Source organism: Grampus griseus (genome assembly GCF_964374135.1).
Source record: "Grampus griseus genome assembly, chromosome: 3".
NCBI lineage: Eukaryota > Metazoa > Chordata > Mammalia > Artiodactyla > Delphinidae > Grampus > Grampus griseus.
Window position 1 is genome coordinate 68027250 of NC_139019.1, and position 72089 is coordinate 68099338.

Sequence of the window (72089 nt, forward strand, 5' to 3'; positions counted from 1 at the left end):
ACACAGGCATAATTCTTAGGGGCCCTAGGATTTTGAGAATGGTAAATGGGCACTGGATTCAACTTCAAGTCACCAGCTGCATTAGCCCCTAACAAGAGAGTCAGCCTGTCCTTTGAACTGTTGAAACCAGGCACTGACTTCTTTCTAGCTAAGAAAGATCTAGATGCCATCTTCTTCCAATAGAAGGCTGTTATGCCTATATTAAAAATCTGTTGGGAATTCCCTGGGGTGGTCCAGTGGTTAGTGTGTGGTCCACTGCACACTGGGTTCGATCTGCAGGGGGACTGGGTTCCACTGCAGGGGGACTGGGTTCGATCTCTGGTCGGGGAACTAAGATCCCGCATGCCACGCGGCGAGACAGAAAAAAAAAATCTGTTGTTTAGTGTAGTCACCTTCATTCATTATCTTACCTAGAGCTTCTGGATAACTTACTGCAGTTTCTATATCGGCACTTGTTGCTTCACCTTGCACTTTTAAGTTATGGAGATGCCTTCTTTCCTTCAATGTCATGAACCAACCTCTGCTAGTTCAAACTTTTCTTCTAAAGCTTCTTCACCTCTCTGGATTAGGTTTTGATTTAAGGGAATGTTGTGGCTGGTTTGATCTTCTATCCAGACCACTAAAACTTTCTCCATATCAACAATGAGGAAGCTTCACTTTCTTATCATTCATGGGTTCACTGGAGTAGCACTTTTAATTTCCTTCAAGAAACTTTTCCTTTGCATTCACAACTTGGCTAACCAGAGCAAGAGGCCCCACTTATGGCTTATCTCGGTTTTTCAACACGCCTTCCTCACTACGCTTAATCATTTCTAGCTTTTGATTAAAAGTGCAATACATGAGACTCTTCCTTTCACTTGAACACTTAGAGGTCATTGTAGGGTCATTAATTGGCCTAATTTAATATTGTTATGTCTCAGGGAACAGGGAGGTCCCAGGAGATGGAGAGAGATAGAGGAATGGCTGGTCAGTGAAGTAGTCAGAACACACACACTTATTAAGTTCACCATCTTATAAGGGTGTGGTTCATGCCACCTCAAAACAATTACAATAGTAACATCAAAGATCACTGATCACAGATTGCCATAGTAAATATAGTAATAATGAAAAACTTTGAAATATTTTGAGAATTACCAAAATGTGACACAGAGACATGAAATGAGCACATGCTGTTGGAAAAATGGCACCAACAGACTGCTTGATTCAGGGTCACCACAAACCTTCAATTTGTAAAAAACACAGTATCTGTGAAGCACAGTAAAGCAAAGTGCAATAATATGAGGTATGCCTATAGTTGTGCAGTGTCTAATTTTTTCTGCTTCAACAAACTATGTCTCTTAGTAAGACAAATCTAGTAAATAATATTACTCATATAAAGTATCATGTTCATTATATACAAACTATCTTTGATTCATGGTGTATTTTGAGCCCAAACATATTATCTGACATTCACATGTTGAATTTGATTCTATATTTTTCTCCAATGGAAAAAAATCAATGTAAACCTTAGAAATTTATAAAATTTTTTAAAACATTTGTTTTGTCACTTACATTTCAGCAGATTCAGTAATCACAAATGTAACTTTTAGGAACTTTCAAATACTCATGAATATACTGAAGGTTGACCTCACTCAAAGAATTGTGAGTCGATATATGTTTGTGTCTGTGTGTGTGTGATCAAATCTGTACGGACATATATGTTTGGATACATTTGTATACATATGATAGAGGAAACATAACAAATAATTTTCCAATTATATTAGAAAAGGTGAAAGAATAGATACATAAGGAATAAAATCCTCTTTTAAAAAATATGTATGTTTGACTTATAAAAAGATGACTGTGTTATATATTCAACTGAAAACTTTAATACTGTAAATTTTAAGTTTGTACTCATTTATTTTTAATAAGTATAATTCAAAATCATTTTTGCATCAAATTTAAAGTATCAATTAAAAAAGATTAAAATTTCACTCATCTTGATTTTAAGTAGTTTCATTCCAAAACTTTAAAAAATCTACACTTACTTGTATATGTTATTTCTACCCATCATTTAATCACAAATTATTCTTCAATTAAAAAAACTTCTTCTGTTTATTCCTTATATGGGCAGAATGGAGCCTGTCTTTCTCATCACCAAGTCTCCAAGCCATATCATAGGCCTCATACATGTTGCTCATTAATGATTTATTGAATTAACAAATGGAAAGCTAAATGTAGGTAGTCTTGACTTCAAAGAGCAAATCGCCGAAGAACAATATTTACATTATTTTACAGTTTCTGACACAGAAGTAAATCTACCAAATAAAGCAATTATTTCTCACACTTATAAGAAAATCTACCAAGTAAAACAATGTATATAATTATGAAGTAAGCAGCCTAGGTAACTTTTAATATATTGTATGTGATTACTAGAGATTGCTGAAGAGAAAGTTTGTGTATTAAATATCTCTATGAAAGACTTTATAAAGCAGTGATGACTACTTGTAAGAAATCTGCATATAAAAATTACCCTTACAAACACACTTTTTCTCATTCATGAATTCTAGTATTGACATGATTGACTTTTAGATGTCAATGAATCAAAAGATGAAAACTAAAATTCTGCTGAGTACAAAACATTTTATGGATACACAGGTTTTTATTTGTCAGCACACTGCATTCATCTCAACTAATAAGGTGACATTATTGTACTGAACTTCTATAATGTGTGGGGCATTGTGTAATGGTTATAACCATTTGGAAATTTCTGAAGCTTATCTTCTGTAGTCCATTAACATTTGAGGCTTATATGGGAAAGAGGAAGGTATAATTCAAGGGAGTCCTTGTTAGTTGTATTAGTCAGGGTTCTCCAGAGAAACAGAACCAATAAAACATGCACCTAGAAAGAGATTTATTGTAAGAAATTGGCTCACACAATTATGGAGGCTGACAAGTCCAACCAGCCAGCAAAGTGAAGACCCAGAAAGAGCCAACGTTCTAGTTAGAAGGCCAAGCAGACAAGAAGATCTGATATTTCAGATGAAGTCCAAAGGTAGTCTTCTGGAGAATTACCTCCTACTTGGGGAAGGATTGGTCATTCTGTTCAATTCAGGTTTCAAATGATTGGATAAGGCACACTTACATTAAGGAGGGCAATTTGCTTTACTCTACTCAGTAAAATGTTCATGTTATACAAAAACTCTCTCACAAAAACACCCAGAATAATAATCGACCAAATATCTGGACATGTTCTGTCCAGTTAAGTTAGCAAATGAATTAACCATCACGCTAGTCAGAAAGGGAAAATACAAAAATAACCTGTCCAGTTTTTTTTTTTTTTTTTTTTTTGCCGTACGCGGGCCTCTCACTGCTGTGGCCTCTCCCGTTGCGGAGCACAGGCTCCGGACGCGCAGGCCCAGCGATCATGGCTCACGGGCCCAGCCGCTCCGCGGCATGTGGGATACTCCCGGACCGGGGCACGAACCCGTGTCCCCTGCATCGGCAGGCGGACTCTCAACCACTGCGCCACCAGGGAAGCCCTAACCTGTCCAGTTTGGTCTGAGTTATTGTGGAAACTGAACAAAGAAGGCATCAGTAAGCCCAAAGGGCTCAGATGTCAGGGTCTGTATTTCTAGATCTTGGGAAGATGATTTGAGGGATCTTTAGAAATATCCAGACAATGGTTACTGAACCTGAGTGTATTTATAATATAAACTCCAAAGTCACATGGTTATCACAATATAACATAAAAAGCATGTGACATAATCCCATACCCCTTCATAGGGGAAATACTCAACAAACTAGAAATACAAGACTACATCCTCATCCTGATAAAGAACATATATAAAATGAGCACAACTAACTTTATATACTTAGTGGTTAAAAGCTGATAGCTTTTCTCCTAAGATCAAGAACATAACTAGGTTTTCTGTTCTTGCTACCACTACTCAACATTGTACTGGAGTTCATAGCTAGGGCAATTGGACAAGAAATTTAAAATTAGACAATAATAGATAAAGCAAGAAATAAATAAATGGATAGTTGGAGGCCTGCATATGGAGAGAGATCAAACAATACACAAATGTTTTTTCAGGAATCCTTGTTCCAAGTCCCACATGAAATTTGAGTGTTCACTTCAGACCATAGAAATAAGCATTGGCCATTTTCCCAAAAGGCAGCCTAGACCATTAGCTTATCTGGAAGGCATTTCAGACTGTTATCACCATGAGCATTTAAAAATCATTGCCGGTTCACTTTTTATATTATGAGCATTATACATGTTTAGTAAGTACAAAAGTGAATAATCTTATGTATTATAACTAAACCTTTCTTTTAAAAGAGCTGATTTAAATGAAGTAATTTATTGTCATATAACAAGTATTTAGAGAACTGATTTGAAAATGCTTTAAAATAAACCTTAATATTTAGCTTCTTAAAGCCCAACCTAAATAAACTATAACCTGTAGGTACTGACAGAGAAATAATGCAGATATCAATTTCCAAGGAAATACTTTCCTTTACTGTGAGATCTCACCTATAATGTGTATGCTAGATAAAAATCTCCTTGTAAAAGTGTCGGATTCACTGAAATCATTCAGCAGCTGAAGGTCACAGCTGTGAATGGAGAATATTCACAGACTGGAACAATTTGAATGGAAATCTAGGGCTTAACTTGGAATTTTACCACATCTCAGATTAAATGGTTTACTGCTGAATGTTTCATAGCTAAAATATTTTCAGAAGTTACCAGAAAGCCAAATAAGAAGTATGTTTTCAGAATAGATGATATAGACTAGATTTATAAATTCCTTAGGAACTTACACAATACAAAACATACAGTATACCATATACAGAAAAGTGTGCAGACAAAAATAGACGGTAAGAGAAGAAAAATTTAAAATTTAATGATAGCAGTGGGAAAGAGAAGACAAAATAAGGGAAGGAGAGACAGATGGGGAAAAGAGAAATATTTTAAAAAATTATTCCATAAGAATTTAATATAATTAAAAATTCCCCAGCACTTATATCCAACTTCAGATTCTTAGAATATGAAGTCAAAAGAGTTATGAAAAAATCAAAATACCTAGCTTGTAGGAAACTTGACTTTAACGATGATTCTGATGCTCATGAGAATTTTATCATTTATATAAATACTGCTGTACACTGTCTTCTTTTTTTTTTTTGCAGTATGCAGGCCTCTCACTGTTGTGGCCTCTCCCGTTGCAGAGCACAGGCTCCGGACACGCAGGCTCAGCAGCCATGGCTCACGGGCCTAGCCGCTCCGCAGCATGTGGGATCTTCCCAGACCGGGGCACGAACCCGTGTCCCATGCATCGGCAGGCGGACTCTCAACCACTGCACCACCAGGGAAGCCCTGTCTTCTTTTTTTAAACCTAGTTTATGAGACAATTTTAAGCTAGTAGAAAATTAGTTACTTTTGTGTACTACAATGAACTATAAGTAATTTCTAGCTTTAAGCTAAGGTCTATCCTAACAGTCAATAGTGTTTTAATTATGTTAAGAAGGCAAAATACCTGTACTCTGAAAACTATAAGATGCAGATGAAAGAAATCAATGATGACACAAACAGATGGAAAGATATTCTTGGATTGGAAGAATCAGTAGTGTCAAAACGATTATACTACACAAGGAAATCTACAGATTCAATGCAATCCCTATCAAATTACCAATGGCATTTTTCACAGAACCAGAACAAAAAAATATTAAAATTTGTATGGAAACACGAAAGATCCCGAATAGCCGAAGAAATCTTGAGGAAGAAAAACAAAGCTGGAAGAATCAAGCTCCCTGACTTCAGGTGATAGTACAAAGCTACAGTAATCAAACAGTATGGTACTGGCACAAAAACAGAAATATAGATCAATGGAACAGGATAGAAAGCCCGGAAATAAAAGCACACACATATGGTCAATTAATCTATGACAAAGAAGGCAAGAATATACAATAGAGAAAAGACAGTCTCTCCAAGTAAATGGTTCTGGGAAAATTGGACAGCTACATGTAAAAGAATGAAATTAGAACATTCTCTAACACCGTACACAAAAATAAACTCAAAATGGATTAAAGACCTAAATGTAAGACCAGATACTATAAAACTCCTAGAGGAAAACATAGGCAGAACACTCTGACATAAATCGCAGCAATATCTTTTTTGGATCCATCTCCTAGAGCAATGGAAATAAAAACAAAAATAAACAAATGGGACCTAATTAAACTTAAAAGCTTTTCACAGCAAAGGAAACCATAAACAAAAAGACAACCTGCAGAATGGGAGAAAATATTTGCAAACGATGTGATCAACAAGGGATTACTACTTCAAAGACTACTTTGAGAAAAGATGAATGAACACTATCACCTTTACTGTTCAATTTTATTGTTTAATAACCTTTACTGTCAACTGAGTGAACACATTTGTGACCTCCCTCTAACTCAGGTGCTACAGAATCATTCAACTGAGTGCACCTGAGTTTAGGAAAAGTAAATATTATTTCATTTTAAATGGTTTCATGGGGAAGGGGTTCTGACCCAGTGAGAATAGAAATGTAAATGTCAATCTTAAGCCCTTTTTTTCCTCACAGCTCATCATAGACTGACTGATAGGCCCAGAGAATGCCCAAACATTCAAGGTGCCTTGATCACAGATTTATTTAGCTTATGTGTATTATATTTCATTGAGTAACTGAGTATTAAAACTAGAAACTTTGTTTCCAGATTATAATGCAAGATGATATCATTGCTATTATTGACTTACCAATGTTTAAATATCTCCCTGCTAAAAATGTATTTATTTGAGATAAGAACTTTTGACAGAAATTGTATTGAATATCTTTATTTTATAGAAAAAGTTCATGTAAGCATTTTAAGTAAGTCTACTGTTATATTTGGAAAGGAATTAAATTACCAGGACAATGGTAGGAAGAATATATACCTTCATGCCCTTGTCTACCTTATTATATTTAAGATAAGGGTGTTTCTGTATAATAAATTTAAAGCAAAGTATAATTTATCTTGTATACGATGTGACACCATTTATGCAAAGCAGACTTATACATGAAAATAAAGACAAAGGAAAGGTCTCAGGAATGCAACTGGGGAGTCACTTTGAGTCACCGTGACCTGAAAAAGGATCTATAAAAATAAAATTAACCTTCTGGAACCCAAGTAGCCCCAGGATATACAATCTCAGAACACATTAAACAATACAGTTGCTTTGACAGAGTCCTTTAAATAAAGAAAGGAAGACTGAATCTTTTTCCATGCATTTAATACAACTCTTGACATTTAAAAACATAATTATGTAAGTTTTTCCATGGTGTTTCTTTGTTCCCTGAACTGAATGGATGTAACTGAAATGTCTGTGATCACTCCTTCACCCTTCAGAGAGCAGCACCCTCTAATTTTCAATGACAATACACCACACAGACCAAGGCTTTTCTGCTTATAAGCATCAGACAAGAGAAGGCATGAAGTTAGTCCTACCAATGAGAGACAAATCTTATGTCTGTGGAGGGTCCTTTCCTCCCAATTCTAGGTATCTTAGCAAAGAGCTGGGTCAGCTGTCTCATTATGACTTCTTAACAGAGAAGAAATAAGTAGGCATTACCACAGAGCACAGATACATGGATCACTAGCATATCCTCATTAATATAAAATATGGCATATTTGGAAAAATATATAAGCCTGAAATAACCAGATGGACCTAATTCATCTTGAAATTAGCAGAAGGAGAAAAGGGTTCATGGTCCCAGAGTCAATATGGGAAAAATATTCTCACTGGTCTAGTTTCCGGGGGAAGTTTCTGTCATTGTGCATGATAGGATTGTGGATTTTTTAAACCTATTGCATTAAACGCAAGCCACTCTCACAAAAATAGATAATTTTCAGGAATATTACAGAAAGCTCATATTGAGCAAGGAAATATTCCCTCAACTGTATTGGCTTCATTATATATAATATAGTAAATGTAACAATTGTTTCTTTACTGATCCACATAGAATGGGAGGAGTAGGAGTAAGTAGGTTATTATGTGAACTAAAGAGGCTGCATAATTTCTTGGGTGTCTCTCTTGGTTATTTAAAGGAGGGCTTCTGACTTGATTAAAATCCTAAGATTCAGCTGTATTTCTCTGGAGAGGAAATTTTACTAATTCTTCCTACCTTATCTAAATAATTAACTAGAGATGAGAGGTAAACAATTAAAAAGAAAGTGTCTCTCTCACTTTACCTTTCTTACTTTTACCTTTTCCTTTGTTATTCCTGAAGTTTTCCAGGGTAATTGTTACATATTCAGCAAAAGAGAAAAATGACAACTCAAATACAGTCACCTTCACTTTAATTTCAGTCTGCCTTAACCCAGAGAGACTGATCTTCTGAAGGACAGTAAGCACTTGTGATGAACAACCAAAAGATGGTCTATTTGGCTTCTTGAGCTCATCAATGAGAAATGTAGACTGCTTCTATCTTAGCTCATTTTTATTGCTGATAAAGAAGTTATGGGGGGAAATAACTGGCATCAGAGTACATTTAAGATGCAGCATAAAGTTAAATGTTCCATATGAAATAATCTAGAATAATTTAGTCCAACATTCATATTCTTGAACAATAAGAACAATAAAGGATGTAGTATCGGTTTCATCCAAGGAATTATTTACTTCATAGCAATTTTGTGATAAGCAAAGTATAAGTTTCCAGGAATAGGTCATCAAAGCAAATGTACTTCTCACCAGGGGGCTGGTGAACTATCAGGACATTATTAGAATCTAGGGTCAATTGATTTCAACTTTTTGTGGAAATCTAAAATTAAATAAATCAGATCCCAGAGGATAACTTTTCTATAATTCAATAATCATTGGAGAAAACATCATATGTACTGTCCTCTCTCATAATATATTCTAAATAGGTGTATGGGCCTAGAAGATCCAAGAGTAGGAATAGGGAAGCTGATTTATCCCTGAATTCCACTTAATTCCTGTGAGAAATATTTCAGGTGACTGATACATAGTGGTTAGATCAGATGTTTGGGTAGGTGAAATGGCAGTCTCAAGTGAAAATGGGGCAGATGCCAGAGAATGGGCATGGGGGCTTTTTAACTGTACCCTTTTCCTTTTCTTATACTTTCCCAGGCAGACCACATGGAGGCCCAGGAACACCATGGTTGCAAAAACAAAACAAAGCACAGCAGCCCTAGCTCAGAATCAACCCAACTGCAGCTAAAAAAAAAGTAAGACAATAAGTCAGGCTGGGATGGAAAAACTAAAATAAGAGATGAAGTCATATAAGTATGTCCCTGATTGGTCATTACTTATCCTTTTCCTTTTTACTCTGTGAGGTAAGTGATTACAACCATAGAGAGTAAGCTTTACAGAAATAGCATTGCTTTAAGCAGTGATGCAGAGAGATTCCTTGAGGGCCAAAGTGGCCTGATTATGTGAACCAAATGAGATTTTTCAGCCCAGATGAAATGCCAGGCTTTTTGTTTGAGGATATCTCCCCCTCTCCTCAATACACACATAGACATTGACTCATCAGGAGTCAATGGGCTTTTATCTGTCAACCCAAATAAAAATTATTAAACAAAGCAGATGATCCTTTCAAAGGAATATAATCCCACACAAAAGATAATGAAATATCAAGGAGTGCAATCACCATGCAGAAGGACATCATAAATTGAAGAGCCAGAAAAAAATTTAAAAAAAACAAACAGAAGGAGAATGAATAAAGTCATCAGAACAAGAATTTAAATTAAGCATCATAAATATTTTCAAAGAGAAAAGAGAAGACTATTGATATAGAAAGCAAGACCTGGCAGTTATAAGGAAGAGGTAATTTGTAAACATGGATTTTGTAAACTATAATAATTAAAAATGAAGTAAATAAGTGAATTGAATTGCAGAGTGAATACAGCAAAGATTTAATAATCAGGCAGACATGGTTAGGAAGTCTCCCAGATTTAACAAAAAAGAAACAAGAAATTTATAAAATAAAATATGAGATATACAGTTATTAGACAGATAAAGACCAATTTCTATATTATAAGAGTCTGCAAAAAAAAAAAAAAAAGGAGAGAAAAATAAATTTAGGGGATGCCATATTTGAAGAAGAAAGAATTATTTTACAAGTTAAAGAAAATGAGTTAGTTTACAAAAAAATTAATGTGCTAATTCAAAAGAAATTCTTGTCATACTTACTAGGAGGGATACTCTAATAATCCACTATAAGATATTTTCAAATATTTATCATAGTTTCCTTGAAAATCATAGGTTTATTAAAAACTGTACTACTTCATTTCATGCACTCTGTCAGTCCTTTCTCAAGCTCTTCCAAGTGTCTCTCTGCTTTTCCACCTCAGCATTCTTTTACCAAGCCCGCAGTCAGGAAGTATGGGGGTGGAGGTTAACATACTCAGAGCCAACCCTCATCTAGTGGGAGATGGCTGCCTACGAAGAAATGCTCAGCCTTCCTTCTGAAGTGTAATCAATTCTGCAAGGGGTCTCTGTTGAATCAGACTCTAGTGTCCACAGCAATGACTTCAAGAATGCCTACTTTTTCTCCTTCTTTACCTCAGTTTCCCTGCCTACACTCAGGTGTTTCCTAGAATCACCTCCCAGATAGATTTCCTCCCCACAAGTTTTCCTTTTAGGCTTTTGTTTCAGATGGTACCAAAGCAAGACATTTTTCTTCTCAAGACCTCAATTATAGCACACACGATGCTGATATTTTCTTTTTGAATATCCCACTCTTTAACTTATCTTTTGTCTGACTTTTAAAAAAATTGTAACTATTTTAAAAAATTTTGATTATCACTTAGTTTTCTCAAAGCGTTATGTGTACAGTAATCTTAAGTTGATTTCCCTCTAAACTCATTTTTCATCTTGTATTTTCTAACTCAATCAATGACACCCAGACAAAGCCACACAATTTGAAGCTCTTGCCCTTCCTCACTGCCCTTCACACCCAAAGTTCTGCTGTTTCTTTTTCATAAACATCTTCTAAATCTTAGCACTTTCCTTCACCTTCACTGTCATTTCTGTAGAATTTTCCACTTGTCATGGGGAAGATTCTTGCCTATGGATATATATTTGTGTGACCATACAGTGTTTTTAAAAAGATTAGATTTGTAATGCATTTAGTTTTAATGCATTACTGCATTTCTACTTTCAGTTTTAATTTTTTTTAATAACATGCTTCTCCTACAACTTAATCATCATTACCAGTATCACCATGGTCTTTCATGCCTTAATGTGGTTATTATATTCACGCTAGCATGAATGCCCTTTTTCTCAATACTCCAGCTTATGAAATTCTAATTTTCCAAGGCTCAATCATGCTCTTGGTGATGCTAATCTAGGTTTGCTCTGACTTTTGCCCTTCCATAGTAATTTTAGCATAATTTTTTACAACACATATCACACCATATTATTACTTACTTTTATTTTCTGCCAATAGAATATGAATTCTTCTCTTATGTTTGTATTTCCAACACCCATTATTTGCTTCACCCATAATAAGTACTTATTAAAAACGTTTAGAATATAGAAGGATGACCATATATCACCGTTATTTTTTTCTAAACTTGACTTTTAAGAAAATCAAAATAAATTTATTGTCACAGTACAGCAATTTTTATATATACATATATATATATATATATGATGCCAATATTTTTTCTTGTCCCAATTAGTAATTATAATTGTATTATGTTACTGTATCATAGGTAATTTTGCAAATAACAAAAGTCATTGGAAATATAAGTTATAAGAAATCACCTAAGTCTCATATGATAGCTCTTTAAAATAAATTCCAGGGAGTTTATTTGTTTTTTTGTCTGGAGACTAAAGGGTTTCCACTGAAGAGTTGGGGGAAGTGATAACTAAAATAGGACAGAAGAGATAGACAGTGTGTTTTCTGAGAGAACACCATGAGTCTGGTGTGGAGTCCACACCTTTTACAAAGAGAAAGCAGCAAATGTGCCATAACCCAATGTAAGCCAGTTACTGATGATAAATTACCTAGCTTCTCATGCTGGAAGGAGAGGAAGAAACTTTTTAAAAAAGAACCACCTGAGATCACAAGTAAGTTACCCTAAAATGTTGAAGGTTATATGAAGGAGGTGACAGTGTTTCCCAAAGATTTCATTCTCTCCACTCACCCTTATTCCACTCTGGTGGGGTGATGTCTTGACACTTTGCATGAGGCAATCATTGAGCTCCAAACTGTCAGGAGGGTTTATCTATATTATACATAGTACTTCAGCATATTTGTTTGTCCTTGTTAATTTCCTTTCCTAGTGTACGGAGCCCTGAAGTTTAGCCCTAATCTAGATATTGTGATGAATTCTTTCTTCAGTTATTGGAGATACAGGAATAAAGAGTTAAAATACCTAATTGGCTCAGAGTGAGTTTTGGAGGGTCACCACGAAGGCCATCCTTGAAGAATCAATGCAGAGACTTTGGTGTAAGGATAAAAAAACAGCATTTCGGTAACAAATATGTGATACAAAATGCAATAGTCGTCTATGACAAACAATTTAGATGAATAATTATTAAGGGGGGGGAGGGAATAGGACAATAGAAGTGGACCAGCACTAATGTTACTTGTTGTCCTACTCTGAAGGTCTCTCTTGTGATGATCCCAGATCCCCAGGAGACAAAGGCACAATTAATTCTTCTGAGGCTATGAGCACCCTTACCATGCACTCCTTGGAATCCTCCTTCTGTGGCCACTTGTGGGAACTGCTGACTTCACAACTCAGTTGTTTTACTATCTCTGCCGATAAAACAGCTGACTGTTATTTCTGGTCTTTCTTAACATGAATTCCCTTCCAACAATTCTAAGAGCCAAACTCAAATATCTCTTCTTTTCCTGTGGGTTATTTTTTTTCTAAGAATAACATTTTTAGAGACTTTTTTGCTGTTTCTCTTTATGATGATGCATATTTTATAACCTACCTAACCTAGCCTTAAGTGACTCTAGAAGATTTATAAAGCACTATGTTGGAATGTATAGTTTCTTAAAACATATTGAAGTGGATGTAGTAAGTACATTGGTGCAAAACTACTTGAGGAAGAGAAGTAAAGGCGAAAGAACAAAAAACTAACAGCTGCCTGTACAAGACCAGGAAGGGAGGATAAGTACCTTACACTAAAATGAACATAGCAGCAGACCAGAAAATGAAATAAATAAACAATTACATAGGCTTGTGCTCTTCAATTCTGATCGTAACAAAGGAGGGATGAATTGAAATGAAACAAAATTTTCCAACAAGAAATTACATAAGTCTGTTCTTATTGATCTGACTCCAGTATTATAAATTACAACAAAATGGTAGACTGAATTTGGGGAAAGGGTTATTAATCATGATATTACTTAAAGAACTTAGCATTGACTATGATAAAATAAAATAAACTTGATGAGAAAGATGAACACCTCTTAGAAAAACAAAACACAACTCCTTTATGTACACACAAGGCCTTAGCTGAAATTTAAGAGGTTGCTCAAAGTAGCTTTCTTCAAAGACAAATACCAAGAGATAAGGGCTCATTTCTCTTATATATTGAGATTACCTTCTACCACAGCATGCGTTATCAATTGACATTGATTATAAATTGTGGTAAAAAAGAATAATTTATATAAGGAGCATAATTCCAGGGATGGTGCTTAATGTTATTCTCTTAAATGAAATCACAGGTGTATTTTAGATATTTTTCTTAAAGTAATTGTCTTTCCAGTAGAATGAGTTAAATCGGTTCTTGACTTCACTTCTGGAACTCATCAGCTATTCTTATGGGCTAAAATTTTACTTTTTTATGTTCCCTAGCATAACCATGAATGTATCTTTATATTATGTCACACATAATTATTCTATGGATGGAAAAAGGATGAATCAGGCATTTTGAGCCATTTTCTGACACTTAAAACAGGTCATACAGCCTTTCTCTTGACTTTACTTCACGATTAACTGTCACACAATATTTTGTGAAATTCTTAATGGACCATAATATGTAATTGTGTATAAAATGTATCCAAATGTGATGTCTACAACTTTATATACAACTCTCTCAGGAAACAATATAAAAGGTGAACATTGGAAAAATAGACTTAAATATTTAAATGTTCCTTTAGATGAATATTAGTTCAATCCTTTCCTTCAGGTAGAAGGGTATTATTACCTAATACCTTTAAGAAAAAAATGTCTTTGTGTACCAAATGCATTTATCAATGAATTTGAATTATTAGGATTTAGATATTTTTTAAAACATATCTTTCATTCTGTAATTCCCAAACACAGTGCAGAACCATAAGATGTGGGGAAGAGTTTTCTTAATGTGCTCTAACATTTTGAGCAGCAAAGTCGTTAGTGCTCAAATACATAACCACATTATATATAAAAATCAATTATCTATATAAAGTATTCGTGTGAATTATGAGTATACTTTAAAATACTCTTAATTTATATAGATATTTTTTCCAGAAATAATCAATGAAGGAATACTTATAAAAATTGTTATTAGTTAACAATTTTACGTTAGAACACAAATAACAATGTCAGATTAATTTTAGATTAGTATATTTTGTAAAAAAAAATAATTTTAGACTATGTTCCTCAGTCCTATTAGTAGATATAGAACTATGGTTACCTTCTAAAAATGTTTCATTATATTTTATTTATGGGGGTAGTTCTTACAATAATAGCCTCTTAGATTACCTCCCTGCCTTCCCACTCCCTTACATCCTTTCCAATGTCAAAAGATTCTCCTTCTGAAAAGTTTTTACCTTATCCTTCCCATACTTGAAAACTTTTTACACCACAACACACTTTTTATCTCATGATCATTTCTTCTTGTGTAATTCCATCCACCAGCCTTGACAGTATTATTGGCATCACTGTTTTCATCACCATAAAAATTACCTTTATTATTTAAGGTCTAAAAGAAACATGTCTTCCAATTTGTAACTTCCCTTAAAGTCTCCATTGTCCTATCACTGAAAAAATCATGCATTGCTCATTTTGTGTTTCTGTAGCACTTTATACATATTGTACATATGTATTAAATAATTTATCGTTATCAATTACTACTGGTTCAGATGTTTATTTCTCTGATTTTATAGAAAAAAACAATAAATGTGATGGCCCTATTTGATTAACAGTTTTACCAGCAATATTTAGCACACTGACTCTGCAAAATAAGTGCTTAAAGAATGTTGTAATAGGGAATGATATTGAATTTTATGTAGTATAGCAGGTTTACCTATTTAATCACTATTTCTTTCCACATAGACATAAATATACTTTTCTTTCTCCCTTGCCCACATCATAACTAAATGTGGTTCTGAACTATGATTCAAATTTTTCTCTCATTACCAGGTGTATTACAAATTATTTAATGAATTTTAAATATTATCTAAAGGTTTATTAGGTAGAATTAAAATTCTTGCTAAGCAAATAGTTACATATCAATTTCCAGTGTTTGAAACAATGTTATTTATATTGCTTATAAAACCTAACAAATATACAAGATATTTTATAATATCCTATAGAATTTAAATATGGACATGTATATTAAGAATAATTTAGAATATTCATGAAGAAGACATAACTTTACAATACCCATCAATGAGTAGAAACTTTATCTAGCACATTGAGAAAAGGTTTTGGAGTCAGAGAGCTTCAACTAACATACTTTGTACTAGTTCCTATCTCATTCTGGAAACACATATCTGATCGATGCATTTTATTCAAAATTCAAGTTGCTAAGTGGTTGTTTATCGTTAGCTTAATGCTTTCTTCACAAAATTATCAGAAGTATATTTATTCCTCTAGTAATCACTTTATTAAATGAGTCTGAAAATCTAGGAAATTAATCAAATATTTTCAGATTGTAGTACTGATAAACATAAACACTATGAATATTACTCACTGTATCTTTAAGTATTATCAAAATGAAGTACTCATAAACACTATGAATAGTATGCCCTGTATCTTTATACTTATTCCATAAAACAAGCATAAAATATCTGTCTCAAACATAAGATTGGAAGTCATTAGTAAAGTTATTGGTAGAGTATAAATATGTAAACTTCCAAGATATGAAGCTCTGGCAATTCGTACAAAGTAAATTAGAACAGATAACACTATTTGTTTCAAACAAGTAATATATTTCAAGGGGGATAAAGTGTTCCTGTTAAGTTTTCATAAAGAATATGGAAAGAATAAAAGAAATTAGTAAAGAAGCTTTTAAAAGATCAAATGTGTTTTATAAAATATTAAAATACATTTACAAGTATAGGGTGAGTAGGCATGCTATATATTCATAATCTATAAAATGGTAGATGTTAAAATTCCAATCTCTTTTTATTCCCATGCTTGAGTGCAATAATACACACATATGCTCACATATATGATGTTTATAAAGTGAATAGAACAATTTGACTGTATCACATAGGTCACATAACAATTTTAGGCATTTCTTTTGTAAATTTAAGTGGCAGATTTTAGCACCGCCCCACACACACATTCAAAAATAAACATTTAGATAGTTGTAACAGAAAATATATTTTGTTTCCTTTCTAAATCTACTTATAATTAACTCAATTTCCTATGTTACTTTGCAAATAAATATAGACTCTGATTCAATATCACAAAGAATATTACAGGTAAAACCTATTTTTATTTCTTTTCTCTCTGCTTTCCAGACCACATCCCCAGCACTGATACAATATAATTTCCATGAGGAGGAAACAAATCTTAAACTTTCAAGTGACATTAGAACTGTTTTTTCCCCTCAATTATTATGAAATGCATTTAAATATATTTTTATATATCAATAATTAGAAAGTACTGTTATCATCTATTACTTTTATATAGAATAGCATACCATAATAAAATAAAATTTTTAAATAAAATTATATAATTGTGAGTTAATTGGGATTTTGTTTTCCAATCATCTTCTGCTAACCCTTTTAAAGTTAACAGAATTCCTCTGATAAGCAAGAAACAAAAATCCATTCCCATTAAAACAAATAGTCTACCCTGAAGTTGACAGTCCTGGTAGAGCAATAAATCAGATCTATGTCAACATGTACTTAATTATAGTCAGGTATAAAACTGATGACCTTTGACATATTAGTTGGCGTCCTCAGGGGATAGAATCTTTAACTCGGATGGAAGCTATTTCTGACCTTGACAGTTAAATTCATGCAAATCTTTGAACATAGCAAAATATTTTTAAAGATAATTGTAAATATTTCCAAGTATCGCTACATAAAAGAGTTTTCAAGGGTATGGTTCACTCTCACCAATCTAAATCAGTTGTAATGGGGAAAAAATCCTTTTTTTATTGAAGAAAATTAAAGAATAACATTATTTACAGAAGCTGATAGTTGTTTATCAGGTAATAATGAATTTGCCTGTTAACTGAGATAATTTGCAATAATTAAAAGATAAATGAGTATTTATTTTAATTATTAAAAATCCATATTTCATTTAGTATGTAAATACAACTAGCTGAAGGCAACCTAAGTGCACCACATACTTTTATATTTACATACAATTACATAATAAATAACATTTTAATGTTTATTAATTTTGATAGTTACGTTATGAGACTAAATAATTATTCTGTACCAAGGTATGTTTTCATTATTTTATATCTAGTAAAAATAATTTACAGATTCAATTTTCCACTATACCTTTTTTTGGTAGTATTAACTGCAAATTCCAAATACTTGATCACATTTAAGGGGACAGAGTGTCTTATTTGACAAAATACAGGGTTTCACTTTGGAGTTCCCTTACCCTTCTAAGACTATTCAAGGTGAAATCCTTGACTACTTAAGGGATAGACAATATGGCCATTTATATAATATGAAAAGTCTTTTAGGAGTCACCATGTTATTTCTTTTTTACTTTCCAATGAAATCACTTCCCTATAAAAAGGAAGCACCATCCTAGACCTAAGATGGGAGAATGAAAATAGAAGGATGGGGGATAAAGAAACTATAAAGAAGACATGAGAGGAAAACACTGAAAGCAAGAAAAGGTGTGTTTCATGTTTAACAATACAAGAAAAATTTATCAGAGCATATGGCCAGTGTGACATACATTACTAGATTGCATGGTTCTAGTGATGTACCCTACTGTGTAAGTCTGTGACTCTCACTTTAGCCTGAGGATTATTTTCAGGAATACAGCTACACATTACAAACATTTCCTGCCATGGTGTAGAAATATTCACACATTGCAAAGTTGGCATAATACTATCAGCAGTTTACAATTAGGAATAAAAAATGTGAGGAAAAGTCTCTTTCACAGTAAAATGTGCTATGCAAAATACATATCTGCTAAAAAAATTGCATACAATATTCCTCTTATTTCAGAATTTTTAAGCTCTCTGTACTTTATTCTGAATACAAATGCAATTGAAAAATATAACTAAAAAACTGCAAGTCCAGTTTTTCAACAAGAAAAATTGAATTTTCTAATGTATATGTTATTTATGTTTTTGCAACTATATATAAACTTTTGCTAAAAAACTAATCACTATTCCATCAAAAGCTGAAACAGATGTCTTTAACACAAATACAAAAATTCAGAGAATAGTTTTTAAAGGGCAAAATTATATTTGACACTTGGCAAGTAAAAATTAAGAAATGTTAAACCAAGATTTAATTCCAAAGTTAAAAGCAAGTTGATTTTATGTTTATTTGTCAGGACATTAAACAAGAAATTTAAAAATTAGTCTGCTTAATATTTGACATGATAAGCAAGATGATATATTACTCCTGAAAAATATAATAAAAAACAATATATGCTGAACATTTACTCTATTCCAGATGCTCATACTATGATTTTTTTTAAACTAATGCTTGGAGGGATGTTGAGTAATTAGCCCAAGGTCCCCAGTAGTAAGTGAAGCCAGGGTGTGTGACTAGGCAGTCTGGTTCAGACTCCATGTCCATAAACACTGGGCTAAATGTTTCAGTAAACTGAAGGCCTTTTGATAACAAGAAGCATGTTGTTTTATCAAGACAATCTCAATGGTGGACACTTGCAGAGGTTGTTAAAATGGTTCTGTATATGAAATGAAAATTTCTGTTTGCGAACATAGAGTCTACTTTAAGCAGCATTTGTTCTCTTAGCTTTTTCCGTTGCATTCTCATTAAAACCCTGTTATGTTTTCTACAGTTGCCTAGCACACTTAGCTAAATGTGACGTTGGTGTGTTTGACATTTGGATTTACTTGTATAGAATTGAGTTTATTTTGCCAAATTCACCAGGTAGAGAGACTATCTGCTTATTTGTCTGGTTGGTCCCAGGCTATGTTCCTACTATTTGCATTTGTTTGAGAAAAAGTTGTTAACTGGTTTCAACATCTAGTTAGAATAACTAGAAAGCCAAGAAAAATTTCTGACTCAGAAAATGAGGAGAAATCAAATGATGTGTTATATTGAGTGTCTTAAACCTCATTTAGAATAACCTATCTCTGTAATGTATGAATAACAATAAGTAGCACATAGGAGATAAAAATTGATAAAAGATGAAAAAGAAGACTGTATGAGAGATTATCATATAGATTTGAACAGAGAATATTTAGACCTGGTAAATTTTTATTATTACCATGAATTAATACTGAAAAATAAAATGAAAAAAATAATAAAATGAAAAATTAAAAAAATAAAATTTGTATTCGTAATTTACTCAAAAACACATACTCATGGGAATAATAGAAACCAGATATTAGACATAAAAGAAAAATGAGGCATCTTTTGAAAGTTTTTCTTTTTCTTTTAAAGATTAATTACTTATGGAGTAATATATACTTGAGACGGAAGCTACTATGTGATGGGAACTATTCTAAGTAATTTGAATATCATCTGTTTTAATCCTTGAAATTAAAGGTAGATTGATGATAAGAACAGTGAGGCTAAGAGTTTAGGCAATTTGCAAATGGAGAATTTAACTAAAAACAACTACAGCCACAATTCAAGCTCAGCTTTATCTGATTTGAAACCTCAAGATTTTCTCACCACTCTACTCTGTTCCTTGAATATCAGACTTCATAATGCCAGAATATTCCAATTAAAAGGGGACACAGGGACTTCCCTGGTGGTCCAGTGAGTAAGACTCCGTGCTCCCAATGCTGGGGGCCTGGGTTCCATCCCTGGTCAGGGAACTAGATCTCGCATGAATGCCACAACTAAGATTTAGCATGCAGCAACTGAGAGTCTGCATGCTGCAACTAAGAAGAAGTCCGCATGCCACAACTGAGTCCATATGTCGCAACTAAGATGTTTGCACACCACAACTAAAAGATCTTGCACGCCTCAATGAAGATCCCGTGTGCCGCAACTAAGACCCAGCTCAAACTAACTAAGTAAATATTTTTTAAAAGACACATTATAATTATAAAGAAGTTCACAGCAATAATCCAGAAATCAAGTACCTCTGTTTATTTCAAGAAGTAAAATGACATTTCCGAAATTCAAATTAATTGTAATTCACAACTATGATGCTCTAAATGTCAAACAACTTTGCAGAGAGGGAAAAAAGAAGAGGATTCGTTTTTTTAGAAAAAGGAAAATATAGGATTTTACAACTTCTAAAAGAGTAAGAACAATTTTCTTTTCAGAAACAAATATGATTTTAAATTCAGACACTGTAGAAGTTTCACTATATATGTGTGTGTGTGTGCATGTATATATGTGTGTGTATATATACATATATATATGCACACATAAAATATATTAAGTTTTTGTCTGTCAGTGTGAATTTGCTTCACATCTATTAATGCAGCCACAACTAATTTGGCTGTACTTTTGGAGAGTAAAGACCAAAGAAAAAGTATTATTTTATCACATAATTACATCATTAAAAGAATAAATACTATTAGGGCAAAAACATTCATTCACTAATATATGAAATCATCCTTTCATGTCAAATAGCCAGAAATCTCCCCGTTTTGGCTGCTTCATTTTGATAAATAAATTAATACATGATACTTTAATCCTGGAAGAATTTTCAGTTTATATTTACTATTTTTTTTTTGCAGTACACGGGCCTCTCACTATTGTGGCCTCTCCCGTCGCGGAGCACAGGCTCCAGACGCGCAGGCTCAGCGGCCATGGCTCACGGGCGCAGCAGCTCTGCAGCATGTGGGATCTTCCGGATTTACTATTTATACTTTTGCATGTGGTGAAAGAAAACAAGTACTGATATTATCATTGGATCAATTTGATTCAAGACCCCTTTGAGTTAGTGACAGAAAGAGTATGTTAATTTTCTCTTTCAAATATTTTCTCAAATAGCTAAATGGTAGAAAAATTGTAGAAAAATTGCCTAGAGAATATAAGTCTGTGAATAAAAAAGCCTTGAATGATATACTATCATCATTTTTTTCTAATGAAATCGGGGACTAAATCAAAGTAATGAGATATGACATTAAGGTGACTTCCCACTCTGTAGAGACTAGTTTAAATGAATGGAGCTTGTAGAGTTCTGTTGTTTATAGACAGGAGCATTTCAAATACTCTCTCACAATCTCACTTATATAGACCTCACCTAGCTGAATGAGGGCCAGGCTAACCAGTTTGATATGAAATCTTTGTTCATGACAGTTGCTGAAGGAACTCATCAGGTTCTTCTTCACAACATACATTTGCTTCATTAATTGTAAATTTATTCTGCTGTCCGTGACAGTCTCCAGAGGATCACTGAAATGACAAGCTTCCTGGATCAGCTTATCTGAATGTTACAGCTGCTTTTCAGGGAAATTGAAAGCCTTGAATCCATCAGTCAAAGGGAACTATGCTAATCCCTATTGTTTTGCATGTCTATTGAGACAGCAGTGAGAAACTAAAATGTTCTATCACAAAATCATGTCCTGTGAATTTTTTTTTTTTTTTTACAATATATGCAATTAAAATCCACATGAAAACTGGACTAATCTATAACACAGATATAAAATGAGAAAACACATTTTAATGAGACAAAATCTAATAAATGAGCACTGCTTTAAAAGGTAACTCTCTGTTTTTCATTTTACAAAATATTTTTGGAAATGCATGTCTTTTAATCTCACTTCTAATATATCTTACAGACATATCAGAGAGAGGTTAGGTTAAGATTTTCAATTTTTAGTATTAATAACTGAAGTTATATCTTAGTAGATACTTCAAAGTTTATATATTATAAAATAACTGAGCAAGCCAAAACTTGTATTCTGATATTCTTGAAACCTCAACTCAGTTTGAACAGACGTGAGAAAAGCATTATATTTTTCTACAAAAAATAGGATTACACGCCTGAATGATATTTATGATTTTAAATAAACTGGTCATCTTACATACATCATTTTCCACCCTCAAAGTGTTTTAAACCTGAATATTTATTCTTCCATGAAGCATTGTGCTAATTACCCCAATATTAAAATTCATATTTTTTCATAAATTTTAATTTTATATATAGGCTGATCAATTACATTGCAAAATATTCTCAATTAATGAATGAATTGTGCTGGAAGAGTTTGCAAATCTGATGTTTAGAAATTGGAGTAAAATTTTCTATTAATGTAATGTAAAAAGTACATAGGTTCTGAAATCAGCTAATATAATGCAAATGTTTAGGTTTTAAATATAAGTTAGAAAGATTATTTTCATAGCACTTCTTTTTGAAATATGCTACAATTAGAGATGTCTAAAAGATTTCTTTTACTGTAGCAGAAGTAGGATATATTCCATGCCCATCTTCCCATCCAGGAGAAGGTTCCAAACAACAGCTGAGACAGCAGGGCTTTTCAGGACAGATTATGGGAAACAGTAATGCCCAACCAGTGTAAGGATTCTAAATGGCTATCTGGAGGGATTTTTTTTGGTGGGAAAAGAGTCCATAATCATGCCTTTTGTCCTCTAGAGTAATATCTTAAAACATAAAAAAGACAGTTATTCAAGTTTATAGGAATACAGAAGAAAAGAATAACTAATTTGATAACTTATACAGCCATGATTCAAAATACTTTTGGCAGGTTGGCATACAGCATAAGATGAATGATAGAATGATAGAGAAATACATTTAAGCTTTACATTTAAATTACAGTAGGGCTGATAGAAAACTCACTATTTAATTTTATTATTGTACTACTTTAATAAAAAGTTAAGGGCTTCCCTGGTGGCGCAGTGGTTGAGAGTCCGCCTGCCGATGCAGGGGACACGGGTTCGTGCCCCGGTCCAGGAAGATCCCACATGCTGCGGAGCGGCTGGGCCCATGAGCCATGGCCTCTGGGCCTGCGCGTCCGGAGCCTGTGCTCCGCAACGGAAGAGGCCACAACAGTGAGAGGCCCGTGTACCGCAAAAAAAAAAAAAAAAAAAAAAAAAGTTAAAGTGACACAAAACCTGATTCTCCACCACTGGTTATAGATATAAATGGAGGAATATTGGTTTTGTATTCAAATACTTAAAGGACAGTCATGCATAATAGGAATGTGTTCATGTTTTATGTCTTCTAAAGGTTGAAAATAAAGGCACTTGCTAAAACGGTAGAGAATCAGGTTATGGCTCTCTATAACTTTTTATCAAAATCATACAGTAATAAAATTAAATAGTGAACTTTCCACTGTCATCTGCACATAGACAGATACCTTTTTCTAGAATTTATGTGGTTAACATTATGTAAGGAAATTAATCTATACAGATACTAAATTGCACAGCTCCATTAAAAAAGAAACCACTTTGGGTTTTATTTGTTTTTTTGTTTCCATTTTTCTTACTCTTGAATCTCTCATCTCTAAAGTAATATCTGAAACAAAGCAAGAACTTGATAAATATTGATTAAAAGAATACATGAATGAGTGAGTGAGACAGGAAGTAGTTCGAATTAAATTACTTTTGGAACTTACACTGTTCTTATGCATTATATATTCAATGTATGCTGACAGAATAAATGGATGATCTTAAAAATGTCTTCCAAATAAAACCTCCTAATCCAAAAAAATACTATATGAATAAGCTTATATCTAAGATTCTGTATGAACAAGGATTAATTTCCGTTATTTTCAGTTTTGGAAAAATATACACTAGGGATTGCTAAACTCTAGACAATAGTCAAATTAGCCTTTGGTGAATTGATTCAACCAGTTAACAGTAATTACTTTCATTTTCAATTTTCTCTTATTAGGCAGTTTGAATGTGAGCAATTTCAGATATAATACTTTTTTAATGAAATAAGAAAGCAGACGTTACTCATTTGAAATAGGCATTTCCAACAACAAAATAGATTGATAAGAGCTGTATAAATTAATATAAAAGGAGTAAAGGAAAATAATAATTTTAGACCTTTGTTTCACTAAATGACAATCTCTTAAATATCCAAACGAATTTATCACATAAAAAAAAGACCCATTATGTTATGCTTTATAAAAACCACTAGTTTTCACTGCTTTGTCACTCAAGTGGAAATTTGCATTAAAAATACCCAGTAGGATTGGTAACCATAAAATTTCTTTTTTTTTCTTTAAGTTTTCTGCTTGTAACTTTTGCAATTAAGGGTATATGGAGGCTGTTCTCTTAGTTACATTTTTCTTGCTTTCAAACCACTTTTTTTTTCTTTCTGTCTTTTCAATGGTGTTACCCTTCTGTTACTTCCCTAAATCTTTTCTGTCATTCATTCATTTTACTAAACCTTACTGGGTGCAAATAACATACCATAAATATACCAGACTTTGAGAATAAAAAGTAACTGAGGTACGGTTTGTGAGTTCAGACAAGTATAGAATACAGAAAATAAAATCAATGTCTAATAGGGAGCTTGTTATGCAAAATTGGATGTCACAGAAGAACAGAATCAGAGACCAGAAAGAAGATGTCTAATTAAAAACAAAACAAAACAAAAAAAACCTCTCTGATACATAAAGATAAAAATTGAGCTAGCAAAGTTAAGGAATAATTGAAAACAAATTATCTACATGCAATATATGCATAACATACATATTTAAGGAGACAGAGAGCAAAATCATATTGTGAAGGTTAGTAGAAATCATAGTGATTACTGACAACACCAAGCCATGGAAAGAAGAAAGTCATAAGGCCTACACAGTTGTGGCTATCTGTTTTAAACAATTACACTAGCAAAAAAGAAAGGCAGGAGTTTAAGTGCAGAAAATTTGGTTTGATCAGAAAAATGGAGGGAATTCCTGAATGATGGTCTCAGTTTGTCAGTGTTTGTGTTTTTGTGTGTGTGTGAAGAAACTAAAGAGACCTGCCGAAAGTGAGCTTGATGTGAGCATGAAAAGTTGGCTGGATGAGAATGGTTGCTGACCAAGACTCCTAGGAATGACTGGGAGGTAGTAGTGGATGACCACTGAAACTGCAAATAAGTACTGGTGCTTATTTGAACAATTGTTGTTTTCCTTCAGCAGTGTTCAGGGGTTTAATGTTGAGGCAGAGAAAGCAGAAAGTTAAATTTATCCAGGCGGGTGGTTTGAAGTTGGGAATATTGCAAGCATAGAGTATGGAGATAGGCTTGATTAATGATAAGAGTGATCATAGATGTACTGGGAAGGACTTAAAATCAGGAGTGGATCGATTCATTGGGAGAAAAAAGGACAAAAATGTTGATAGCCTCATAGTAGTAAAGAACAACTTCTTGATGAGTAAAAATATCTGGGAGCTTTAAAGAGTTTCTCCATTCTCTAATAGTACATTAGTCAGCAATTGCTATCAAATTTTCTTTAACATATCTCTAGCACTTCTTTACTTTCTGTAATGTAATTTTTTATACAATTTTTGCAAAATTATCATGGTTTTCAGGGGGCATCACTGACCACAGACCCTTTCTACTTGATACAACACTGGGTCTACTTCCTTTTATTTCAGTAACAAATTCAAGGTTAACATGTATTGGGCTGGCCAAAAAGTTCATCTGGGTTTTTCCGTAAGATCTTATATGATAAATTCCTGGGCTGCCACTGACTTTATCAAAACAGATCTTTATGTGAATGTTATTATAATAACTTTTTTTCTAAACTCAGTGGAAGATTTGAGCCACCTTTCCTTTGATGGTAACACCTCCACCTGGGCGCTGTACTCACATTTTACTGATCTTTAAGGATATTCTTCCATTTTATGTTGATAACTTCATCACAAAAACCTTTTATACTCTGAATCTCTGCTTCTACATTACATGCTAACAGGTATTGTTTTTCCCTAAAAACACTTCATTCTGAATCCAACTGCAGTAAGCTAAATGGTTTCATCTGCAGTTATAATTTCCCAGTATATTTTATACTATGTACCATAGTGCCTCAATGTGTTTCATAGCAAGTTTCTAATCTGTCCTTGCTCTGCTTACTCTGTAGTAACCAATAGGTATTTAAGTGTAATGTTACAATCCATTTTCCACACATACACAAGGATGTGAAGTGCACTTGAGTAAATATGCTTTCTAGAGGGCTAGCTGGTTCCTTATTAACAAGGTTTCTTTTTGAGGCCAGTATAAATCAAGGCTCCTTGTGACACACATAAGTGCTTTAGAAGTCAGAATTGATGACAGGTTTAGATTTCTCGGACACCCTGCAGTAAATCTTTATCTAGCCTGAAAACATTTTTCCACAGGGCTAAATATCATTTAAGTAACAGAAAAGGATATTAGCTATAGTTGCCATTAAACTATTTTATGCTAGGTTATTAAAGTTTCTTGGAACCATTTTATGAAAAAATTACTTTGCTGATACACACACATTTCAACGTGGCAAGTCTTGATGACCTGTCAGAAATGACCAAACTTTGTTCTGGGCAAGGATTGGAGTCTGGAAAGAATTATAACAAGGTAGCAAAGTCCCTGGATTGAATCTGCCTTAAGTAACCAATTTATAGCATTAAGAGAACTCTTCAGTTCTTTGGTTCTATTTCTCTAATTGAAGAATGAATGAATTATAAAATATAGAGTTTAAGATAGTTCCTGTTCTGAGCCTCTATCATGTCAATACTTTCCCAGCTGTTAAACTAGTAATTTTTCAGATGACAGAGAACAATGACAGATTTCAGAGAGAAATTACTTTTTAATTTTTCACACAAAGCATAGTTTTGTCTGCACTTCGGATCCTAAAGGATCAAAACAAAAATTTGACCCTCCACATTCTCCTCTTAGGCTACATTCAAAACTGTATAATCTAGAATGGATAATATTCGACCTTCTGAAAAGCACACATTATAATTCGTGAGAGGAAGTGGACTCTATACAAAATTGTAACCAATATCAAATATAGATTACTTAACACAGTTATTACTCAATGGCTTTCAAAACAGTAATAACGTGATAATTCACAGACGTCTCATCTCACTTTTCAACTTTGGTCTTTCAAATTCATTTCATTTGTAGGGTATATTGCTGTTTTGGGGTATCAATACAATGGAATAATTCAATAAAGTATCTTTCGTAGTAAAACAATTGTTAAAAACAAGACAAAAGGCCCCAAACTTAGTCACTTATGCAAAACTTCAGTCACCAAACTGAGACTTGACTTAGAGTTTCAGCTCTCCCCAAAATGGAATCTTAAACCAATCAGGAATCACCCGATCAGCACCAGTTAGGTATTCTGTCTGATAGCCTTCCCCTAAAGGAAAGTTACCATGCAATAACAAGCCCACTTTTTTGTAAGTATAACTTCCTTGTTTCTGCTCCTTTCTGCCTATAAAAGTCTCTAATTTTGTGTAGCTCCTCAGAACTACTTTCTACCTGAGGGACTGGATGATGCCCAATTCATGAATCACTGAATAGAGCCAATAAGATCTTTAAAATTTACTCAGTTGAATTTCCATTTTTAACACACTGAAACATTAAAAATGTAAAAGTTATTCATCAAAAATATTTTTCTTGATTATTTCTCTATAGGCATATTTGTTGTATTAGGATCTTATTCAAAAGTTATGAGGATATGGGGCTTCCCTGGTGGCACAGTGGTTGAGAATCCGCCTGCCGATGCAGGGGACATGGGTTCGTGCCCCACTCCGGGAGGATCCCACATGCCGTGGAGTGGCTGGGCCCATAAGCCTGCGCGTCCGGAGCCTGTGCTCCACAGTGGGGGAGGCCACAACAGTGACAGGCCCGCATACCACAAAAAAAAAAAAAAAAAGTTATGAGGATAAACCAAAATGGAAAAAGCTAACAAAGTTAGATTATATATTTTATTTAATAAAAAACATTTCTTTCTGAAATATATGATTTAAAAATATTTTAATTACTTTCTTTGCTTGCATATACTTCTAGACCCATATGTATACATGTCTAGACGTTTGTGATAGTTCATGTTCCCAGGGAATGCTGTCAATAATGCCTAAATATGTATTGCAAAAATCCATGTCTGTGAAATAAATGATCCTATTTTATGGACATTATGCAAATTTGTCATTTCATTTCCATGCCTTCAGTCTATCTTTTTTTCCAGTACCAGCACCAAATTTTGCTTTGCAAGACTATGTAAAATTAAATTTTTACTCTTTGAAACATTTTGAGTGAGCATGAACTTCCTTCATATCAGCAAATAAACAGTTAAGGCAGCAAAGGATACTACTGCTTCTTAGCTAGGCCAAATCACTAAAATTACCATAGCCAGAGATAAATGCTACCATTTTCTAGTTTGGTGTTTAATTAATTTATTTTTATATATAGCAATGACCCCTAGTCATAAAAGGTAGGACAATATGAATTCAGAGAAACAATCTCCCTTTACTTAAGCAGGAGAAACTATGACCTTCACTACTCACAAAGTTCCCAGGCTCTAAGATTCAGAAAGACCACAGTTCTTTACAAAACCAGACATCCTTTTAGTGGTTTTTCCATCTTCTATCCACTGCCCAGGCTTCTCCCAAATAACTTTCCCATCTACTAAGGGTATAATCTTTAATTCCTCTCATTTCTTATAAAGTTCTCAGTTCCATCTGGAGACCTCTTATAAGTTTAAGCCTTGTCCATTTGCTCTTCAAGTGGCTTGTGGTTATTGACACCAGCAAATCCCTCCCAAGGTATACGAAGCTTTAAAGGACAGTTTATCACATGGGTTTGCAGAGTCAACTTAGATTTTGGTCTCTCTGCTTCTTGCTTAATTTCTTAAGAAGTTAAACAAAATTATAATTATTCATCCTTTATCTCTGTTTTCAATGCTAAAATTTTCAAAACACCTAATCTGCCATATTGCTTGACATAGAAGTGTTCACTAATTTTTACCTCTTATATTCCATTCTTATTCTCTAACTCCTTTGAACAAAGCACAAGGAAGATCTCCTGACACCATTATGAATGACTGGCCTCTATCAAGTTTCACAATAATAACAACTAAAGCAGTAGTCAATCCACCATTTTTGTTATTTGGCTCTCCCATTCACTCTAGCCCTTAAAGATACTTCTGCACTACACTTACATCAATGACATTTCACAAAGTATTAAGCACCAAGTAATTGCTCTGGAAACGCAGCTATATGCTGACAATGTCATGTACAGCAAACTTTAAAATGTCTGATTAAAACACAATCTTCCTTTTATTTCCATTGTTATAAAATAAATGGCAGTTACAAGAATCGGATATATTCCATGATTAAGAGAGGATAAGGCCCAGAGATAAACCCACGCACATATGGTCACCTTATCTTTGATAAAGGAGGCAAGAATACACAGTGGAGAAAAGACAGCCTCTTCAATAAGTGGTGCTGGGAAAACTGGACAGGTACATATAACAGTATGAAATTAGAACACTCCCTAACACCATACACAAAAACAAACTAAAAATGGATTAAAGACCTAAATGTAAGGCCAGACACTATCAAACTCTTAGAGGAAAACATAGGCAGAACACTCTATGACATAAATCACAGCAAGATCCTTTTTTGACCCACCTCCTAGAGAAATGGAAATAAAAACAAAAATAAAGAAATGGGACCTAATGAAACTTCAAAGCTTTTGCACAGCAAAGGAAACCATAAATAAGACAAGAAGACAACCCTCAGAATGGGAGAAAATATTTGCAAATGAAGCAACTGACAAAGGATTAATCTCCAAAATTTACAAGCAGCTCATGCAGTTCAATAGCAAAAAACAAAAAACCCAATCCAAAAATGGGCAGAAGACCTAAATAGACATTTGTCCAAAGAAGATATACAGATTGCCAACAAACACATCAAAGAATGCTCAACATCATTAATCATTAAAGAAATGCAAATCAAAACTACAATGAGATATCATCTCACACCGGTCAGAATGGCCATCATCAAAAAATCTAGAAACCATAAATGCTGGAGAGGGTGTGGAGAAAAGGGAACACTCTTGTACTGTTGGCGGGAATGTAAATTGATACAGCCACTATGGAGAACAGTATGGAGGTTCCTTAAAAAACTACAAATAGAACTACCATACGACCCAGCAAACCCACTACTGGGCATATACCCTGAGAAAACCATAATTCAAAAAGAGTCATGTACCAAAATGTTCATTGCAGCTCTATTTACAGTAGCCAGGACATGGAAGCAACCTCAGTGTCCATCAACAGATGAATGGATAAAAAGTTGTGGCACATATATACAATGGAATATTACTTAGCTATAAAAAGAAACGAAATTGAGTTATTTGTAGTGAGGTGGATGGACCTAGAGTCTGTCATACAGAGTGAAGTAAGTCAGAGAGAGAAAAAGAAATACCGAATGCTAACACATATATATGGAATCTAAGAAAGAAAAAGAAAAAAAAGAAAAGAAAAAGGTCATGAAGAACCTAGAGGCAAGATGGGAATAAAGACACAGACCTACTAGAGAATGGACTTGAGGATATGGGGAGGGGGAAGGTTAAGCTGTGACAAAGTGAGAGAGTGGCATGGACATATATACACTACCAAACGTAAAATAGATAGCTAGTGGGAAGCAGCCGCGTAGCACAGGGAGATCAGCTCGGTGCTTTGTGACCACCTAGAGGGGTGGGACAGGGAGGGTGGAAGCGAGGGAGTCGCAAGAGGGAAGAGATATGGGGATATACGTATATGTATAGCTGATTCACTTTGTTATAAAGCAGAAACTAACACACCATTGTAAAGCAATTATACTCTAATAAAGATGTTTAAAAAAAAAAGAAGAAAGGATAAGAAAGAGAAATGGTGGTGTGATAGGGTATATCCAAAGTCAGAATAAATAAACTAGGAATTTCAAAGTTGAGAAAAATCTTAATAAAAACACTAATTATAACTGGTCTCAGTATTTACAATGCAGACACATACACAGACGTGCACACACACACTCTATACTATTCACATATTTTGTTTAAATGTACAGAACTGTTATTTTCTCACTCTCAATTTCTTTTTCTTTCTTTGCTACACCAGAAAAGGTCAGTGTATTTCTCCCACTGCTGAGGTTTTGATTATGATGTCCCTCCTTCTAAAATTCATTTCCTACTCACCTCAGTCCCCTCATTTCTTATATAACTAGCTTGCCTCCATTTTTCATGCCTCAAATTAAATATCATCTCCTCAGAAAAGCCTTACCTGACCACCAGTATAGACACTTGTCCTTATTATTCACTATTTCTTCACACTACTGTATATTCATAATATTTAGGAAATATAGCATCATGCCTTTGTCTCTTCACCTCTAATTAAATGATTTATCTGTTTAACTGTTTATTTTGTGTTACTCATACCAGGTTATAGACTCTTGTCAGAGTTTGTTCACTAATAATATACTCAGCATTCAGAAATGAAGCTACTCATCTAGTAGGCTTTGAATAGCATTAACTGAATAAACAAAAAAGTTAATCTAATTTTATATGGTATTCTATATTACTCATCAGAGATGTGAACTAATCTCTTTCATTTATAGGATGAATAACAATTTGACTCTTGTTAATATACTTTACTCAAAAAATCACCAGTTCTTTGTGAATACATTTTGCCATCTACTTTCATAGGACTACTCACTATGGATTATTTGGAAACAAAATACCCTCATTAAACATTTGTTTGTGTCTTGTCCTTGTTCTGTTCAGTATGGTTTGCTTGGCCTTAGTTCACTCTTTAGGCCTCATGCAGAGAACTGAGAAGAGATGAAAATGAAATACATTTCCCAATAGCATAAACAAGTTTGTAAAATCATATGTTTATATGTCTACTCAAGTTTATAAAAATTAGATCAAAAATCTTTGTTTTATTGAGTTTTACAAGTACGATAAAGAAATCTGTAACATTTTTACTGATTTATTTTTTCTCAATAGATTTTCTTTACTTTGTGCTGAATTTTAGTTATTTAATTTCTTCAGTTGGAAAAGATATTCAATTTTAAGTAATTAATTAAAAGATCACCAAATCTGATGTGTTACATTTCATTTATGTTACTGTGAAATAGCAGAATTCACATCACTGTCTCTTAGCATTATAAATTAAATTATTTTTGTTACAATAACTAAGTTAATAGCAAAATAATTGAGGAAATATTTTTAATGCTGTAGAATAACTCACTCTGAAGACTACAAGATTTTTGCCACAGAATATATATAAAATTGTATGGTAAGTCCCATTTAGTTTTTCTATATATATTTTCTTTTATTTTATACCACTATTTTCATATGTTTTATAGCAATTCCTCTCAATTGTGTTTTTTTCCAAAGAAAACCATAGGTCAAGCAAGTTTAAAATAAATAGCAGACTTAATAGAAATTATATTTTTCCAATAAAAACTAATCTTAAGAAAATTTGAATTTATTTTATAAAGTGATATAGTAAAATATTATTAATAAAATAATTCATATGTATGGTAAAAAAAAAAGTAAAAAAAGAAAATTCAAACCATTACATTAGAATATTAACTGAAAATTTAAATTATTCTGACCCGCTTCTTGTAACACTCCTTGATTTAACAGCATTTAGAAGTTTCTATTTTAGGTCTGGTAATTTTTAATGAAATTCTAAAGGATATCATTTTATTTTTCCTTCTTGATTTATCAATTTTAAACTATTTGTATGTATTTCCTCTACTGAAATAGGATGGATTTTGCCTTAGGGCATTTTTTTTTACCTTTTCTATCCTATTGTTACTAAATTAGTTTTTCATATATATATAATTTAATTTTAAATAATATATGTAAATCTGTTTCTTATCTCTCTAAATGAAGACAGACACCTCCATGTAAGATTTTTAAAAACGCTAGTATCCTTACATTTACCTACTCAAATTCTCCCTAACTCTACATTCCAGCTTAAGATACTCAGACCATTAAAATTCCATTGATACGGTTTATCAAATTTACAGTTTGTCCTCTTATAAAAATTAAAATACCCTTGTTTTGTTACAGTTTGATTCTAACATTGAAACAAATAAAGAACATTTACATTTTCATGTAAATATTGTTTGTTACAAAGCGCATCGAGAAGAAAGAACAAGTATAGAGAAACATAAGCAAAATGGTACAAAAACTGCAAATTTTTTTTAAAAAGAGCAATTTATCTTTAAGTTAAATTTATCACATCTTTTAACCAGTTTATTGAGGTACTACTGACACAAAAAAGTTGTACTTATGTAGTGTATACATCTTGATGAGTTTGCAGGTAAGTATACACTTGTCAAGTCATCACCACAATCAATGCTATAAACATACCCATCACCTCCCGAAGTTTCCTCTCCCTGTTTATTTATATTAATAATAAATAAAAATAAATGTATTAAATTTTCTTTACTAAAACTCAAGTTGCATTTTCATTTTGCTTCAATTTGGATTATAATTTTGTGCAGTTTTGTTTTTCTTGGAGACTAATTACTTTTGATTTTTTAGAGTTGGCAAAAGAATCATAAAATATCCTCATAACACCCATGACATTTTCCAGATTCTTTATCATAGTACTTTGATACTGTTCTACATAACACTGACTGCTTTCTAAAGGGATTGCCCATTTCGTCCTGGAATGTTTTTCAGTGGGAATTGCTGTTCTTCATTTTCCATGTTCTTGACTCCCTTTACATTTTGCTGGAGCATATGTTCAAGGGATATCTTCTTCTGGAAATGACAAATATGATAACAGACACTCCAAGACCCTGCATGTCTACAAATATCTTTTTTTGTCCTTTCTGTCTTAATTTTTGCTAGCTATATAATTCTAAGTTCAAAATTAATTCCCATCAAAATTCTGGGGAAATTTCTCCTTTGTTGCATACCATGGAATAACTTCAAAGAGAAGTCTGGCATTGCCTATTTTTATTGTTGCTCTTCTTTGTGTGCTATTATTTCTCAAAACTTATGCAAACTTCTCTTTGTCCATGGGATTTGAAAATCTGTTGTGCCTTTAGGAAAAGGGATTTTAACATTTATTTTTGAGTCATTTAGTGGATACATTTAATCGAATGGCTCTTATTGTTTCTAAATTCTGATAATTTGTTTCTAATATTTCCTTTATGATTTTCTTTCTGATTGTTGGACCTACTTGGATTGATATTTTATATTCATGAATTTTCTGTGATATTTTTCACATCATTGACTTTTGCTCTTGGTTTAGGAAAATTTTCTCAATGTTATCCTACAAAACTTTAAAACTTAAAAAAGATCAATCTTATGATTTTAGACTTAGAGAGTTGCAAAAATACTACAGACAGTCCCATTGTATCCTCTAAGTTTTCCTTTGTGAATATTTATCTTACATAATATAGGACAATTATCAAAACTAAGACAGTAACTTTAGTACAGTACTATTAATAAACTAAGAAAGTAACTTTGGTACAGTACTATTAATGAAACTAAGAAACTAACTTTGGTTCAGTACTATTAAACAGTAGAATTTGTGCAGTTTACCTTCCCCGCCCCCCCCCCCCCAACTAATAGACTTTTACTGTTCCAGGATACAATCCAGGATCTCACCTTGCATTTAGTTGTTATATCACTTATCTGTGAAAGTTCCCTGGTCTTTTCATATAGTTCAAGACCTTGAACATTCTGAACAGCAATGGCCACTTTATTTTTGTAATGTCCCTCAATTTGAGTTTGTCTAGCATTTTCTCATCACAGAACACTCCAAGACACTGCATGTCTACAAATATCTTTTTTGCCCTTTCCATCTTAATTTTTGCTAGTTATATAATTCTGAGTTCAAAATGAATTTCCATCAAAATTCTGGGGAAATTTCTCCTTTGTTGCATACCATGGAATAATTTCAAAGAGAAGTCTGGCTTTGCCTATTTTTGCTGTTGTTCTTCTTTGTATGCTATAATGTATTTTGGGGAAGGCTATCACAGAAGTGATGGCTCTCAGTGCACCATATTAGGGTATACATTATGTTGACAAATATTACTGATACTACCTTAATTTGGTGAAGTATGTATATTTAAGGATTCTACATTATAAAGTCACTATTATTCCTTTTTTAATTACTAAATAATTGGGGGAAATATTTTGACAATATGAATATACAACTTCTGCTTAAATGTTCACTAATTTTATCACTCACTGAGGATCTTGCCTGTAGCAGTTTTTACTGTAGTGTTCTAATGATGATTTTCTCTATCCCTCACTCCTCCTACATCTATTCTTCTATAAGGAAGAGATGTGCTTTCTTCCCATTTATTTGTTCAGTTAGTTATTTATACATGTGGACTCATGCATATTTATTTTATTTGGGGGTTATAATCCTATTCTGGCATTCAATATTTTGTTGCTCAAGTTGTTCCAGCAGCTTTGTCCATTGAGAGCTCTTTCAGGTTGACTCCTGTGCCCTTTTAACATGCCTCCATCTATTTTTCATTAAATGTATTCATCTCTGACACTGCTAGATGTTCTAGGCTCATCTTGTAGTTTTCTTCCCACAGCCCTGAAATCAATAGTTTCACCAAGGACCCTTGAATCTTTTTATTGGAAAATTATATTTAGAAACCGAGATCTGGACATTAGGTGTACTTATTGTTATTGCTTCTATTTCTTCTTAGTGAAAAGATCTAGGAATATATATTTACTAATTCCTGCATAAATACACATCAATAATTACGTATGCATGTATGTGTGTAATCTGTCACTTATCATCTATATGTCTGTACTGATACTCCAATCCAGCACTGCAAGGTTTATTCTAATTTTCCCCATTTAGTTATTTATAACTCCCCTCCAAAAAAAAAGTCAGAAACATGGCTCTCATCATGTACAAAAAATTTACTTATTTGTTCAACCCTCTTATAACAATAGTTTTAGATTTGTTCAGCCATATCCAAGGGAGAAACACATTTACTAACTAGAGTGTTTGGATACATTTCTTTATACATTTACCCTTACAATATCTGGTCAAAACACTACTTTCCAAAATTATTTAAAATGAGATTCTTTTTATTCCCATCCCCTTCAGTATGGTTATTTGACTCAATTGTAGTTCAGTTATTTTGTCACACTCCTTCTATCTCACAATCCTGATTTTTTAAATTTAAAATTGTATATAAAAATCACTCTCTGATGTATGGTTCCACAGGTTTTGACAAATTCATAGAACTGTATATTCACCACTACAGTTTCACGAAGAACAGTTCCATCCCAAATACAGTCTCTTTATATTCATCCTCTCCCTCTCAAAACCCAATGTGTGGCACCAATTCATCTAATTTTCTATACTTATGGTATTGCCTTTTCCAAAATAGCATATATTAATGGAATCATACAATATATAGTATTTGGTGTCTAACTTCATTCACTTAGCCAGTTACATTGAAGATTTGGGAGTCATCTATTTGTTAGAATATACAAAAGTTTGTTTATCCATTCACTGATTGAGAAACATTTGTTTTGTTTCCAATATTTGGTGACTGTGAATAAAGCTGTTATAAATATTTAGTGTGCATGTGTGTGTGTGCGCGCGAACATATGTTTTCATTTGCCTTGGAGTAATACTGCTGGGTCCTATGGTAAATAGAAGCACATTCAACTTTATAAAATACTGCCAAAATGTTTTCTAATGTGGCTATAGAGTTTTGCATTTCTAATAAAAATGTATGAGACTTCTAGGGGATTGCATCGTTAGCACCACTTGCTATTGCCAGCGTTGTTATTGTTACTTTGTTTGCTTGTTTTGGCATTTTGATAGGTGTATAGTTACCTCACTGAAGTTTTAAGTTGCAACTCCCTAAAGATTAAAAATGTCGAGCATCTTTTCATATGCTTATTTGCCATATCTCCATCTTCTTTGGTGACACCTATCTTCAGATCTTTCCCACATATTGTTTATTGATTTTTATTGCTGAGTTTTGAGATTTAGATTTATTTTTATATTCTGGAAACAAGTCCTGAAATGGAAATTTGATTTGTAAATATTTTCTATGAGTGTGTCTCTTGTCGTTCTATTTACTTAGTAGTATCATTTGCAGAATAGTAATTTTCATTTTAAAAAAATTCAATTTATATTTATAAAAAGTTCAATTTATCTTTCCTTTTCCTAAATAGATCATGCTTTTGGTGTTGTATCTAATATCTCTCTGCCTAAACCACAGTCAGGTAAATTTTCTCCTATAATTTCTTCTAAAAAGAACATTTTGTAGATGTTTTATAGTTTTATATTTTTCATTTAGAACTACAAGTAATTTTTCATTATTAAGATGTCCTGAAGAAGGAGGCTGAGAGCTGTGACTGCCTGCATGGCTTCCAGATGACCCACTCCCTGGGTGGAGGGACTGGATCTGGGATGCGTACTCTTCTCATCACCAAGATCCAGGAGGCATGTCTAGATAGGAACATGAACATTTTCAGCATGGCGCCCTTGCCTGAGGTGTCAGATAGGATGGTGGAGCCCTATAATACCACCTACTCGGTCCACCAGCTGGTAGAAAACACAGATGAGACCTACTGCATTGATAATGATGCTCTCCATTACGTCTGATTCAGAACCATAAAGCTGACCACGCCCACCTACAATGACCTGGACCACCTGGAGTTGGCCACCACGAGTGGGGTCATTACCTGCCTGTCCTTCCCCAACCAGCTCAATGCTGACCTGCGCAAGCTGGCATGAACAAGGTCCCCTTCCCACACCTGCACTTCTTCATGTCGGCTTTGCTGTGTTAAGCAGCCAGGAAAACCAGCAGCACTGGGCCCTGACAGTGCCGGAGCTTACCCAGCAGATGTCAGACACCAAGAATATGATGGCCACCTGTGGCCTCTGCCATGGCTGCTATCTGACTGTGACCATCGTGTTCAGAAGCTGTATGTCCATGAAGGTGGTGGACGAACAGATGCTTAACATCCAAAACAAGAAGAGCAGCTATTCTGTCCAGTGGATGGCCAACATTGTGAAAACAGCTGTCTGTGACATTCCGCCCCAGGGGCATGTAAATGTCTGCCACCTTCACCGGCAACAGTACAATACATAATATTTCTTAAAATATTCTAATCGGATGGTGGGAGCCTACAGCCGAGGGTAAGGACGACGCCCGGAGAGGGCAGCCAGGAGCCCTGGGTGTTTCTTAACAAGTCTTGCCCCTTCTGCCCCAAGGCCTGGCCAGAGGCAACTCCTGTGACTGCCCAGCGACAAAACAGGCTTCAGCAAAGCCTTGTCCAACAAGTGACTCCGAGTGGACAAAGGTGTGCCCAATAAGACCCGGTTGTTCAGAGTGGTGGACAGCGTGGAGGATGAGGTGCAGTGGTGGCTCCACCTGGTCCCGGGAGGGCAGGCAAGGAGGAGAGAAGTGAGCTCAGAAACAGGAAGCTGCTGACTGAAGTAACCCTGAAGTAACCTGCTGGGTAAGAAAAGGCAGCATCTTCAGCACCAGCATCTCCAAGCAGGAGGTGGAACTGGCCCCAGAGATGATTTCCAGCAGTTCTGAGTGGGACCGTCCTTTAAGCCCTACAACTTCTCAGCCCCCAGGATCCTCCACAACAGCAGACACCTGCACACCCTACTCAAGGTCTGCACCCAGCTCTCCGGCTGATCTTTCTGGAGTTGAGGTTCACAGGGTTGCCAACAGACCATCTCCTCAAGCAATCCTTCTGGATTTTTTTTTTTTGATGCCCTTTTCCAGCCCCAGCATCACTCAGCACACGACTAGCATGACACCTTCTTCCTGGGATACCCAGCAGAGGCCCTGCAGCTGCCAGTGGACTATGTCCAGCAGGTCAAGCAGGCCTGGTCCTAGGTCAGCCGCCACTCATGGGGGAACAACCGGGACTGCAGGGAGCAGGACGAGACGGGAAAAGCCTGCTGCACAAGCACACACACCACGACCGTCAGCTCAGTGCGCTCTGCCGCTTCCACCCTGGGCAAGTCCATTGTGCCCCACCAAGAACCTAAACACCAACGGTGTGTTCTGGAACAAGACCTGGAGGACTCGCACCTGGCTGAATTCCACCAGATGTTAGACATTGTGGCTGACCACCACCTCATCCCAGGCCATCTCGTGGACATCATGAGGGAGTTCTTCACCAATCTGGTATCATTCATTTCAAGGCAGCCTACAATCCCTACACAGAGCCCAGCGAGGAGGCGTTCAGTTACCACCAAGGCCTAAAGAAGTGGGTGGAGGTCCGGAGCTCTGGACTCTTCTGCACTGAGATGCTGCTGCCCATGGGGCTCCCTGAGAACCTGTCAGGTGTTGCCTGGGGCCTCTCCCTGGAGCACCTGACTATGATCAAATGTGGCATTAGCAGTGTCTGGGAGCTGGTGAGCCTAAGATGAACCTGCAGATGATGGTAGTAGTCCCTTGTGCCACCTGAGCGGCCGAACTGGGATTCAGGTATAGATAATATAATTTGTTGGGGGGGTGGGTGGGGGCAGGTGGTGGGGTAGAAGAAAAATGGAAGGGGAAAAAGGGGAGAAGAAGGCATCCAGTGGATGGCTTTCTAACTTTGTTTAAAAAAATTCTATTGAATAAATTTGGGGAAATCTATTTTCTAGTCTAATTCTGTTCCATCAATCTGTGGATATATCTTCTTTCCAATATCATACTGTCTTGATTAGTGTAGCTTTCAAGTAAATATTTAAATTGAAATGTGTGAATCTTCCAAATTTGTTCTTCAGTTTTAAAATCATTTTTGTCAATTCAAGTTTCTTTGTCTTTCCATATAAATTTTACACTCACCCATAAGATATCTACAAAAATCATGCTGGAATTTTAATTAGGGTTGCACTGAATCTGCAGATCAAATTGTGGATAATTTATTTCCTAAAAATATTGAGTTTTCCTGTCTAAGAAAATGGTATATCTCTTCAGTTGTTTGTTGTTTAATTATTTTCATTTGTGCTTTATAGTTTTCAACACAGAGAACATGAATATATTTTTGTTAGGTTTCTACCTAATCTTTCAATTTTATTTAGTGCTATAGTAAATTAAATTTTTTAAATTCCAATTGTTTCTTGCCAGTAGGTAGGAATAAAATTTATATTTTTAGGCTGACTTTATTTACTAAAACTTGATAAACTCTATTAATTCTAGAAAAATATCTGAGTTTTTCAGATTTTCCACATAGAAAATTATTTCATCTGTGAATAGAAAATGATTATGTTGGGGGGACCTTCAATATGACGGAGGAGTAAGACATGGAGATCACCTTCCTCCCCACAAATACATCAAAAATACATCTACATGTGGAACAACTCCTACAGAACAACTACTGAACGCTGGCAGAAGACCTCAGAGCTCCCAAAAGGTAAAAAACTCCCCAATTACCTGGGTAAGGCAAAAGAAAAAACAGAGACAAAAGAATAGGGATGGGACCAGCACCTCAGGGAGGGAGTTGTGAAGGAAGAAAAGTTTCCACACACTAGGAAGCGTCTTCACTGGCAGAGAAGGGGGTGGGCTGGGGGGAAGCTTCAGAGCCACAGAAGAGAGCACAGCAACAGGGGTGCACAGGGCAAAGCGCAGAGATTCCTGCACAGAAGATTGGTGCTGACCAGCACTCACCAGGCTGAGAGGCTTGTCTGCTCACCCGCCAGGGGGGTCTGGGGGCTGGGAGCTGAAGCTCTGACTTTGGAAGTCAGATTCCAGAGGGAGGACTGGGGTTGGCTGCATGACCACATCTTGAAGGGGGCTAGTTTGCCACAGCTAACTGGAGGGAGTCTGGGAAAAAGTCTGGACCTGCCTAAGAGGCAAGGGACCATTGTTTTGGGGTGCGCAAGAAGAGGAGATTCAGAACACCACCTAAATGAGCTTCACAGATGGGCATGAGCTGTGGCTATCAGTGCAGACACCAGAGACAGGCATGAAACACTAAGGCTGCTGCTGCAGCCACCAAGAAGCCTGTGTGCAAACACAGGTCACTATCCACACCTCCCTTCCTGGGAGTCAGTGCACCCTGCCTCTTCCAGGGTCCCATGATCCAGGGACAACTTCCCCAGGAGAACGTACAGCACATCTAAGGCTGCTGCAACATCACGCCAGCCTCTGCCACCACAGGCTCACCCTGCATTCCATGCCCCTCCTTTCCCCCTGGCCTGAGTGAGCCAGAGCCTCCTAATCAGCTGTTACTTTAACCCTGTCCTGTCTGGGTAGGGAAGAGAGGACTTCAGGTGACCTACATGCAGAGGTGGGGCCAAATCCAAAGCTGAACACCAGAATCTGTGCAAACAAAGAGGGAAAGGGAAATTTCTCCCAGCAGCCTCAGAAGCAGTGAATAAAATCTCCACAATCAGCTTGATGTACCCTGCATCTGTGGAATACCTGAATAGACAACAAATCATCCCAAAATAGAGGCGGTGGACTTTGGGAGCAACTGCAGACTTGGGGTTTGCTTTCTGCATCTAATTTGTTTCTGGTTTTATGGTTCTCTTAGTATTAGAGCTTATTATCATTGGTAGATTTGTTTATTGATTTGGTTGCTCTCTTGCTTTTTTATATTTATATATTTTTTTCCTTTTTTTCTTTTTGTGTGTATGTGTATGCTTCTTTGTGTGATTTTCTCTGAATAGCTTTCCTTTTACCATTTGTCCTAAAGTTCTGTCAGTCTGATTTTTTTAAATAAAGTTTTTAGTACTTATTATCATTGGTGGATTTGTTTATTGATATGGTTACTCTCTTCTTTCTTTCATTTTCCTTTTTTACTTTTCTCTTTTTTAATTTTTAATATTTTTAAATTATTATTTTAGTAACTATATTTTATATAATTTATTTATTTTCTCCCTTTTCTCTGAGCCATGTGGCTGAAAGGATCGTGGTGCTCTGCTCGGAAGTTAGGCCTGAGCTTCCTAGGTGGGACAGCTGAGTTCAGGACATTGGTCCACCAGAGACCTCCCGGCTCCAAGTAATATCAAATGGCAAAAGTCCTCCCAGAGATCTCCATCTCAATGCTAAGACCCAAATCCACTCAACAACCAGCAAGCTACACTTCTGGACACCCCATGCCAAACAACTAGTAAGACAGGAACACAACACCACCCATTAGCAGAGAGGCTGCCTAAAGCCATAATAAGTTCACATACACCCCAAAACAAAATGGATGCGGTCTTTCCCACCAGAAAAACAAGATCCAGCCCCACCCACGAGAACACAGGCACGAGTCCACTCCAAGAGGAAGCCTACACAAGCCACTGAACCAACCTTACCTACTGGTGGCAGACACCAAAAAGAATGAGAACTACAAACTTCAGGCCTGAGAAAAGGAGACCCCAAACACAGTAAGTTAACCAAAATGGAAAGACAGATAAATACACAGCAGATGAAGGAGCAAGGTAAAAATACACAGATCAAACAAATGAAGAGGAAATAGGCAGTCTACCTGGAAAAGAATTCAGAGTAATGATAGTAAAGATGACCCCAAATCTTGCAAATAGAATAGAAAAAATACAAAAAATGATTAACAAGAACCTAGAAGCACTAAAGAGCATACAAACAATGATGAACAACACAACAAATGAAATTAAAAATTCTCTAGAAGGAATCAAGAGCAGAACAACTGAGGCAGAAGAACGGATAAGTGACCTGGAAGATAAAATAGTGGAAATAACTACCACAGAGTAGAATAAAGGAAAAGAATGAAAAGAACTGAGGACAGTCTCAGAGAACTCTGGGACAACATTAAATGAACCAACATTTGAATTATAGGGGTTGCAGAAGAAGAAGAGAAATAGAAAGGGACTGAAAAAATATTTGAAGAGATTATAATTGAAAACTTTCATAATATGGAAAGGAAATAGTCAATCAAGTCCAGGAAGCGCAGAGAGTCCCAAACAGGATAAATCCAAGGAGAAACATGCCAAGACACGTATTAATCAAACTAGCAAAAATTAAATACAAAGAAAAAATATTATAAACAGCAAGGGAAAAACAACAAATAACATACAGGGGAATCCCCATAAGGTTAACAGCTAATCTGTCAGCAGAAACACTGAAAGCCAGAAGGGAGTGGCAGGACATATTTAAAGTGACGAATGGGAAGAAACTACAACCAAGATAACTCTACCCAGCCAGGATCTCATTCAGATTCAGTGGAGAAATTAAAACCTTTACAGACAAGCAAAAGCTAAAAGAATTCAGCACCACCAAACCAGCTTTACAACAAATGCTAAAGGAACATCTCTAGGCAGGGAACACAAGAGAAGGAACAGACCTAGAAAAACAAACCCAACACAATTTAGAAAATGGTAATAGGAACATACATATTGATAATTACCCTAAATGTGAATGGATTAAATGCTCCAACCTAAAGACATAGACTGCCTGAATGGATACAAAAACAAGACCCATATATATGCTGTCTACAAGAAACCAACTTCAGACCTAGGGACACATACAGACTGAAAGTAAGGAGATGGAAAAAGATATTCCATACAAATGGAAATCAAAAGAAAGCTGGAGCAGCAATTCTCATATCAGAAAAAATAGACTTTAAAATAAAGACTATTACAAGAGACAAAGAAGGACACTTCATAATGATCAAGGGATCAATCCAAGAAGATATAACAATTGTAAATATTTATGCACTCAACATAGGAGCACCTCAATACATAAGGCAAATGCTAACAGCCATAAAAGGGATAAATGACAGTAACACAATCATAGTAGGGGACTTTGGATGGACAGATCATCCAAAATGAAAATAAGTAAGGAAACAGAAGCTTTAAGTGATACATTAAAGAAGAATGACTTAACTGATATTTAATAGGACATTTCATCCAAAAACAACAGAATACACTTTCTTCTCAAGTGCACATGGAACATATCTTATAATATGTTATGACAGATAGATCTTATCTTGGGTCACAAATCAAGCCTTGGTAAATTTAAGAAAATTGAAATCATATCAAGCATCTTTTCCAAACACAATGCTATGAGACTAGATATCAGTTACAGGAAAAAATCTATAAAAAATACAAATACATGGAAGCTAAACAATACACTACTAAATAACCAAGAGATCATGGAAGAAATCAAAGAGGAAAAAAAATACCTAGAAACAAATGACAATGAAACACGATGACCCAAAACCTATGGGATGCAGCAAAACTGTTCTAAGAAAGAAGTTTATAGCAATACAATCTTACCTCAAGAAACAAGAAATATCTCAAAAAAACAGCCTAACCTTACAATGAAAGCAATTAGAGAAAGAAGAAGAAGAAGAACAAAAAAAGTTAGCAGAAATCATAAAGATCAGATCAGAAATGAAGGAAACGATAGCAAAGATCAATAAAACTAAAAGCTGGTTCTCTGAGAAGATAAACAAAATTGAGAAACCAGTAACCAGACTCATCAAGAAAAAAAAGGAGAAGACTCAAATCAACAGAATGAGAAATGAAAAAGAAGTTAACAACTGACACTGAAGAAATGCAAAGGATCATGAGAGATTACTACAAGAAACTATATGCCAATAAAATGAACAACCTGGAAGAAATGGAAAAATTCAAGAAAAGTAAACCTTATGAGACTGAACAAGGAAGAATAGAAAACATAAACAGACCAGTCACAAGCACTGAAATTGACACCATGATTGAAAATCTTCCAACAAACAAAAGCCCAGGACCACATGGCTTCACTGGCAAATTCTATCCAAAATTCAGAGAAGAGCTAACATCTATCCTTCTCAAACTCTTCCAAAATAGAGCAGAGGGAGGAACACTCCCAAACTCATACTATGAGGCCACCATCACCATGATACCAAGACCAGACAAAGATGTCACAAAAAAGAAAACTACAGACCAATATTACTGATAAAAAGAGATGCAAATATCCTCAATGAAACACTAGAAAACAGAATCCAACAGCACATTAAAAGGATGATACACCATGATCAAGTGGAGTTTATCCCAGGAATGCAAGGATCCTTCAATATACACAAATCAATCAATGTGATACAACATATTAACAAACTGAAGGAGAAAAACTATATGATCATCTCAATAGATGCAGAGAAAGCTTTCAACAAAATTCAACACACATTCATGATAAAAACCCTTCAGAATGTGGGCAAAGAGGGAACTTACCTCAATATAATAAGAGCTATATATGACAAACCCACAGCCAACATTGTTGTCAGGGGTGAAAAACTGAAATCATTTCCACTAAGATCAGGAAAAAGACAAGGTTGCCCACTCTCACTACTATTATTAAACATAGGTTTGGAAATTTTAGCCACAGCTATCAGAGAAGAAAAAGAAATAAAAGGGATCCAAATTGTAAAAGAAGAAGTAAAATTCTCACTGTTTGTAGATGACATGATACTATACACAGAGAAGCCTAAAAATGCCACCAGAAAACTACTAGAGCTAATCAATGAATTTGGGAAAGTAGAAGAATACAAAATTACTTCACAGAAATCTCTTGCATTCCTACACACTGATGATGAAAAATCTGAAAAAGAAATTAAGGAAACACTCCCATTTACCACTGCAACAAAAAGAATAAAATACCTAGGAATAAACCTACCTAAGGAAACAAAACACTTGTATGCAGGAAACTATAAGACACTGATGAAAGAAATTAAAGATGATACAAACAGATGAAGAGCTATACCATGTTCGTGGATTGGAAGAATCAACATTATGAACATGACTCTACTACCCAAAGCAATCTACAGATTCAATACAATCCCTATCAAACTACCACTGGCATTTTTCACAGAACTAGAACAAAAATTTTCACAGTTTGTATGGAAACACAAAGGACCCAGAATAGCAAAAGCACCCTTGAGAAAAAAAATGGAGCTAGAGGAATCAGGTTCCCTGACTTCAGAATATACTACAAAGCTACAGTAATCAAGACAGTATGGTACTGGCACAAAAAACAGAAATATATATCAGTGAAACAGGATAGAAAGCCCAGAGTTAAACCCACACCCATGTGGTCACTTTATCTTTGATAAGGAGGCAAGAATATACAATGGAGAAAAGATAGCCTCTTCAACAAGTGGTGCTTGGAAAACTGGACAGCTACATGCAAAAGAATGAAATTAGAACACTCCCTAACACCACACACAAAAATAAACTCAAAATGTATTAAAGCCCTAAATGTAAGGCCAGACACTATAAAACTCTTAGAGGAAAACATAGGCAGAACATTCTATCACATAAATCACAGCAAGATGCCTTTTGACCCACCTCCTAGAGAAATGGAAATAAAAACAAAAATAAAGAAATGGGACCTAATGAAACTTCAAAGCTTGGGTACAGCAAAGGAAACCATAAACAAGATGAAAAGACAATCCTCAAAATGGGAGAAAATATTTGCAAATGAAGCAGTTGACAAAGGATTCATCTCCAAAACATACAAGCAGCTCATGGAGCTCAATATCAAAAACACAAACAACCCAATCTAAAAATGGGCAGAATACCTGAATAGACATTTCTCCAAAGATGATGTACAGATTGCCAATGAACACATGAAAGGACACTCAACATCACTAATCATTAGAGAACTGCAAATCAAATTTACAATGAGTTATCACCTAACACTTGTCAGAATGGCCATCAACAAAAAATCTAGAAAAAATAAATGCTGGAGAGGATGTGGAGCAAAGGAACCCTCTTGCACTGCTGGTGGGAATGTAAATTGATACAGCCACTATGGAGAACAGTATGGAGGTTCCTTAAAAAACTAAAAATAGAACTACCATACAACCCAACAATCCCACTACTGGGCATATACCCTGAGAAAACCATAATTCAAAAAGAGTCATGTACCACAATGTTTATTTCAGTTCTCTTTACAATAGCCAGGACATGGAAACTACCTAAGTGTCCATCGACAGATGAATGGATAAAGAAGTTGTGGCACATATATACAATGGAATATTACTCAGCCATGAAGAGAAACGAAATTGAGTTATTTGTAGTGAGGTGGATGGACCTAGAGTCTGTCATTCAGAGTGAAGTTAAGTCAGAAATAGAAAAACAAATACCGTATGCTAACACATATATACAGAATCTAAAAAAAAAAAAAAAAAAAAAAAGATTCTGTAGAACCTAGGGGCAGAACAGGAATAAAGACACTGATGTAGGGAATGGACTTGAGAATGCGGGGAGGGGAAAAGGTAAGCCTGGACAAAGTGAGAGAATGGCATGGACATATATACACTACCAACTGTAAAATAGATAGCTTTTGGGAAGCAGCCGCATAGCACAAGGAGATCAGCTCAGTTCTTTTTGTCCACGTAGGGGGGTGGGATAGGGAGAGTGGGAAGGAGATGCAAGAGGGAGGAGATATGGGGATATATGTATATATTTAGTTGATTCACTTTGTTATGCAGCAGAAACTAACCCACCATTGTAAAGCAATTATACTCCAATAAAGATGTTAAAAATAAGTAAATTCAAAAGAAAATGTTTATCTCTAATTTAATAATGTGTGTGCTTTGTATTTATTTCACTTTATTATTATATTGGCTAGCATATACAGCATAATGTTCAGTATATATCAGGAGAGAGATTGTTCTTCCCTTGTTACTGATTTTAGGGATAAGGCATACAGGCCTTCACTAGAAAGTATGATGTTAACAGTGATTATTTTAGATACCCTTCTCACGTGAAGGAATTCCCTTTTTATTCCACATTTACTGAAAGTTTATCATAAATTGATGTTGTTGTTGTTGTTTCAAATGCTTCCTCTGTAGCTACTGATGGGAGCTTGAGCTTGTTAAGTCTGTTAATATGATGAATAACCTTGATTGATAAATAGATGCCTTTTGTGGAGGACATTTGAGTTATGTTCATGAGGATTATTGATCTGTACATTTTTTTCCTTGTAATATCTTTGTCTAATATTGGTATTAGGGCAGTGCTGGCCTCATAATTGGGAAATATTTCCTCCTCCCCTATTTTCTAGAAGAGGATATAAAAGATTAATATTTGGCAGAAGTAATCAGTGAAATTATTTGGGGTTGGGGTTTTCCTTATTCAAAGGCTTTTAAATAAGATTCTTTCTTAAAAAGACATAGATATTCAAAAGATATCTAGGTTATCTATTTCTTCTTGAATGAGATTTGATAGTTTGTATTTTTCTAAGAATTATGACAATTTCATGTAAAATGTTACATTTATGGGCATAAAGTTGTTCATATCAGTACTATTTAATTATGGTCATTTTAACACATGTATGATCTCTAGTATTATCTTTTTTTCTTTCATTGTTTCAGTAATTTGCGTCTTCTCTCTTTTTGCTTTTTTGTTTGTGTTTTGTTTTTTGTCAGAGGGTGTAAACATTTATGAATTTTATTAAAACATTCAAAAGCTAATTTTGAAACTGTTGGCTTTTTTCTCTTATTTTACTGTATTTATTATCATTATCATCTTCTTCATTTTCTCCTTCCTTATGTCTCAGTTTGGTTTAGTTTACTCCTCTTAAGTTTCTTAAGTTTGAAACTTAGATCACTCATTTGTGGTGTTTCTTCTTGTCTGATACAAGCATTTAATGCTATAAGTTGTACTCTATGTACTGCTGTTGATGCATCTCAAATTTTTTGGTATGTTACACTTTTCATTCAGTTCAAAATATTTTTCTGTTGAGTATTTTGACCATAAGTTATTTAGAAGTGAGTTAATTTCAAAATTTTGTGGATTTTCCACATATTTTGGTTTTATTGACTTTTAATTTTCTTGTGTTCCAAGTACATACTTCATATGATTTCCAATCTTATCAATTTGTTGAGCTGTTTTATGATGCAGAATAAGGTTGGTATTGATGAATGTTCCATATATACTTGAAAAGAAAGCTTGTTGTGGTTTTGTCGAGTGAAGTTTCTCTGCAATTGTCTTATGAATTAATTAGAAAGGAGTATTGAACTCTTTAACTATTATTGAAATTTTTCTGTTTCTTTTTTTCACTTTTACCTTTTTTTTGAAGCTTCCTGTTTAGGTACATTCAGATTTAAGATTACTGTATTTCTTGGAGAATTGACCACTTCATCATTATATTATGTCCTCTCTCGCCTGTGATTTTCTTTGCGTGTGTAATTTTCTTTGAACTGAAGGCTACTTTGTCTGATATTAGTATAGTAATCATCTTTAAATATGTTGCTTTATAATAAAGTATTATCTTTATTTTGGTTAGTGTTTGCTTGGTACATCTTTCTCCTTTTCTTTTAATCTATGTATTTATATTTGAAGTGGGATTCTTATAGACAGCATACTTTTGGCTCTTAGATTTTCATTCAGTCTTGCAATCATTGTCTTACTGGTTGGGGAGATCATCTGGGTTTGAGATTTATTGCTGTTATGATTATTCTCAGTACACCATACTCTTTAAATATCTGTAGTTATAACCTGTGTTTAGGGTTGGGTTAGTTTTCTAGAGCACTGCCTGTTTGGCTCTGAGTTTTAAGTTTTCCCTTTCTCCTGTGCCTCAGAGAGTTTTTTTGTGTTCTTCTCTTATTCCTCTCCAACAGTTTTCTCCTGTTACTTCTCATTCAATGCTTGGTAACTTGGTGGTGGGAGGGAATGTGGGGAATTGAACATTCTTTGTTGTTGTGATTAAACCTCCTTTTTAGGCAAGCTCCATATCCCTGTGTGTCAGGGTGTGGCATTCACTGTTTTCTTTTTTTGGGGGGGGGAGGGGGGAATCATTTATTTGTCTTTTACATGGAAACAGAAAATTGAGAGGGAGAACAAAAGGGCAACTAGCCAGCTGCTTAGATGCCCTGGCTATAGGTGTGGGCCTAGTGCCTTTTCCCACCACTTATCCAGGAATATTTTTATCTGTTCCCTTCCCCTTCCTCAGCTACAATGAGTTTTATACCTGAGAGTAACAGTGTTTGTTGCCCTTTTCTTCACAAATTATATAGAAGAAATGCAAGAGAGGTAGAGTTGAAAGGTCTGGGTGTAATCTCGTGTGTTGCCTGCATAGATGCTGTTTTCCTCTCCCAGATCTATACCATACTGAACACTTTGTTAGTGGTCTTCCTTATATTTTCTGTGAAGATCTGATAGGTTTTGTTCATTGAGAACCTACAAAAGAATGTTATTTCCCCAAGCTGTGATTCTCTAAGGGCTTCACACTGCCCAACACACTACACTTGGCCTATATTAACCTATCAACTATTCTGGATGAATTCTTTTACAGGTAACTGGTTTACATTCCTCGGGCAAGGAATATATATTCCTCTCTCCCAGCAGATATCTGCCTTTCCTTAGATTTGAGGCCACTTCTTTGCTCTGAGACCTCAGCTCTCCAATGGGTTTGAAAAGAAATCATTAATTTGAAAGCTAATCTGGGTCTTTTACATTTTAAGGATGAGAGTGGCACTCCTTTTAGCCTTCTATACTCCAGAGTGGAAGCCAAATGTCATATTAAAATACTTTTAATTTCCAGAGTGGAAGCCAAATGTCATATTAAAATACTTTTAATTTCCAGAAATCCTTCCTTTTTCTTGGTTATTTTTTTCTGCCTTCAAATAACAACCTGATCATGCTTTAAGGATGTGCTATCTTCTCTAATCTAAGAATATTTATGAGAATTTTAATATTATACTATATTTCCAAAATTATTTCTTCTTTCTTTGCTGTCATCTGTTCAGTTTATCCATTTTACACCTTCTATCTTTTTGTTTTATTTTTTTTTTACTGCTAATTTTTCAATTTCCATCTCTTTATGAATGGAGGTTAGGATGATTAATGAAATTGATTGACTCATCTTCTAGTCTATTTCCCCAGTAGTCTTTTCCTTGGAATATAAGATCTGCATAGGACCCCTTTGTACATATTTCAGAAAAGGTTTTACTTTGGTGCAAATATGGAGTCGTTGCAATAATCTGTCACCTTCTCCATAGCCAAATTAAGATGAGATTTATTCTGAAGCACTGACCTATATACTTAGAACCCTCCTCTATTCCCTAGTGGATCCTTACTTTTTTGAAGGAATACCACTTTAGTTTTAATGAAAAAATCACACTCCACTAGTTACTCTATAGGATACAATCCTCTGTACCTGCTAATTCTAAATGTAGTTGGGTTCATTGAGCAAAATGTGTTCTGTACCTATTGGAGATTTTTCTGTGCCTATTTTGGTCTCTGATTTTCTTCAGTTTGGTTTATTCCTCAACTCCATCTGCTTTAAAGTATCTACAGATTTATGGGACAAAAAAATACTTGTTCAGGTATGCTGTGGTCTGAATGCTTGTGTCTCTTAAGAATTCATGTTGAAACCCAACCCCCAAGTGATAGAAGATGAGGTCTTTGGGAGTCATTAGGTCATGAGGGCTGGGCCCTCATAAATGGGATTAGTGTCCTTATAAAAGAGATCTAGAGGGAGCCCTGTCCCTTAACTTTGTGAGGTTACAGTGAAAAGTCAGCCATCCTAAGCAGTGGGCCCTCACTAGACACCAAACTCCTAGTGCCAGGATCTTGGACTTCCAGCCTCCAGAACTGTGAGAAACAAATATTTATTGTTTATAAACCAACCAGTCTATGGTATTTTTGTGATAGCAGCCTGAACAAAATAAGACAAGGTGGCTTTACAATTTTCTCTATGTTTTTCTGGATTTATTCCATTTTGTATATATTTACTGTAATTTCAGTGGGATTTTCAGGAGGAAACAACTCTAAGTACAAATTTTCAGACCATTATCTTGAATTAAAATTAATTATTGAACCTGTAAAGGTGCTATTTCTCCATTAAAAAGGAAATAAATTCATTTTAACAGGAAAAAATTTGACATATTGTAATACTTTGAGTTTTGGTTCCAATTTGTAAATTAAATTTATAAAGTAATTTATATTACATTGTTTTTTTAAAGAATAAAATAAATTTGCTCAAAAATATAGGATAGTCATAAGAAAATATTATATAGATACCATGTAGAGAATAAAAAATAGCCTCTATTTTAAACATTCTACAATGATTCTCTTGAAATGCACTTTATAGAACCTTATACTTCACCATGGAATTTTATATGCAACTGATCTTTTCATCTTCTCCGTAAGGGTACTTAGGTCAGAAGGATAAATAGCACCCTCTGGGTATAGTCTGAGTAAAACGGAGTTTCAAGTAAAGCTGCTAAGAATCTGAGAGTCTAATAAGGCCTGTTACCCTAGTCAAATAAAGGCAGTAAACAGAATAACAACAGTGGAAGCAACAGCAACAATAAGCAAACCATTATAATTTTCAAATTTTGCCTTTAAAGGTATTGGAAGCTGAAAAATAGCGATACAGAATGAGTGTCTAGTATTTCAATCTGTATTGTTTTAGGAAGTTAAACAACATCCAAAACTAAACAGTATTATTTTTTTCCATTTTCCATTTTATAATATGATAACCATTATGTCTTTTGTTTGTTTTAGTAGTAAGTTGTGTAATACAAAGTATATTTCTCACCTAGGCTTCACTTGGCAACCATTTTAAGAAATTTTGTTTTCATTGTTGTTTTCATTGGTGTTGTTGTTGTTTTAAATAAGGTTTCACCTTTATTTTATAAGATCCAGTAATTTCAACAGGAAATTTTTGGGGGGGGACTAAAATTTATATAAGAAGGAAGAAAATTCCCTTTGTAATAACTTATGCATTACTCATTAGTTCTCCTTATAACCTGGCAACTCTTATTTCCTTTATGAGGGAAAACCAATATATGCAAATTTTATACAGGTACTCCCAGCTTGCTCAGAAGTGTAGAGTATATCGAGGATCAGAAAAGAAGGAGAAGAAGGAAAAGAAGGAGAAGAAGGAGGAAGTACATCAGTATGAATAATCAAGAAATAAATACAATTTGTTAATCAAACAACCAGTCAATTAGTACTTACAGGGTAGATAGAAAAGCATTCAAGAAATGAGAGAGGAGACCAGATTATATCTTAAGTCAGTGAAGATGCTTAATTCTCTTCTCTTCCCAGTTGGTACTGTGGGATGAGAACGGCTCATATATGTTGAATTGTAGAAGATTCAGTGCAACTTTCTCTTGGAGACCCCATAAACTCTGATGAACCAGAGGGGCTACAGTATTGAATGACAAAGTGGAGGTGAACATAATTACAGCTCCATCAGCATCCTATGGTCAAGGGCATGTATGAATATTTCTTTCTAGGATTTTCAGCTAAGTGGCATGTATAAGATTCCAAAAGAGATTTAAAAATGTTATCAATATATGAAAACCTGAAAGATCTGAACATAGAAGCTAGAGTCCAATAAGATACAAAGATGGTAACAATTTGGAAAGAATAAAGAATCCTCAAGAAATTCTCATCTTTGGGGGTCTTAAATTTAAAAAAAAATCTACTTATACCCTAAATTTATAAGCATGATTTTTCATGAGAGAGTAACAGAGCCAAATGTTTTCAGGGCTGTTATCTTCATGCCTCTCTTTCAGCTGCAAACTTAGAGAAGAGCACAATGTTACTACCCAATTTTTAATTTTCTATAGTTATTTTCCTTAAAAATGAATTTATCAGGGAGGGAAATCTAAGCTTTCTAATGCCACCTTTGAATTACTAGTCTGTTATTTCTGCCTCCATTCTATGTTGCTCTGAGTTCTCCTAAGGATGTGTTACTTTACAACAGGTGCTATTCCCAGGTCTTTCACTTTCCATGTGTTTATGCTAAACATTTAGTGAAACAAAATACTATTCATGGAGTTAGAAGTTTGTTTCCTCACAGTAGTAATAAATAGGTAGATATGTATCTTTCTGGTGAAACAAACCTTTCCTGGGAAACCATGTTAGGGGCATAACACAGATCAAAATAAAATCTAATAGTCTCACGTCATCACATCCATCACTGACCATCTCTGACCAGAACCTCAGATGCTTATATCAAATTTCCTACAGTCTAGAATGCTTCCTATAGTTTCCTTATAAACTAACTAAGATCCTTAAAAACAGAGTGGGACCATATCCACTTCCACCACTGAATTCCCCTCTCACACCACCTAACTTGGATATACAAGGGGCTCCTAATATTATTTGCCAAAACAATGAATGGATTGATAGATGAACAAGTAAATAATAAAACATCTAACTGGCTTCCATAACATAACATAGATTGTAACTTATCTTTTTGTGAAATATGTATTATTTTCATCTCTACAATGTAATAAGCAGTTTGCTTTTTACTTGCTGTTCTGTGTTATCTGTGCCTAAGAAGCTAAATCAAGCAGAAAGCTTCATCTGAAGTCAAAAAGCCTAATCCACTAAGCATACAAAATGTAACATATTTTACAACTAATGAAGAAGTACAGGAATTTCCATCCTAGAGTCCTGGTCAAATTATCTAATTCTCAGAAGGCTACATTTTGCCTACTTAACTTCTCTATGCAGCAACTGTTGCCTTTGGTGTTTTTCACGATCTTTTAGCTACCTTTTAAAATTATTTTGCATTTTCATTTGTAACTACCTAGAGGTGAAACGCAACAGCTATTTTTGTGGTGGTTAGAGCAGTCCCTGAAGAAAGGCATTTAAATTTGCAAAGTACTTTTATTCCTTTTGAGACTTAAATTTACTGCTCAGCAAATGCAGCATACTGAAAATGCCAAAGCAGCTATAAAATAAGATATTGAGAAAAATTATAAACCGGTGTAAGATTACTGTTTTTTTTTGTTATACTTGCTATTTTATTTTGTTCCAAGCTTCTTCTCTCTGTGTTAAGTGAAAAAAAACTAAAGGAATTGTCATTCCCCATTGCAAATGCAAACTATTTAAGCAGGTAAAAATACTTTGATTATCATAGAATGTCATTCTGGAATATCAGTTGCCTTTTCAATAGATTCTTTCCATTTGGGAAATCATTTGTACTTAATGGAAAAGAAATGGTTTTGTAATAATTATCCAATGAATTCAAATTTGGCAGCAATACTGTAATGATTATGTCAAATTCTCTACACGTATGCTATAGAAGTAATACTTGGCTTCAGTTGGTTTCTTACTTTGAAATGGTTCCACACTAGACGTATTTTGTTAGTGGTAGTCAAAATGGTCTCTCCAAACTACTTCATTAATTGCTTTAGGTCAGTTAATATGCAGCTACTTATGAACAACCCATAACCTCAATGTTTGGATACAAGTATGAGGAAAACAAACAAAAAGTGTCAATGTAATATGGAAAAAAGTATTATAACAAATGTTCTATGTAATAGTTAAGAGATACATATTAAAAGGATCATACACCATGATCAAGTGTGATTTATCCCTGGGATGCAAGGATTATTCAATATATGCAATTCAATCAATGTGATACACCATATTAACAAATTAATGATCATCTCAATAGATGCAGAAAAAGCTAATAATAAAGGCTAATAATAAAGGCCATATATGAGAAACCCATAGCAAGCATCATACTCAATGGTGAAAAACTGAAAGCATTTCCACTAAGATCAGGAACAAGAAAAGGATGTCCACTCTCGCCACTCTTATTCAACATAGTATTGGAAGTCCTAGCCATAGAAATCAAAGAAGAAAAATAAATAAGAGGAATACAAATTGGAAAAGATGAAGTAAAAGTGTCACTGTTTGCAGATGACATGATACTATACATAGAAAATCCTAAAGATGCCACCAGAAAACTACTAGAATGAATCAATGAATTTGGTAAGGTTGCAGGATACAAAATTAATGCACAGAAATCTCTGGCATTACTATACACTAACAACAAAAAATCAGAAAGAGAAATTAAGAAAACAATCCCATTTACCATTGCAACAAAAAGAATAAAATACCTAGGAATAAACCTACCTAAGGAGGTGAAAGACTTGTACTCAGAAAACTATAAAACACTGATGAAAGAAATCAAAGATGACATAAACAGATGGAGAAACATACCATGATCTTGGATTAGAAGAATCAATATTGTGAAAATGATTATACTCCCCAAAGCAATCTACAGATTCAATGCAATCCTTATCAAACTACCAATGGCATTTTTTACAGAACTAGAACAAAAAATTTTAAAATTCATATGGAAACACAAAAGACCCCGAATAGCCAAAGCAATCTTGAGAAAGAAAAACGCAGCTGGAGGAATCAGGCTCCCTGACTTCAAACTATACTACAAAGCTACAGTGATCAAGAGAGTATGGTACTGGCCCAAAACCAGATATATAGATCAATGGTACAGGACAGAAAACCCAGAGATAAACCCACGCGCATATGGTCACCTAATTTACGACAAAGGAGGAAAGAATATACAATGGAGAAAAGACAACCTCTTCAATAAGTGGTGCTGGGAAAACAGGATAGCTATATGTAAAAGAATGAAATTACAACACTCCCTAACACCATACACAAAAATAAACTCAAAATGGATTAAAGACCAAATGCAAGGTCAGACACTATAAAACTCTTAGAGGAAAACATAGGAAAACACTCTGACATAAACCACAGCAGGATCTTTTTTGACCCACCTCCTAGAGTAATGAAAATAAAAACAAAACTAAACAAATGGGACCTAATGAAACTTAAAAGCTTTTGCACAGCAAAGGAAACCATAAACAACATGAAAAGACAACGCTCAGAATGGGAGAAAATATCTGCAAATGAAACAACAGACAAAGGATTACACTCCAAAATATACAAACAGCTCATGCAGCTCAATTTCAAAAAAACAAACAATCCAATTAAAAAATGGGCAGAAGACCTAATTAGACATTTCACCAAAGAAGACATATAGATGGCCAAGAGGCACAAGAAAACATGTTCAACATCACTAATTATTAGAGGAATGCAAATCAAAACTACAATGACGTATCACCTCATACCAATCAGAATGGCCATTATCAAAAAATCTAGAAACAATAAATGTTGGAAAGGGTGTGGTGAAAAGGGCACCCTCCTTCACTGTTGGTGGGAATATATATTGGTACAACCATTATGGAGAACAGTATGGAGGTCCCTTAAAAAACTAAAAATAGAACTACCATATGACCCAGCAATCCCACTACTGGGCATATACCCTGAGAAAACCATAATTCAAAAAGACGCATGTACCAAAATGTTCATTGAAGCGCTATTTACAATAGCCAGGACATGGAAACAACTTAAATGTCCATCGACAGATGAATGGATAAGGAAGATGTGACACATATATACAGTGGAACATTACTCTGCCATAAAAGGAAACGAAGTTGAGTTATTTGTATGAGGTGGATGGACCTAGAGTCTGTTATACAGAATGAAGTCAGAAAGAGAAAAACAAATATTGTATGCTAACGCAGATATATGGAATCTTAAAAAAAAAAAAAAAGGTACGGATGAACCTAGTGGCTGGTAGGAATAAAGACATAGACATAGAGAATGGACTTGAGGCCAGGAGGAGGGGGAGGGGGAAGCTGGGGTGAAGTGAGAGTGTCATCGACCTATATACACTACCAAATGTAAAATAGACAGCTAGTGGGAAGCAGCCGCATAGCGCAGGGAGACCAGCTCAGTGCTTTGTGACGACCTGGAAGAGTGGGATAGGGAGAATGGGAGGGAGGCTCAAGAGGGAGGGGATATGGTGATATATGTATGCACATGGCTGATTCATTTTGTTGTACAACAGAAACTAACACAGTATTGCAAAGTAATTATACTCCAGTAAAGATCTATTAAAAACAAAAAACATGTAAATGAGGAACGGGTAGATGAAGGGGTGCTCAACATCACTGGTCATCCAGGAAGTGCAAATCAAGGCTGCAGTGAGCTATCACCTCGTGCCTGTTCGGGATGGCTGTTATCCAAAAAAAAAAAAAAAGATAGTTGTTGACCTGGATGTGGAGGAAGGGGAAAACTTGTGCACATTGTTGGGAGTGTGGATTGGTGCATCTGCTGTGGAGGGCAGCATGGTGGTTCCTAAAAAGATCGAAGATAGATCTGCCCTATGATCCATCAGTCACACTTCTGGGTATATAGTCAAGAATTTAAATATTCTGTAATCCCATGTTCATTGCAGGATATTTCACAGTAGCCAATACGTGGAAGCAAGCTAAATATCCACCAATGGATGAATGGATAAAGAAGACGTGGTACATGTATACAGTGGGATATTTGTTCAGCCTGGAAAAAACAAGGTGGGTTCTTCATGACCATTTTTTTTTCTTTAGATTCCATATATATGTATTAAGGGTAAGCTGGGACAAAGTGAGAGAGTGGCATGGACATATATACACTACCCAACTACCAAGCTGGTGGGAAGCAGCCACATAGCACAGGGAGATCAGCTCGGTGCTTTGTGACCACCTAGAGGGGTGGGATAGGGAGGATGGGAGGGAGGGAGGTGCAAGAATGAAGAGATATGGGGACATATGTACATGTATAACTGATTCATTTTGTTATAAAGCAGAAACTAACACACCATTGTAAAGCAATTATACTCCAATAAAGATGTTAAATAAAAACAACAGCAACAAGGTGGGAAATCCTGGCACTTGTGACAACATGGATGAACCTGGAGGATATTATCCTACATGAAATTAGCCAGATAGGACAAATACTACATGACTATACAACTTAAATGAGGAATATAAACTAGTCAAACTCATAGAAATAGAGGGTGTAATGGTGGTTTTCAGGGCCTGGGGGGAGAGGAAAATGAGGGGGTATTAATCAATGGGGATAAAGTTTCAGTTATGCAAGATGAATACACCCTAGAGATCTACTGTACAGATCTATTGCCTATAGTAAACAATACTGTGTCGTATACTCAAAAATTTGCTAAGAGGATAGCTCTTACGTTGTGTTCTTACCACAAACTAATAATAATAAAGAAGGTGGATGGAAACCTTTAAATGTGATGGATATGTTTATGGCATAGCCTGTGGTTGAGAGTTTCACAGGTATATACTTATCTCCAAAGTAATCAAGTTGTATACATTAAATACGTACAACTTTTGGTATGTCAATTTTACCTCAATAAAGTGCTTAGAAAAAAAAAGAGAGAGATACTGGAGAGAAAAAAGAGTAGATTCTTCTGTTATAGGTGGATTGAGATTTACATACATACCCTCTAAAGTCTCCTGATGTATGTGTGTGTGTGTGTGCGTGTATGTGTATAAAACAATTTAAAAAACACAACAAAACTGTGGTTAAGATCTAACCAAAATCCTTTTCTGTGAAAAATTATCCAATTAATTGTGCTTGTTTATTTATGTACTATTCCCTTTGCAATTAACTACTGTGAATGAATCATTGTCATTTTCTTATTTCCTAAGTGGCTTTATACATATGTTAATATTTCTTTAAATATGCTCTTTATCTTTCTTAGTTTGTTATAAAGTCTATACAGAAAAGGGGTTTGGCATTCTTCATTTCCATATTGTACCATAATTAGTGGTCAGTTATACTAAAGAACTGAGTTATAATATTTTTCCAGTTTTATTTATTGAAAGAGTGATTATTGATGTGTATTAAAAATTAAATATGAGCAGTATGAAATTTCTATCACTTGATGTTTACCATTTGAGATCAAAAGCAATAATGTAAATACATCTTTAACACAAATTACATGTTTGTGACTTCACAATAAGGAAATGCAATCATAGGATGGGAGATATTTAAGAATAAAATGATAAAATGTTTTATGCCTTATTTGTCATTAATTTTTATTTAAGAATAAAATGATAATGTTTTATGCCTTATTTGTCATTAATTTTTTTCTAATTTTATAGTTATTTTAATAAGTCGCACAAGTGGCATAGAATGCTGAATTTGATCTTTATATATATAATTAAATAATGTATTTGAAAACTTAGTTACTAATGAAGAGATTAAAATATAATCATAACTATATGGGAATATAAAACACATGTTCATATTTTCATTTACTCTTTCCTTTAATAAATCTTTTTGTCTTTTAAGAGTTAGGCAGTCTAGGGCTTCCCTGGTGGCACGGTGGTTGAGAGTCCGCCTGCCGATGCAGGGGACATGGGTTCATGCCCCAATCCGGGAGGATCCCACATGCCGCAGAGCAGCTAGGCCTGTGAGCCATGGCCGCTGAGCCTGCACGTCCAGAGCCTGTGCTCCGCAATGGGAGAGGCCACAAAGCAATTAGAGAAAGAAGAACAAAAAAACCCCAAAAAATTAGCAAAAGGAAAGAAATCAAAATATCAGATGAGAAATAAATGAAGAAAAAATGAAGAAAACAATAGCAAAGCTCAGTATAACTAAAAGTTGGTTCTTTGAGAAGATAAACAAAATTGATAAACAATTAGCCAGACTCATCAAGAAAAAAGGGAGAAGACTCAAGTCAACAGATTTAGAAATGAAAAAGAAGTAACAACAGATTCTGCAGAAATACAAAGGATCATGAGAGACTATACAAGCACCTATATGCCAATAAAATGGACAATCTGGAAGAAATGGACAAATTCTTACAATAACACAACCTTCTGAGACTCAACCAGGAAGAAATATAAAATATAAACAAGGCAATCGCAAGCACTGAAACAGTGATTAAAAATATTCCAACAAATGATAGCCCAGGACCAGATGGCTTCACAGGAGAATTCTATCAAACTTTTAGAGAAGAGCTAACACCTATCCTTCTCAAACTCTTCCAAATTATAGCAGAGGGAGGAACACTCCCAAACTTATTCTACAAGGCCACAATCATCCTGATACCAAAACCAGACAAAGATGTCACACAAAAAAGAAAACTACAGGCCAATATCACTGATGAACATAGATGCAAAAATCCTCAAAAAATACTAGAAAACAGAATCCAATAGCACATTAAAAAATCATAAAACATGATCAAGTGGGTTTATCCCAGGAATGCAAGGATTCTTCAATTTATGCAGATCAATCAATGTGATAAACCATATTAAAATATTGAAGGAGAAAAACAATATGATCATCTCAATAGCTGCAGAAAAACTTTTGACAAAATCAACACCCATTTATGATAAAAACTCTCCAGAAGGTAGGCAGAGAGGGAACCTACCTCAACATAATAAAGGCCATATATGACAATCCCACAGCCAACATCATTCTCTCAATGGTGAAAAACTGAAACCATTTCCAGTAGATCAGGAACAAGACAAGGTTGCTCACTCCCACCGCTATGATTCAATATATGATTCTTATTTTCCTATACACGAATGATGAAAAATCTGAAAGAGAAATTAAGGAAACACTCCCATTTACCATTGCAACAAAAAGAATAAAATAACTAGGAATAAACCTACCTAAGGAGACAAAAGACCTGTATGCAGAAAACTATGCGACACTGATGAAAGTAATTAAAGATGATACAAACAGATGGAGAGATACACCATGTTCTTGGATTGGAAGAATCAACGTTTTGAAAATGACTGTATTACCCAAAGCAATCTACAGATTCAATGCAATCCCTATTAAATTACCAAAGGCATTTTTCATAGAATTAGAAGAAAAAATTTCACAATTTGTATGGAAACACAAAGATCCCAAATATCCAAAGCAATCTTGACGGGAAAAAAAAACGGAGCTGGAGGAATCAGGCTCCCTTACTTCACACTATACTACAAAGCTATAGTAATCAAGACAATGTGGTACTGACACAAAAACAGAAATATAGATCAATGAAACAAAATAGAAAGCCCAGAGATAAACCTACACACATATGGTCAGCTTATCTTTGATAAAGGAAGCAAGAATATACAATGGAGAAAAGACAGCCTCTTCAATAAGTGGTGCTGGGAAAACTGGACAGCTACACATAAAATAATGACATTAGAACACTCCCTAACACCATATACAAAAATAAGCTCAAAATGGATTAAAGACCTAAATGTAAGGCCAAGAACTATAAAACTCTTAGAGGAAAACATAGGTAGAACCCTCTATGATATATATCACAGCAAGATCCTTTTTGACCCACCTCCTAGAGAAATGGAAATAAAAACAAAAATAAACAAATAGGACCTGATGAAACTTCAAAGCTTTTGCACAGCAATGGAAACCATTAACAAGATGAATAGACAACCCTCAGAATGGGAGAAAATATTTGCAAATGTATCCACTAACAAGGATTCTTCTCCAAAATATACAAGTAGCTCATGCAACTCAATACCAAAAAAACAAACAACACAATCCAAAAAGTGGGCAGAAGACCTAAATAGACATTTCTCCAAAGAAGATATACAGATTGCCAACAAACACATGAAAGAATGCTCAACATCATTAATCATTAGAGGAATGCAAATCAAAACTACAATGAGGTATCACCTCACACCATTCAGAATGGCCATCATCAAAAAAATCTACAAACAATAAATGCTGTAGAGCGTGTGGAGAAAAGGGAGCTCTCCTGCACTGTTGGGGGAATGTAAATTGATACAGCCACTATGGAGAACAGTATGGAGGTTCCTTAAAAAACTAAAATAGAACTACCATATGACCCAACAATCCCACTACTGGGCATATACCCTGAGAAAACCATAATTCAAAAAGAGGCATGTTCCACAATGTTCATTGCAGCACGATTTACAATAGCCAAGATGTGGAAGCAACCTAATTGTCCATCCACAGATGAATGGATAAATAAGATGTGGCACATATATACAATGGAATATTACACAGCCATAAAAAGAAACGAAATTGAGTTATTTGTAGTGAGGTGGATGTACCTAGAGTCTGTCATTCAGAGTGAAGTAAGTCAGAAAAAGAAAAACAAATACCCTATGCTAACATGTATATATGGAATCTAAAAAAAAAAAAAAAAAAAGGTTCTGATGAACCTAGGGGCAGGACATGAATAAAGACACAGACATAGAGAATGGATTGAGGACTCTGGGAGGGGGAAGGGTAAGCTGGGATAAAGTGAGAGAGTAACAATGACATATACTCTACCAATTTAAAAATAGATAGTTAGTGGGAAGGAGCTGCATAGCACAGGGAGATCAGCTCGGTGCTTTGTGACGACATAGAGGGGTGGGATAGGGAGGCTGGGAGAGAGAGGCAAGAGGGAGGGATTGTGGAGATATATGCATACATATATCTAGATGATTTCATACATATAGATGTATGAAATATAGATGTACATATAGATGATTTACCTTATTATACAGCAGAAACTAAGACAACATTGTAAAGCAATTATACTCCAATAAAGATGTTAATAAATAAAGGTATTTCATTTGTGGTACTGTTTTTAGTATTTCATTAAAAATATGAAAGCTTTCTCTTAATTTTTTAAATCCCAGTTCCTCCCTGATTTTTAAATGTTGTTTTGATTCATGCTCACCTGTTTTTGACAGCTGTCATCCTCAATGAGAGCATGATTTCTCTGCTTCTCCACCATGCATTGTGAGTTAAGGACTAAGATGATAGTTCTTAATTTAAGCTAGAGGTCAGACATCCATTTCAGACAATAGAGCTGGATAGTTGCCCATACCAATCTTTGCCAATAATTCTTACAAAACGTTTTCTTAAAAGCAGCAAAACGCTCAGAAAGTAAGAATGCTGAAATGGAATTCACTTTTGCCTTGATAAATTTAAACTTCAGAAATCATAGCTCATGGATGAGATGGAAAGAAGTTAAAGCCCAGTTGAGCCTAAATGGGGATTATAGTAGGAGAAACACATAAATCTGTGACCTTCAAATTCTTCCTTGTAAGCCTGAAAAAATGTAAACTAACCCTTCTTACATTTGTCTCAAGGAGACTGTAATAACCTCCTAACTGGCCTCCTACGTTTGCTGCTGAACCCATGAATCAATTTTCAAACTAGTAGCCTGGGTGTTCCTTTAAAAGTGATATTCAGATTGTCACTTTTCTGTTCCAAACCCTGTAATTGTTCCTCAGTTCACTTATAAAGAGCAAAACTCCTACCATGGCCAATAAGATCCTACAAGAAATGCCCCTCTTGCATGATGGGTCTCTAAGAAGCAAATTCTTAGAGTTTTGTGTGCAGGATGTTTATTAAGGATTGACTTTTGGATCAGTTTTTGTGAAAGGATGGAGGTGGAAACAGGATTGACTAGAGGCAGAAATCAACTTCAGGTGCAAGCCCAGCAACAGCATCAAATTATTCTTCTATAGGTCATTTTGGAGCTAGAATGGCCCTTCACAGTTGTCCTAAATTGGGTTTGAATAACCATGGCTTTCTCCCCTTGAAGTGATCATTCATTGTATTAGGGACACCTTGATAAGGTTGCAACTGGGACAGTTCCTGAAAGTACAGCCAGCTGAAGCCTGTTTTATTTCCAGATGTATTAACACAGCTGGTATATTATTTATACCTTTTAAATTTTATTTATATATTATACTAAATATATTATTTTTCTCACATATTATTAGTACTTGTATGTTTATAATGAGTCATAAGTATATGTATGCATATATAATATGCATATATAAAACAATATTAATAGACCTGATTCTAAATCTACTTGTGTGTTTTATGGAACAAAATTTCACAGCTAACCAGTATTCAATATTAAGGTAAACATCCACCTTCATAGTCTGAACCTAGATGAAAGAGTCAGAGATTTGGAATCTCAAATTTGGAAGGAGCAATGGTATTCATTTTGCAGCCCTTTATGATTTTAGTGTTTTCTATTTAGGAAGAAATGTGAATTCAGTTTTCCCTACCTGAAATATTTATTTTTTCCTCCCATCTATGCATTTTCATTTCTTGAAATCCTGCCCAATCCTCTAGGTTTTTTTCAAATGCCTCTTTATCGAATTTCAACCAAATATAATTTCTTTATCATGTGAATACGTTTAATGTTTAATGATAATTTTATCTATCTTTTACACATGTGAAGATGTTCACAAAACAATTATAGGTTATTCAAAGCTGGTGTTTTATTCTTTCCCTTTTTTGTAATCACCTACATAATTTGAATCATACAAGGCTATGACTCACTTTTTTACTTTGTTCATTAAAATTAAGTGTTTAAGTTGTACTATTCCAAGAATTAGTATTATCATTAAATACATATAATATACATTGTATGTATATGCTTGTTATAAATATGTACATCTGTATATGATTATATATATATTTATATGTAATTAAAAATTCCCTCTGGAAAATTTCAATTTTTGTTTTTGGCCACACCTCTCGGCTTGTGGGATCTTAGTTCCCCAACCAGGAATAGAAACCGGTCCCAGCAGTGAAAGTGCTGAGTCTTAACAGATGGACCACCAGGGAATTCCCTCAAATTCTTGATAGTAGCCTAGAAAACATGATTTTCAGCAAAAAACAAAATTCTCTCCAGTCCTTACTTCATTCCCTTCTTCTGTACTTTTTTTCTCTTCCTCTTCTAAAATCTTTTGTTAACGTTTAGTATTCCAAGTATTTGAAGTTTAAATTATATAATGAATGTTTCCCGACCAGAACATCCTTCCTAATCATATTGGATTTCAGCACTAATACTGAAGTTAAATATTATTTTTTGTTAAAAATAAGTAATAGAAATAAAAATGTAACCATTAATAGGTATTTAAATATAATGCTTTATAATAGTTAAAGCATTGTTAAAGCATAGTTAAAGCATCAGTGCTTTCTCATTTTACTTTTCATGTACAGACTAAAGGCAACAGATTCATTTGGAAAGAATGAAAAAATTTAATATAACTCTCCTTTAGACATACAAATGGAAAAAAGAGCAAAAATCTAAACTAGAATAAGTATAGAGAGAAAATTATCTTTAAATTCTTCTGAATTTGGTTTGTATTATCATTGACAATTTTATTAGATTTTGAAATATTATTTAAAATTTTGTGTTTTGGAAATATATATATGTATACACATATATATATTCAATTTCATGGCATGGAATGGTTATTAACAGATAATAAACGATGTATTTAACTTTATTAGTGGTACTATCAGTGATAGTAGTAATAGTAGTAGTATCATGGGAAACTAACAAAATAAATTGTACTTGTCTTGACGTTACTTTTGTACTGACATTTGAATATCAGTAAACTGGATGTTTTTGGTATTCACAAAAGTTAAAATATAAGCATGTCTCCACAGACTGATCACCTGATTTGAAGAGCAGCTGGTAAACATCATTTTCTTGTGTTTTTGCAGTACGCGGGCCTCTCACTGTTGTGGCCTCTCCCCTTGCGGAGCACAGGCTCCGGAGGCGCAGGCTCAGCGGTCATGGCTCACGGGCCCAGCCGCTCCACGGCATGTGGGATCTTCCCAGACCGGGGCATAAACCCGTGTCCCCTGCATCGGTAAGCAGACTCTCAACCACTGCACCACCAGGGAAGCCCACCAGGGAAGCCCCTAAACATCATTTTCTCATCACCCTTCCTACTGCTTTGAATTTTCTGCTGGAGAGAACATTTTTTTCAGAATGATGAATAATAGAAGAGTCTGTCTTCTTTTGTAGCCAGATAGGAACAGAATGAAGTCAGGAAAGAAAATTAAGCAGTTTAGCTTTCTAAAAAGGTGTTATAAAAGCAAATATTGCACCACTTAAACAGGCAAGGAGAATTTATTCAAGGCTCTTGCAGTAGGGAAGAGAGGCCAAAACTCAGTCTCAGCTCAGCTCTGCTCATACACACGTGGAATTTTTAAAGGTCAGGGTACAAGGGCCATCTAAGTTGGCTGGTTGGCTTTAATCAAAGAAAAAGTAAACTTTCTTATTTACCTGTGACAGGAGATGGATGTATATCTCCTACCTCCAACAGAAACAGGGAGATGGGGTGATATCTCCCTTGATGTTTCTTTTTAAAGAAATGGCTTGTCCCCCAGGTATTTGAGAAAGAACATTCCTGGGTGGTAAAACTGTAAAGAATCTTTGATAAGATTTACATACATCTGAAAGGGACAGAGACAGAGAGAGCTGACAAGTTTTTGTTTCTTAAGTAAATGCTCTAAGAAAGATTAGAGGCTAGAGAGTTAAGAAGAGGCCCATCTCAAATTTAGTCAAGCTAAAGGGAACACTGAGGCCTCTTGGTCAGTTTCATTAGTCTCCTTTATCACAAAAAAAGGATTAAATATAGGTAATAATAATGTTTTTCAAAGAAGGCATTATTTGCTAATAGATATTATTTACAAATATTTGCTACATGAATATTTCCTAAAATTCTTTCAATCTATTTGAAATTACTCTATAATTAAAAATTAGTTTATGTTAAAAATTCTAAAATTAAATTAATGTTCATCCTAGATATTTTTTTTCAGTTTTATTGAGAAATGTTTGATGTATAACATTGTATAAGTTTAAGATGCACAACATATTGATTTGATATATGTATATATTGTAAAATGATTCCCAGAGTAAGTTTAGTTAACATTCATCACCTCATACTCATAATTCTTTTCCTTGTGATGAGAACTCTGAAGATTTACCCTCGTAGAACTTCTAAATGTACAATACGGTATGTTAACTATAGTCATTATGTACATTACATCCCCAGAACATGTTTAGCTTATAACTGCAAATTTTTACCTTTAGACCATCTTCACCCAATTATTCCACCCTCTACCCCCTGCCTCTGGCAACCAAAAATTTACTGTTTCTATAAGTTTGATATTTTTTTAGAGTCTACATATAAGTGAGATCATGTGGTAGTTGCCTTTCTCTGTCTGACTTATTTCACTCAAGATCCATCAACGTTGCTGCAAGTGGAAGGATTCCCTTCTTTTTGTGGCTGATAAAGGGTTAATATCCAAAATATATAAGGAACTCATACAACTCAATAGAAAAAAAAATAGTCCAATTTTAAAAATGGATTAAGTATTCCATTGTGCTTATACACCACATTTTCTTGGTTTGTTTTTGTTTTGTTTTTGTTTTGTTTTTGTTTGGTTTTGGGGTTTTTTTGGCCACACCATGGGGCATGTGGGATCTTTGTTCCCCAACACCACATTTTCTTTATCCATTCATTTATTGAAGGACACAGGTTGTTTCCAAGTCTTGGCTATTGTAAAGAATGCTGCAGTGAACGTGGGGTGCAGTTATCTTTTGGGAACAGTGATTTCATTTCCTTTTGATGTAGGTACAGAATGGAATTGCAGGATCGGGGGTAGTTCTAATTTTAACTGTTCGAAGAACCTCCATACTGTTTTTCTTAGTGGTTGTACTAACTTGCATTCCCAATTCCTACCAACAGCACACAAGAGTTCCCTTTTCTCTACTTCCTTGCCCATATTTGTCATCTTTTGTCTTTTTGATGATAACCATTCTAAGAGGTATAAAGTGATATCTCACTGTAGATTTGATTTGCATTTCCCCTGACAGTGAGTGATGTTGAGCACCTTTTCATTGGTGGCTGATGGTCATTTGAATATCTTCTTTACATATGGTATATTCAGAACATTTGCACATTTTAAAAATTGGATTATTATTTTTTCTATTGAGTTATATGAGTTCCTTATGTATTGTGGATAATAACGCCTTATTTTATGTGTGGTTTGCCAGTATTTTCTCCCATTCCATATGTTAACTTTTCATTTTTTTGGATCATTTCTTTTGCTGTACAGAAGCTTTTTAGTTTAATGTAGTCCCACTTGTTTACTTTTCTTTTGATTTTTGTGCTTTAAGTATTATATCCAAAAATTCATTGTAGGGGCCCATGATAAGAAGCTTTTTCCCTATGTTTTCTTCTAGGAGTTTTATCATTTCAGGTATTACATTTAAGTTTTTAATCTATTTTGAGTTAATTTCTGTGATGGGTATAAGATAAGGGTTTAGTTTCATTCTCTTGAATGTGAATATCCACTTTTCCCAGCACCACTTATTGAAGAGACTATCTTTTCTCCATTGAGTATTCTTGGCTTCTTTGTCAATATTAGTTGACAGTATATGAGTGGGTTTATTTCTGGGCTCTTGATTCTGTTCCTTTGGTATATGTGTTTTTATGCCAGTGTCCTACTCTTTTGACTGCTATAGCTTTGTACTATTGTTTGAAATCAGAAACTGGGATGCTTCTAGCTTTGCTCTTTCTTAGGGTTGCTTTGGCTATTAGGGGCCCTTTGTGATTCCATACAAATTTTAGAATTGTATTTTCTAGTTCTGTAAAAATTGCCATTGTAATCTTGATAGGGATTGCATTGACTCTTAGATTGCTTTGGCTAGTAAGGATGTTTTAACAGTTTTAATTTTTCCAATCCATGAATACAAGATATCTTTCCCTTTGTGTCTTTTTCATTTTTTTTTTTTTTTAATCAGAGTCTTGTAGTTTTCAGTGTAGAAATCTTTCACCTCCTTGGTTAAATTTATTCCTAAGTATTTTATTGTTTTTTATTGCTGTTGTAAATGAGATTGTTTCCTCTATTTTTTTCAGATAATTCACTACTAATTTTTGTGTGTTGATTTTGTACCCAGCAACTGAATTCATTCATTAGATCTAACAGCTTTTGGTTGAGTCTTTAGGATTTTTCCATATATAAAATCATGTCTTCTGCAAATAGAGCCAATTTTACTTCTTTATTTCCAATTATGATGTCTTTTATTTATTTTTTCTTGCCTGACTGCTCTGTAAGATGGGCTCCACAGTGGCCTAGATTCTCTGGTCAGGCTTTCTAGTTAGGCGAGCCTGGATACTATAGTCAGCAGTAGGCAAGTCTATGAATTAGCTTCACTGCTTGAGCCAAGTGATAGAAAAGGCCTCAAGGCTGGTATGGCTCATTGCTTGGGGACTCCATTCAGGCAGAATTGTGCAACTAGTTGCCTGGCCAGTTGGGGCCACTGACTTTGCTCTGCCAGATGGAGAGAGCCAATGACTGGGCTCTCTCCTCATATGCTACTGTATGTAATTGGGGTTGTTAGGATGGGTTACACAACTTACCAGGTGCTTTCGTTAGGTTTTCTGGTTGAGCAGGGCTGATGTTTGCACTCACCAGTTGGCACATGAATCAGTTTCCCTACCTGGGCAATGCAGTAAAACAGGCTCGATGTTTGGGGTCCCAAATCAGGGTGAGCTGCATGCTGGGTTCTGTGGTCAGACAAGGCTACCATCTTTGCTGTATAGATAGGGAAAGCCGCTGTTTAGGATTTCTGCTTGGGTGATGCTTTGTCTGACAAGATCTGAATATTGGTTGCTATAAGTCCATCCCCCTTCTGCATCACAATCTGATCTCCAGTTCAAGCCTTGCAGATTCCCATCTTGATCCTCATGGGGGCAAACCTGTGTGGGCCTCCCAGGAAGTGACCCACAATGCTGGAGGAGCTGGATATCTCCACTGGGCTCTCTTTTTCCCACTGGAGAAATCGTAGGCCCAGGGGATCCTCTTGGTGTGGTGTTGTGTTAGTCTGGGGGAAGGGTGATGTAATCAGAGTATAGCCACGCCTCTTACCCTTCTAATGCAGTCCTTCTTGGTCTCTGTGGTCAGCTATGGATAGTTGCTAGTTGGTCTTCTTGTGAGGGGGGCTGGGGTCAGGAATGATCTGTGTCACTATCTTGATGACATCACTGGTAGATATCATTCCCACATGGAGGAATGGGAATAAAATGAACAAACACAGATTTGGAAGTGGTATCTCAGTCTAAAGCTTTTTGAAAAATCCTTATGTTTGTATAAATATGCTTGAATCTAAAGGTAACTTTCTGAACTAACAGGTGAATATGGCTAACAGTGACTTCTGCTTTCACTGTAGAAACCCATCTCATTGGAAGCATATTTTACTAGGCTCAGATAAACTCAAATTTATGGGTTATAAATTTATCTTCTATAAAAATATCTTATAGGTCATCTACCCATGGGAATAACAATTTTCTGATTCAAATAAAACTTTTGAGAGGCATATAAGAGTACTCAGAAAGCTTGTGTGGATCAAATAACCTTTGTCAAATAATATTTGTGATAACTGAAGTATAGCAGCAGAAATATAAAGATCTGATTTACTCTGAAATAAGGGTAAATATCAAAATTTTAAAAAATGGCTTCCCTGGTGGCGCAGTGGTTGAGAGTCCGCCTGCCGATGCAGGGGACACGGGTTCGTGCCCCGGTCCGGGAAGATCCCACATGCCGCGGAGCGGCTAGGCCCGTGAGCCATGGCTGCTGAGCCTGCGCGTCCGGAGCCTATGCTCCGCAACCGGAGGGGCCACAACAGTGAGAGGCACGCGTACCGCAAAAAAAAAAAAAAAAAAAAAAAAAAAGACTCAGTGTTTGAGTTGTTATTTTCTGGACTTCAAATGCTTTCAAGTGTTGCCATTTCTGTCATATGTGCATTGCTTCAGCAGCAAAGAAATCAACCAACATAAGGAGGTGCTTGGAAAAGCCTGATACTCCTATTCTGAGCATTAGATACTAGAACAGCTATTTTCAAAAAGAAAAGATGGACGTGAAGGTTTTCTCTTGAATGTAGGTGTATGAAGTTTCTTTTTAAAAGTTTTTCAATGTAATTGCTTCAGAAAATCAAACATTGTTCAAAACATATACTATTTAAAATGTTCTATTTTTATTTACTTTAACACATGATCAAAATGAAAATGTATCCTATCTTAGCCACATTGCTTTCTGATTTAATTAAATGAGCATGCATATATTCATGAGTCAGGACTATAGTCTGACTTGCTTGTTTGTTTTTCTAGTGAGAAGAAATGTGTATTGAGCATAATATGCAGTTTTTGTTTTGTTTGTTTTTTAAAATATTATTTAATTGGCCAAAGCTATATTTGAAGTTGGAGGAGAGGAATTGAAGGGAGACTCTGATTATTCATTTTATATCCATGTCATCCTGAGAATACTGGGGTATACAGGAAGTAATGGATGAAAATTAAAATATCTGTAACTTAATCTTTCTGTAGACTTATTGTGTTACTTAGAAAAATATCTGGAGTAAAGGAAATAATGAGATGTCTTTTGCTTATATATTCGCTATCTTTCTGAAACTAAAGTGACCTCCAAA

General features: G+C 34.9%; 1 protein-coding gene across 1 annotated transcript; it reads left to right on the top strand.

Moving 5' to 3' along the window:
- Positions 1 to 11919: 11919 nt before the first annotated feature.
- On the top strand, positions 11920 to 39482 carry LOC309819833 (tubulin beta chain-like; the record flags this gene model as incomplete). The annotated part of the gene is given in 8 exon segments (XM_082650306.1): positions 11920 to 12073; positions 37578 to 37855; positions 37859 to 37985; positions 37988 to 38023; positions 38026 to 38309; positions 38311 to 38335; positions 38471 to 38559; positions 39111 to 39482. Coding segments are annotated over 8 exon segments (1365 nt in total).
- Between the last annotated feature and the right edge of the window lie 32607 nt (positions 39483 to 72089).